The 72,089-nt window shown below is 44.3% G+C and overlaps 1 long non-coding RNA gene across 1 annotated transcript; it reads left to right on the forward strand.

The window, feature by feature from the left end:
- Window positions 1-23,469: 23,469 nt before the first annotated feature.
- On the forward strand, window positions 23,470-37,463 carry LOC137332162 (uncharacterized). The gene is made up of 3 exons (XR_010965605.1): window positions 23,470-23,590; window positions 28,322-28,383; window positions 36,962-37,463. It is a non-coding gene; the product is annotated as an uncharacterized lncRNA (long non-coding RNA).
- The last annotated feature ends 34,626 nt before the right edge of the window (window positions 37,464-72,089 follow it).

Here is a 72,089-nt window from a genome sequence, read left to right on the forward strand (position 1 = left end):
TTCCACAACCAACAGATCAGATCAAAGCTCTGCAGTCCTGCCACATCCAGTCGTGAATGGTGGTGGACAATTAAACAACTAACTGGAGGAGGAAGCTCTGTAAACATCCCCATCCTCAATGATGGCGGAGTCCAGCACGTGAGTGCAAAAGACAAGGCTGAAGCGTTTGCAACCATCTTCAGCCAGAAGTGCCGAGTGGATGATCCATCTCAGCCTCCTCCCGATATCCCCACCATCACAGAAGCCAGTCCTCAGCCAATTCGATTCACTCCACGTGATATCAAGAAACGGCTGAGTGCACTGGATACACCAAAGGCTATGGGCCCCGACAACATCCCAGCTGTAGTGCTGAAGACTTGTGCTCCAGAACCAGCTGCGCCTCTAGCCAAGCTGTTCAAGTACAGCTACAACACTGGCATGTACCCGACAATGTGGAAAACTGCCCAGTTATGTCCTGTCCACAAAAAGCAGGACAAATCCAATCTGGCCAATTACCGCCCCATCAGTCTACTCTCAATCATCAGCAAAGTAATGGAAGGAGTCGTCGACAGTGCTATCATGCAGCGCTTAGTCACCTATAACCTGCTCACCGATGCTCAGTTTGGGTTCCGCCAGGACCACTCGGCTCCAGGCCTCATTACAGCTTTGGTCCAAACATGGACAAAAGAGCTGAATTCCAGAGGTGAGGTGAGAGTGACTGCCCTTGACATCAAGGCAGCATTTGACTGGGTGTGGCACAAGGGGGCCCAAGTAAAATTGAAGTCAGTGGGAATCGGGGAAAAACTCTCCAATGGCTGGACTCACACCTAGCACAAAGGAAGATGGTAGTGGTTGTTGGAGGCCAATCATCTCAGCCCAGGGCATTGCTGCAGGAGTTCCTCAGGGCAGTGTCCTAGGCCCAACCATCTTCAGCTGCTTCATCAATGACCTTCCCTCCATCGTAAGGTCAGAAATGGGGATGTTCGCTGATGATTGCACAGTGTTCAGTTCCATTCACAACCCCTCAAATAATGAAGCAGTCCGAGCCCACATGCAGCAAGACCTGGACAACATCCAGGCTTGGGCTCATAAGTGGCAAGTAACATTCGTGCCAGACAAGTGCCAGGCAATGACTATCTCCAACAAGAGAGAGTCTAACCACCTCCCCATGACATTCAATGGCATTACCATCGCTGAATCCCCCACCATCAACATCCTGGGGGTCACCATTGACCAGAAACTTAACTGGACTAGCCATATAAATACTGTGGCTACAAGAGCAGGTCAGAGGTTGGGTATTCTGCAGTGAGTGACTCACCTCCTGACTCCCCAAAGCCTTTCCACCATCTACAAGGCACAAGTCAGGAGTGTGATGGAATATTCTCTTCTTGCTTGGATGAGTGCAGCTCCAACAACACTCAAGAAGCTCGACACCATCCAGGACAAAGCAGCCCACTTGATTGGCACCCCATCCACCACCCTAAATATTCACTCCCTTCACCACCGGCGCACTGTGGCTGCAGTGTGTACCATCCACAGGATGCACTGCAGCAACTCACCAAGGCTTCTTGGACAGCACCTCCCAAATCCGCGACCTCTATCACCTAGAAGGACAAGAGCAGCAGGCACATGGGAACAACACCACCTGCATGTTCCCCTCCAAGTCACACACCATCCCGACTTGGAAATATATCGCCGTTCCTTCATCTTCGCTGGGTCAAAATCCTGGAACTCCCTTCCTAACAGCACTGTGGGAGAACCGTCACCACACGGACTGCAGCGGTTCAAGAAGGCGGCTCACCACCACCTTCTCGAGGGCAATTAGGGATGGGCAATAAATGCCGGCCTCGCCAGTGACGCCCACATCCCATGAACGGACAAAAAGTAGTGGGGAACCAAGGAAATAATGAGACTGAGGAACTTAAAGCAATTAATATCAGTGCAGAAAAAGTACTGGAGCAACTAATGGGATTAAAAGCTAACAAATCCACTAGACCTGATAGCCTACATTCTAAGGTTCTAAAAGAGGTGGCTGCAGAGATAGTGGATGCATTGATTGTGATTTTCCAAAATTTCCTAGATTCTAGAATGGTCCCAGCAGATTGGAAGGCAGCAAATGTAACACCACTATTCAAGAAAGGAAGGAGAGAGAAAACAAGGAACTACGGGCCAGTTAGCCTGACAACAGTCGTCGGGAAAATGCTGGAATCCATTATTAAGGAAGTGATAACGGGGCACTTAGAAAATCATAATATGATTAGGCAGAATCAACATGGTTTTATGAAAGGGAAATCATGTTTAACAAATTTATTAGAGTACTTTGAGAATGTAACTAGCAGGGTAGATAAAGGGGAACCAACGGTGTATATTTGGATTTCCAAAATGCATTTGATAAAGTGCCACATAAAAGGTTGTCACGCAAGATATGGGCTCATGGGGTTGGGGGTAATATATTAGCATGGATAGAGAATTGTTTTACGGACAGAAAACAGAGAGTAGGGATAAACGGGTCATTTTCAGGTTGGCAGTAACTAGTGGGGTGCCACAAGGATCTGTGCTTGGGCCTCAGCTATTTACAATCTTATGTTTTAGATGACTTAGATGAAGGGACTGAGTGTAATGTATCCAAGTTTGCTGATGATACTAAGCTAAGTGGGAAAATATACTGTGAGGAGGACACAAGGAGTCGGCAAAGGGATACAGACAGGTCAAGTGAGTGGGCGAGAAGGTGGATCATGGAGTATAATATGGGGAAATGTGAGGTTACTCACTTTGGTAGGAAGAATAGAAAAGCAGAATATTTTTTAAATGGTTAGAAACTATTAAATGTTGGTGTTCGGAGAGATCTGGGTTTCCTCGTAGAAGAAACACAGAAAGTTAATATGCAGGTACAGCAAGCAATTAGGAAGGCAAATGGCATGTTGCCCTTTATTGCAAGGGGGTTGGTGTACAAGAGTAAGGAAGTTTTGCTACAATTGTATAGGGCTTTGGTGAGGCCACACCTGGAGTACTGTGTACAGTTTTGGTCTCCTTATCGAAGGAAGGATATACTTGCCTTAGAGGTGATGCAATGAAGGTTCACTAGATTGATTCCTGGGATGAGAGGGTTGTTCTATGAGGAGAGATTGAGTGGAATGGACCTATACTCTTGAGTTTAGAAGAATGAGAAGTGATCTCATTGAAACATATAAGAGTCTGAGGGGGCTTGACAGGGTAAAGGCTGAGAGGTTGTTTCCCCTGGCTGAAGACTCTGGAACTAGGGGGCATAGTCTCAGGATAAGGGGTTGGCCATTTAAGACTGAGTTGAGGAGAAATTTCTTCACTCAGATGGTTATAAATCTTTGGAATTCTCTAACCCAGAGGGCTGTGGATGCTGAGTCGTTGAAAATGTTCAAGGCTGAGTTGGATAGATTTTTGGACTCTAGGGGAATCAAGGGATATGGGATTGGGCAGGAAAGTGGAGTTGAGGTCGAAGATTATCCATAATGCGATTGAATGGTGCAGCAGGCTCGAGGGGCCGTATGGCCTACTCATGCTCCTATTTCTTATGTTCTTATGACCCTCCCTATACCTTTAATTCCCCTCATGCCTTCTACACAGTTCTGATTCCCTGCAAACCTCAATACATGCTTCACATCCCTTCAATGCTTACCCCATGCATTGATCCTGTCATGCCTCTCCATGTTTCTGATTCTTTTCATACTGCGAATACTGATCCTTTCATGCCCCCTCATGCAATAGATTTCCCTAAGATGAAACCCTGATCTCTATCATGCTTTTTCCATGCTTGTGATTCCTTCTTGTCCCTGACCCCACTTATGTCTTGGTTTCCCTCATTGCCCTTCCATGCCTCTGATCCACTTCATTCTCATCTCCCTCATACTTCCCATGCCATTAACAACCCTCAGCAGCCGCCCCGCTCCATGTTCCTTATTGCACATATTGTTCCATCCTCATGCTTCTCTCATATCTGTTGCTCCATATTTTCCCTAAATCTCTGGTTCCCACGTATTTCAACCCATGCCTCTCTCACATGCCTCTGATATTCAATATTTCCCCATACCTCTGATTCCCCTTACATTCTCCTTCATGCCTCTGGTCTCTCTCAAGCTTTCCCCATACATAGAAACATGGAAACATAGAAAATAGGAGTAAGAGCAGGCCATTCAGCCCTTCGGGCCTGCTCCGTCATTCAAAATGATCATGGCTGATCGTCTAACTCAGTACCCTGTTCCCGCTTTCTCCCCATATCCCTTGATCCATTTAGTATTAAGAAATATATCTATCTCCTTCTTGAATACATCTAATGACTTGGCCTCCAGTGCTTTCTGTGGTAGAGAATTCCATAGGTTCACCACCCTCTGAGTGAAGAAATTTCTCCTCATCTCGGTTCTAAATGGCATACCCCGTATCCCGAGACTGTGACCCCTGGTTCTGGACTCCCCAGCCATCGGGAACATCGTCCCTGCATCCAATCTGTCTAGTCCTGTTAGAATTTTATATGTTTCGATGGGATCACCTCTCATTCTTCTAACCTCTAGTGAATATAGGCCTAGTCGACCCAATCTCTCCTCATACGTCAGTCCCGACATCCCAAGAATCAGTCTGGTAAACATTCGTTGCACTCCCTCCATGGCAAGGACATCCTTCCTCAGACCAAAACTGCACACAATACTCCAGATGTGGTCTCACCAAGGCCCTGTATGGCTGCAGTAAGACATCCCTGCTCCTGTACTCAAGTCCTCTTGCAATGAAGGCCAACATACTATTCGCCTTCCTAACTGCTTGCTGCACCTGAATGCTCGCTTCCAGTGACTGGCGTACAAGGACACCCGGGTCTCATTGCACCTCCCCTTTTCCCAATCTATCACCATTCAGATAATAATCTGCCTTTCTGTTTTTACAACCAAAGTGGATAACCTCACATTTATCCACGTTATACTGCTTCTGCCATGTTCTTGCCCACTCACCCAACTTGCCTAAATCACATTGGAGCCTCGTCACAGCTCACATTCCACCCCAGCTTTGTGCCATCTGCAAACTTGGAAATGTGACATTTAGTTCCCTCATTCAAATCATTGATATATATTGTGAATAGCTGGGGCCCAAGCACTGATCCCTGCGGTACCCCACTAGTCACTGCTTGCCACCCGGAAAAAGACCCGTTTATTCCTACTCTCTGTTTCCTGTCTGTCAACCAATTTTCAATCCATGCCAGTATATTCCCCCCAATCCCATGTGCTTTAATTTTGCACACTAACCTCTTGTGTGGGACCCTATCAAAAGCCTTCTGAAAATCCAAATACACCACATCCACTGGTTTTCCCCTATGTATTCTACTAGTTACATCCTCAAAAAACTCCAGTAGATTTGTTAAGCATGATTTCCCTTTCATAAACCCATGCTGACTTTGTCCAATCCCGTTAATGCCTTCCAAGTGTTCTGTTATCACATCTTTTATGATAGACTCTAGCATTTTCCCCACTACTGATGTTAGGCTAACTGGCCTGTAATTCCGTGTTTCTTCTCTCCCTCCTTTTTTAAATAGTGGGGTTACATTTGCCACCCTCCAATCTGTAGGAACTGTTCCAGAGTCGATAGAATTTTGGAAGATGATCACCAATGCATCCACTATTTCCAGGGCCACTTCCATGAGTACTCTGGGATGTAGATTATCAGGCCCTGGGGATTTGTCAGCCTTTAGCCCCATTAATTTCCCTAGCACTATTTTTTTTTACTAATACTGATTTCCTTCAGTTCCTCCCTCTCACTAGACCCTTGGTTCCCTAACATTTCCGGGAGGTTATTTGTGTCCTCCTTTGTGAAGACAGAACCAAAGTATGTGTTTAATTGTTCTGCCAATTCTTTGTTCCCCATTATAATTTCCCCCATTTCTGACTGTAGGGGACCTTCATTTGTCTTCACCAATCATTTCTCTTGACATATTAATAGAAGCTTTAACAGTCAGTTTTTATGTTCCCTGCTAATTTACTTTCATACTCTATTTTTCCCCTCTTAATCAATCTCTTTGTCCTCCTTTGCTGAATTGCCACTTTTTTCTGGCAATTTTATATGTCTCCTCTTTGGATCTAATACTATCCCTAATTTCTTTTGTAAGCCACGGTTGAGCCACCTTTCCTGTTTTATTTTTGTGCCAGACAGGAATGAATAATTGTTGTAATTCCTGCACACGTTCTTTAAATATTCGCCATTGCCTATCCAGTGTCATCCCTTTTAGTAAAGTTCCCCAATCTATCATAGCCAACTCGCACCTCATACTTTTGTAATTTCCTTTGTTTAGATTCAGGACCCTATTTTCGGATTCAACTACTTCACTCTCCATCTTAATGAGGAATTCTATCATGTTATGGTCACTCTTCCCTAAGGGACCCCGCACAACAAGATTGTTAATTAATCCTTTCTCATTGTCCAATACCCAGTCTAGGATCGCCTGTTCTCTACTTGGTTCCTCAACGTATTGGTATAGAAATCCATCACGTACACACTCCAGGAATTCCTCCCCCACAGTATCATTGCTAATTTGGTTTGACCAATCTATATGTAGATTAAAGTCACCCATGATTATAGTTGTACCCTTCTTGCATGCATTTCTAATTTCCTGTTTAATGCCCTCCCCTACATCTCCATTACTGTTTGGGGGCCTATAGACAACCCCCACCAACGTTTTCTGCCCTTTGGTATTTCTTAGCTCCACCCATACAGATTCCACATCGTGATTTTCCGAGCCAATATCATTCCTCACTATTGCATTGATTTCCTCCTTTACTAACAACGCTACCCCACCTCCTTTCCCTTTTTGCCTGTCCTTCCTAAATACTGAATACTCCTGGATGTTCAGTTCCCATCCTTGGTCACCCTGCAGCCATGTCTCCGTAATCGCAACTATATCATAACCGTTAATATCTATCTGCGCTGTTAATTCATCTACCTTATTGCGAATGCTCCACACATTAAGACACAGTGCCTTTAGACTTGTCTTTTTAAGATTGCTAGTCATCTTAGTTCTTTTTTGCACTATGGCCCTATTTATTTTTCGCCCTTGTTTTCTCTGCCTTCCACTATTGCTTCTTCCCTTTCTGCCTTTTGTTTCTATCCTTGTTTCCCCCTCCTCTGTCTCCCTGCTCTGCCATTCTAGTTTAAACCTTCCCAACAGCACTAGCAAACACCCCCGCGAGGACATCGGTCCCGGTCCTGCTCGAGTGTAACCCGTCCCACTTGTACAGGTTCCCCAGAACCGGTCCCAATGTCCCAGGAATCTAAATCCCTCCTTCCTACATCATCCCTGCAGCCACGCATTCATCTGGTCTATTCTCCTGTTCCTATACTCACTGGTAGTAATCCTGAGATCACTACCTTTGAGGTCCTGCTTTTTAATTTATCTCCTAACTCCTTAAATTCACCTTGCAGGACCTCATCCCTTTTTTTACCAATTTCGTTAGTACCAATATGGACCACGACTACTGGCTGTTCACCCTCCCCCTCCAGAATGCCCTGCAGCTGCTCCGTGACATCCTTGAACATAAGAACATAAGAACATAAGAAATAGGAGCAGGAGTAGGCCAATCGGCCCCTCGAGCCTGCTCCGCCATTCAATAAGATCATGGCTGATCTGATCCTAACCTCAAATCTAAATTCATGTCCAATTTCCTGCCCGTTCCCCGTAACCCCTAATTCCCTTTACTTCTAGGAAACTGTCGATTTCTGTTTTAAATTTATTTAATGATGTAGCTTCCACAGCTTCCTGGGGCAGCAAATTCCACAGACCTACTACCCTCTGAGTGAAGAAGTTTCTCCTCATCTCAGTTTTGAAAGAGCAGCCCCTTATTTTATGCCCCCTAGTTCTAGTTTCACCCAAAATTGGGAACACCCTTACCGCATCCACCCGATCAAGCCCCTTCACAATCTTATATGTTTCAATAAGATGGCCTCTCATTCTTCTGAATTCCAATGAGTAGAGTCCCAATCTACTCAACCTCTCCTCATATGTCCACCCCCTAGCAACATACCATCCTGGAGCCACGTTTGCGGCTGTAGAAACACCTATCTGTTCCCCTTACAATTGAATCCCCTATCACTATAGCCCTGCCACTCTTATTCCTCCCCTCCTGTGCAGCAGAGCCACTCGTGGTGCCACGAACTTGGCTCTTGCTGCTTTCCCCTGATAAGCCATCTCCTCCATCAGTATCCAAGGCGGTATATCTGTTTGAGAGGAAAATGGCCCCAGGGGACTCCTGCCTAGTCCTTCTACTCTTCCTGGCAGTCACCCATCTTTTCTTGCTGCATAATCTTTACCTGCGGTGTGACCACCTCACTGAACGTGCTAGCCACGATAATCTCAGCATCGCGGATGCTCCACAGTGAATCCACCCGAAGCTCCAGCTCCGAAATACAGTTAGTCAGTAGCTGCAGCTGGACACACTTCTTGCGCACATGGTCAGCAGGGACACCGGTAGCGTCTATGACTTCCCACATAGCGCAGGAGGATCATATCACGGGTGCGACCTCTGATTCCAAATTTGCCTTTCCACACCTTTGATCTGCCTCAGACCTGCCCTATGCCTCTCATCCCTCTCATGTTTTTGATCCCCCGTGTCTTACTATTCATCCTGCTTGCTTCCACATGCTATCCTCAAGCCCCTCATATCCCCGTGTCACTGATCCCTCTCCTTTTTTTTTATTCGTTCATGGGATGTGTGCGTCGCTGGTGAGGCCAGCATTTATTGCCCATCTCTAATTGCCCTTGAGAAGGTGGTGGTGAGACGCCTTCTTGAACCGCTGCAGTCCGTGTGGTGAAGGTTCTCCCTCAGTGCTGATAGGAAGGGAATTCCAGGATTTTGACCCAGCGACGATGAAGGAACAGCGATATATTTCCAAGTCGGGATGGTGTGTGACTTGGAGGGGAACGTGCAGGTGGTGTTGTTCCCATGTGCCTGCTGCCCTTGTCTTTTTAGGTGGTAGAGGTCGTGGGTTTGGGAGGTGCTGTCGAAGAAGCCTTGGCGAGTTGCTGCAGTGCATCCTGTGGATGGTACACATTGCAGCCACAGTGCGTCGGTGGTGAAGGGAGTGAATGTTTAGGTTGGTGGATAGGGTGCCAATCAAGCGGGCTGCTTTGTCCTGGATGGTGTCAAGCTTCTTGAGTGTTGTTGGCGCTGCACTCATCCAGGCAAGCGGAGAGTATTCCATCACACTCCTGCCTTGTGCCTTGCAGATGGTGGAAAGGCTTTGGGGAGTCAGGAGGTGAGTCACTCGCCACAGAATACCCAGCCTCTGACCTGCTCTTGTCGCCACAGTATTTATGTGGCTGGTCCAGTTAAGTTTCTGGTCAATGGTGACCCCCAGGATGTTGATGGTGGAGGATTCGGTGATGGTAATGCTGTTGAATGTCATGGGGAGGTGGTTTGACTCTCTCTTGTTGGAGATGGTCATTGCCTGGCACTTGTCTGGCGCGAATGTTACTTGTCACTTATGAGCCCAAGCCTGGATGTTGTCCAGGTCTTGCTGCATGTGGGCACAGACTGTTTCATTACCTGAGGGGTTGCGAATGCTTCCCCCTGGCTCTAATCCTGGTCATGCCTCAACTCCTCTCGTACCTCCATGTAACACTGCTACCGCTCATTACACATGGTGTATTTCACCATTGTTGTATGTCTCTCACTGACAATGATGTGGCATAGTTTACGGTTAGAATATTTCACTTCTATCTCCCCAAGATTAAAATATATACCTGCCGAGGCTCTCAGGGATGTGTATAAATCCCAGTGAAATTTAAATCTTAAAAAAAAAGTTTAGCGGCAGATGTAGTGAAATTATATGTTAAAGGACCCAAAATCCATCTGCACTCCATAAAACTCCTCTGAATATGTTGAAATTTACAGCGTACGGCAGCATACCTCAGAGTGTGCAAAGTACAAACAATCCCTTGGGTGCCGACTTCACTAAGAGCAATCAGGTGAAATTCTAAAGGGCGATGAGAAAAAATCAAAGGTGGGAGTGTTCAGGAATGTCTTACATTCTCACAGCTGTTGCTATTCTGTGGTTGTTCTTGGGAATAAATCCCAAATTCAGGAAATCCCAGAAATACTTTTTGCCAGCTATGACTAATGATAGTAGCTGCTGTCTTTGAAGTTGTTTGAAAAACATCACTTGGGGTCAATGGGCATAAAAGTCAAGTTTTGAAAGATGATATGGCCAAAGAGTCGGCTTCAGTGGCAAGTAACAAACCACGACATGGCCTGTTGGAATCGGATCCAGAGGAAGGTGAGTAGACAGCTATGAATTTAGTAAGTTAAATGTTAGGATGTGGTGACAGTACATGCAGGTAAAGTTTGAGAGAGAGTTGCATTCAGTAAAAGCTTCATTATGACCAGCACGCTTTGGCTTACAAAACAAAATCTAAATTGAAGTCCTGGCTCATTTCATAATATCATCAGAGCATGGCCAGCTTTAACGCATAATTAACTTTAGAAAATGCACCCAATAGAAGTTTCCAGTGTCAATGTGAACTCTGAGGTGACAGTTTTGCGAGAAAGGCTGGCACTTCCACCAGCCAATGTGCTGCATTCAAGAGGTCAGAATATCCCTGTACATCAATGTGCCAAAGCACAATTTTCTATATTTTTTTTGGTGAACTTTGTGCTCATCAAGATGATGGATGTTAGCACTGAGGAATGGATGTTGTTCCACTCTCTTCTACATGTCCTCTAAATTCAGTGGCAGCACAAATCATAATAAAAACAAAGAACGAACTAACTTGCATTTATGTAGCACTTTTTATGTCCTCAGGACTTCTCAAAATAGTTCACAGCCTGTGAATTACTTTTGAAGTTTAATCACTGTTGTTTTGGAGCAAAATGTGCAGCCAATTTATGTACAACAAGGTCCCACAAACAGCAATTAAATAAATGACCAGATAATCTGTTGGGAATTTCCTGATCGGCCACCATAACTACAGCAAAAGATCAGCGGACTATCTGGATATACTCCATAAATAGGGTTTCCACCGATTTTACAGCGGCCGATCAGGAGAACCCAAGAGGAAATTCCCGGCATCTCTCTTTGGTGGCTGGTTAAGGGATGACTATTGGTCAGAACACTCGGAAAGCTCCTCTGTTCGCCTTTGAACATTGCCAGGAATCTTTTCTATCCACCTGAAAAGGCAGATGGAGCCTCCACTTTTAATGTCTCATCTGAAAGATAGCATGTCTGACAATGTGGCACTCCTTCAGTATGGCACTGAAGTCTCAGCCTAGATTATGCGCTTGCATCCTGGAGTAGGGCTTGAATCCATGACCTTCTGACTCAGAGGTGAGAGTGCTTCAGCTGAGCCAAAACGACACTTAAAAAAAAATCTGGAAATACGGGGAATCTGAAACTAAACCGGAAAATGTGGAAATGTACAGCACATTGATCAGCATCTGAAAGGGGAAGATAAAGAAAGATTAATATTTTCAGTGCGATCCCTGAGCAGAACTTATAAAACGTTAACCTTTCCTTATCTTTCAGATGATAATGGAAGTTTAGGCTAATGGGTGGGGTGCCGATCTAGCAGACTACTTTGTTCTGGATGGTGTTTAGTTTCTTGAGTGTTGTTGCAGCTGCACCCATCCATGCAAGTGGACAGTATTCCATCACACTCCTCACTTGTCTTGTCGGTGGTGAAGAGGCTTTGGGGAGTCGGGCGATGAGCCATTTGCCGCAGAATACCCAGCCTCTGACTTGCTCTAGTAGCCACGGCATTTATGTGGCTGGTCCAATTGAATTTCTGGCCAATGGTGACCCCCAGGATGTTGATGGTGGGGGGATTCGGCGATGGTAATGCCGTTGAATGTCAAGGGGAGTTGGTTAGGTTCTCTCATGTTGGAGATGGTCATTGCCTGATACTTGTGTGGTGCGAATGTTACTTGCCGCTTATTAGCCCAAGCCTGGATATTGTCCAGGTCTTGCTGTACGTGGGCACGGACTGATTCATTATTTGAGGAATTGCGAATTGAGTTGAACACTGTGCAATCATCACTGTGCATGTCATGCTCCTCAATTTCAATTATTGAAAATGGTTAAATTAAATCATTTCAATTAACATCAAGTCAAGATTAGGTATAAAATGGGCAGTGTTAATAGCCGATCAGTAAATTAATGCATTTACCTTGCACAACCACCTAAATAACTTTAACATTGGGCTGTTGAAAAATAGGTCCACATTGATCATTATCATAATGTAATACCTGATGCATTGTGATTGTTTTTAAGGTATGGTTTATTTATGAAAATGTTCTTTTTGGTTACATTGTACGATACACTTTTTTTCCAAAGCACACTAAAAGCCTTATCAGTACTTTTCCCCATTGTTTTGCAAATGAATTGGCACCATCCAAACCACATTGCACATACAGAACTTTAGAAAATTAGGTCCTACCAGCGGCAAGTTAAGAAGTAATGGATCAGATCATACATTATTGAAAACTGAATGGTAAATGTGTGCACTTATTACCTAAAAACTGTCCAAAGCGCCATTACTCCCAACACTAGAGTAGAAGTCCCTTTATTCTCTGTTCAAGTTTATAGACCTCAGATACAGGGAAACAATAGAACTTCACAAATTTTAAAATAATTAATATAAAGTGCTACTGTTAACCATATAAAATTTGTATTGGCTATGCCTATAATATTAATGACATAACATGATTATATATTATATATTTTAAATAAATTAGTCCAGGAGCAAATTGTGAAAAATGCTAAATAAATGAAATTCTAGCACCTCTTAACAGATAAGCCTGCGCCTGTAGAACAACAGCCCTAAAAATGTTCCTTTGCGTTTACTTTATCACATGCAAATCTCAAATGTTTTTGGGAAATGGGGGAGGGTGTTGAGTTGAAATTTATCTGTTCATTACTCCAGGGTGAATTTTGTTAAAAGTGCATGATTCTTTAATAGTATGAATGATCACGTTCACTCTCCCTTAATCGTACAAAAGATACGTTCACTCCTTTAATAATAAGATGAGGCTCACTCTCCTTTAAAAGTAATAAAGATGATGTTGCATTTTCCCTCCTCTAACCTCAGCAACTCTGGTCTCAGGATGGGAAATGTCAGCCACAGTTCCCACCTCTGACCCCTGATGGAGGTGTGCTCTTTATGGATGTTATGCAGGGATAGGATTGGATTTGTTGTAATGTCTACCATGGTTGAATAGACCATGGGAAGTCAATGGCCAGCTCACACATGAAGTGTCACTTGAGGCTTTGCTACACATGGAACTATGTCTCAGCATGAGTCACAATCTTCAGGGGAGGAGAATTTATATGTTGTCACCTATATGTTGCATTTGTGTCTAGTATTTTATTCTAGGAGAATTATTGTCACCAGATTCACTATTTAGTGACTTTGACTGGAAGTGCACATCTAGGGACATTGGATGAGGACAAGATTGGGCTGTACCATGATGGCTCACTTCCCAGTAGTTGAATAGCCTGCTAACACTCACTATGAACAATGACCTTAGATGTGGTATGTCCTGGCCAATAATTATCCCTCAACCAATGTCATGAAACATTACCTCATTGCTATTTGTGCGACCTTGCTGTGCGCAAATTGATTGCTATGTTTCTACATTACAACAGTGACTGCACTTCATTGGCTGTAAAGCACTTTGGGACTTCTTGAAAGGCGCTATATAAATGCAAGTTCTTTCTTTCTTACTGGAGGGCAACCTGTATCCATGGAACCATACCCCAGAAAGGATTAACACCTTCACAAGAGGACATGAAGGAAGAAAAGTGATGAGAAAAATAAATAGAAGATTGTACTTGGAAACTCTCCTAGCTGAATAATTATAATTGAATTGGGCAATAGAATTACATAGAATACAGCACAGAAACAAGCCATTTGTCCCAACAAGTCTATGTCAGTGTTTATGCTCCATGTGAACTTCCTCCCACCCCTCTTCATCTAATCCGATCACCATATCCTTCTATTCCTTACTGATTGTGAATCAGTACTGCATTTGTCATGGATTCTCGCACAATAATTCTGTTTTTTATATGTGGAGAAGCAAAATACTACTAGAAGAACCTTGGTGTGGTACAGTGCAAGTTGTTGTACACATTTGAGTTTAGCATTCCTATGATTAATTGTTGTTAATTCCTATGATTAATTGTTGTTGAAAGAGCTTTGTAGTTAAAACTAATTAGATTTACCGCGGGGTCAATTGCAGTTAACAGTGAAAATCCTACCTAATGAATGGTTGTAATCAAATGGCCCATTCACTCCCACAAAGGCAGTGCTAGCCCTTTAAGGAGATGCATGGCCTCATCAAAGAGTGGACTTTGGTGCATCAATTTAATCAGAAAAGAAAAGGGAGGAAATGAGGGTGAGGGGGGAGGGAGTGGTAGATCAAAGGTTCCCAGTTCACCACGGCATTGCATCTCTCTCTTCTGCAGATAAAGGAGTAAGGGATTAGTCGATTTATGATTGGACTACCGTCATTTTTCCTGTGTGTACATTTAGCAGGGTCATAGATGAAGCCAGGCTACAAAGTGTCAAATCAGTTTGCTTTTCTCAATTTTCCGCATCACTGTTTACAACACCAGTGATACATTGTGGTTGGGAATCAATCCGTTTTTCTGTTTAATCCTTAAAATATTTGTAAGCCAGTTTCATACCTCCTCCCACCATCATTTATCACTCATTTGCAGGCCTTGATCCCCCATATGCCCTACACTCATTTCTCCAAGGCCTTTGACTGCTGCAGGTTGGTCTTGGAGAACACTGATAACAGGAATGGAGAATTCTTCAGTCTGTCCTGTCCTCTTGGATTAAGGAAAAGATACTACACTCCGCTACAGACTTCTCTATGCCCCCTCCTAGCACCGCCTTAATATGGTCTGTGAAAATGCACCCCTCAATAATCCCTGCTTAACAGGATGTTTGGTGTTCTTCCATAAAGTGTTTCTTGCAATCACACTAATATACTGCCTTTTCCTAGATAATAGTGCCTATGGGTAAATAAAGTTGAGGTACAGGTCAGCCTTGATCTACTTGAATGGCAGAACAGGCTTGAGCACTGAACAGCCTACTCCTGTTCCTATGTTCCTTTCTTCACCTGCACTGCAATTATATCTTTGGTCCGGTATTTTGCTGTTTCCAGTTCTAGCTCCCAAAAAGTTGCTGTGTTTGACATTAGCCTGATTACTCTATGATCCTTCCCTGATTTTAGATACACCGTACATCCCTTGTGCTTTTCTATTCCTCGACCTTCATCATCTCTTCTTCTTTGATTCCACAGAGCCAGGTTTGGTTATCAACTAGCTCTGTGTTCATCTCTCCCACAATTCCCTGTTTGAATTCCTGGTCAGAGGCAGCAATGACGTCCTTTATGATTGTTACTGTGGCGCATTATCCCTCCTTTTCCTTTATGATCTCTCGGTGACGTTCAACACAGTTGACTACTCCATCCTCTTTTGCCACCGATCCTCTATAGTCCACTTCTGCAGAACCACCAGGTTTGTTTCCATTCCTGCTTTTCCCAGCACAGCTAATACATCTCCAGCAAAGGCTCCTTCCACCACCACATGGTCATTCCCAGAGAACCTCCAGATTGCATCATGGCCCCCGCTTTTTCCTTGTTTACATGTCGCCCTTGGTGACATTGTCCGTAGGCATGGAGTTAGTTTCCACCTGTGTGCTAATGACTTGCATCTCTCTCCTTGACTCCATGACCAACTCAGTGTTGTCAGACTGTTTGTATAACATCAAGTCATGTATGAGCCAGAACTTTCTCTAGTTGAATTTCGGGAGACCGAAACCATATTATTTGGATCCTGCTCAAAACTTTGTACCCTTACCCCAGACTCCATTCCCCCACCGTTTGATCATCTCTTCTAATTTTTTTTATTACTGCTTGGCTGCTTGATCGGGCTAAAACTGACAATGTACAACCTCAATGTACTGTTGGATCCTGAGATAAATTTGAAATCCCATAACTCATGCAACATTACCCATCTCTACCCCACAGAAACTAAAACCCTTATTCATGATTTGTTATCCCTAGATTTGACTTCTCCAATTACTTACCTCCCAATCTCCACCCTACGTCTATTCCAACTCATCTAAGATTGCTACCTGCCATCTGTCCCATACCAAGTTCCACACACCATCAGCTCTGTCCTCTATTTGCTGCCCTTCTCCCAAAGCATTAGAATTTATACTCCTCAATTTTATTTACAAATCCCTCCACGGCCTTGACCATTGTACTTCTGCAACCTCCTCCAGCCCTTTATCCCAGCTCATGCCCTTCAGTTCACTGAATCTGAGCTCCTGTGCATCCCCCCTCTCAGATTCTCCACCTGATCATTGGTGACACATTGGGCACGATTTTAATATGACGGCAGGATGGCAGCAGTGGGGGGTGGTCAATGGCTGCATGGCAAACACGAAAAATAAATCTTTACCGTTCCCCGCATGATCGCGACTTAATTGATGGCCCTTAACGTGGCTTCCAGGTTTGGTGTCCGAAAGCTGTGCAGCAGGCGGACTGCGCACCCACATGACCTGCTGTCAGCTGGAGTGTCTGTATTTAAAGGGCCATTGCATCAATGGCTTTTGCTGGACAAAGGAGCAAGCACGCAGAATGGAGCAGCAGAGGGGCAAGCCAGCTCCACAATTTACTGACGCCTCACTTGAGGTGCTGCTGGCCGGGGTGAGGAGGAGGAGGGAAATATTCTACCCAGCGAACAGGAGGAAGCGCCCTGCCTCTGCCACCAAGAAGGCCTGGCTCGAGGTGGCAGAGGAGGTCACCAGCAGCAGCAAAATCTCCCGCACTTGGGTCCAGTGCAGGAAGCGCTTCGATGACCTAACTAGGTCAGCAGAGTGAGTACACTTACTGATTCTCCTACATTCCGTCTTCCACATCACCGCCCCCACCCCCCAACTCATTCCGCATTGCCATCACTACTCACACCCACTTAACGCTCATCATCAACTTACCTTCGCTTCCTCAGCACTTCCTCCCCATTTGTGAACCCACCACTACCACATACCCCAATCCTGATCCAATGTGATGTCTCTATCTGATACTCACCCTCTGATGCATCTCTTTCATGGTCAGCCTCACCCAAAGCAATGCAGTCATTGGCTGACCACTTCACCCTCACTCACTCTCACGCCTGTACTTTCTCCCCTTGTAGGAGGAGAGCGCAAAATGCACGGGAGAGGACGAGGACTTGAGGGGAGCCACAACAAATAGTCGTCCTCCCGGAGGCAGAGGAGGAGGCCTTGCAGCTCCTGTGGAATGCCTGGATGTTGGAGATGCTGAGACTGGCACCCCACAAATGACTGGTGACACAACTTTAACATTCATCACACACAACATGAATTGATGTTATTAATGATTGGCATATTGAAAACCTCAGTATGCTCATCACAACGTTACATATTTGTTCTCTTCCAGGCCCTTCAGCGACCAAAAGTGATGGGAGAAGGCAATTCCTCAGAGGAGCTCCCGTCCTCTGAGGGTACACAGTCACATTTTAGTGAGCCATCCACCAGCGCAGATACTCACACCTTGGTGGGTCCTAATAGTCAGTTAGTTGAGTTGGCATCTGGTTAGTCACCACACACAAGTGAGCACGAGCAGACACTGTTGGCTAGGGCAGTGGAGAGTCCGCGTTGGTGGACGCACTCCTCTCCAAGCACTGCTCAGCTGGACACAGATGCTGAACCCTGGGGGCCATCCTTTAAAAGGAGAATGATTGAGGGACAGCAGCACATTTGTGAGGTACTGGAACAGGTGCCTCGCACACTCTCCACAATAGCGGAGAGGATGGAGGAGTCGACCTACTGCATTAGTGGACTGGTGGCGCAGGTAAGTGCGGGAATGTCTGCGATGGAGAGAAGGCTAGTCTCCATTGAGCTCACAAATGAGTCCATTCAGGCCCTGACAACGGCAGTGCAGACTCAGGGTGAACAACATTCTGCCACCTTAAACTGGCAGACAGAAACTTTACAACTGGGTTTACAAGGCATCACACATGTCCTCCAAACTGTTCTCCAGCAGGGTGGTAGGAGTGATGTGGGCCTGGCCCAGGAGAGGGATGATGGCGAAAGGGGACATCGAAGTGGGGGTGCCACTCAAGGCGCTCCCGCATCTCACCCGTTGCTCCTCCCCCTCAACCGATACCCACAATGCTGCCTCCTCTCCAGGTGGCTGTGTCTGCATCTGCACAGGTGCAGGTGGAGCAGTCTTTGGCGGGGCCCTACGGGCTCCAAAACCCAGAGGGTGTAGGCCCAAAGCATCTACGCAGTCAGGGCATGAACAAGAGCAACCTGCCACTACCTCTGCTGCAGCCACAGGGGATCCACCACGTAGAAGTAGCCGGAAGCGAAAGGCTAAGGTTTAGTGATCACAAAGGGTATGCACAAGGGTGTCTGACAGACTGTCATGTCTTTCATTTATATTTGGTTTTTGTTAAATTCACATTAAATGTTATCATTCTCATCACGACTGCCACGTCTTGCCCATTCCTGACTACCTTTTGTGATCGGGCCCTTTCATGTTCTTCATGATGAACGACGGGACTTGATGCCACCCAATGGGTGGGTTTACAGTGGGTGTACGTGTAGTTGTAGGACTGTTTTGTGCTGGGGAGAGGTGGGGGGGGGTACTGCTGGTGTTGGCGCTGCTCTTTCCAGGTGGTCTGAGGACTGGACTATCCTCACTTCGCCGATGTCCTTATGAGAATCGTTCAAATATTAGTTACTCCCTGGCCTCACGAGCAGCCAGGTGAGCCACTGCTCTGTCGATGGGTTCCTCCTCCTCCTCCCCCACCTGCTCCTTCTCAATGTGGATGGCAGGTCTGGATGCTGGATGAGGGCACAGTGCCTCATTAACCGGTGCCCTCTCTGTTGCACCATGTGGTGCAGGATGCAACAGACGACTATAATTCTACCCACTCTCACTGGTGCGTATTGAAGCGTTCCCCCAGACCGATCGAGGCACCGAAATCGCACCTTCAGCAGTCCTATCGCATGTTCAATGACAGACCTGGTGGCGATGTCACTGTCGTTGTATCGACGCTGTTCCTCGCTGTTGGGGTTTCTCACAGGTGTAATGAGCCACGTGTGCAGGGGGTATCTCTTGTCCCCGAGGAGCCAGCCCTTAAGGCTGTTCAGTGCGTGGAAGAAGGCCGGGATGTTGGATTCCCTCAGAATGAATGAATCATGGCAGCTGCCAGGGAATCTGGCGCACACGTGAAGGAATCTTTTCCGGTGGTCACAAACGAGCTGAGTGTTGATGGAGTGATATCCCTTTCTGTTGATGAACAGTCCTGGCTCGTGTGGAGGTGCTCAGATTGCTATAGGCATGCAATCGATTGCAGCCGGTACCCATGGGAAGCCAGCCACAGAGTGGAAACCCACTGCCCTCTGCGTCTGGCTGAGGCTGTCCATGGGGAAGTTGATGTAGTGGGACGCTCTGCGAAACAAACCATCGGTGACCTGAATTATGTACTTCTGGGCGGATGACTGAGAGAGCCCGGTGATGTCCCCAGTGGCGCCCTGGAAGGATCCAGAGGCGAAGAAATTGAGGGCAGTGGTCACTTTTACTGCCACAGGCAATGCTATGCCACCAGGTCCGGCCGGGAGCAGCTTGGCATGAAGGAAGCTGCAGACCACCTGGCGACTCACTCTCAGCCTTCGTAGGCACTGCTCCTCACAGAGGTCCAGGAAGCTCAGCCTCAGTCTGTAGACCCTCTTATGAGGGTAGTACCTCCTGCGACATCGGCCCTCTGTTGTTGCCGTCCCTGCTCTTCTGAAGGTCCCTGTGGCACACCCCTGTGTTGTGGAGCTGCAAGTGGAGGAAATGCATGCTGTGCCAGCGGCAGATAGTGATGTACCTCCTCCTCGGATGTACTGGTGAATGAAGCCATTGCAACCGCCCATCCTGATGGTGTCAGTTTGAGGGGGTCCAAAAATTGGTAAATATGTGTAAACAGAAGAATTCTGAGTGTGAACCAAGAATTTTCAGTCTAAACCCAAAGATCTCCCAGCCAAAAGTTTGTCTGAGAGAACTGAGTGCCCTGCTGCAATAACTCACCTTTTACCCCCATCTGTCAAACAGGGATTTAAATGGCCAAATGGCCGCAACCCGCCTAGTTTCCCATTGCGAGCTTCACATAGCACGGGAAACACGTTGAGGCAGCGTTGAAATTGTTTCCCGGCATCAATAACAAGATTAATCACAATTCCAATGAGTTTAACTACTTTAATTCCTGCTTTAAATATCGTCCCGGCAACTTCCGGGTTCCTGAACCGCGCGCGCACCCTGATGGCTCTGGGTCGTGCGCTTTTTTCAGCGGGTTGGAGCCGGCATTCCTTCCCGCTCCAGAAATCCCCGATTTTGTTTGCCCCCCCCTCCCCCCCACAATGCACCCGGACTTTGAAGTTAAAATTGTGCCAATTCTATTGGTCATCACTCCTAAAACATTTATATCAAACAGCTCAGCGCCTGTCTCTCTTCTGGGGACATTTAACACATTAAAGGGTTTTAGTGGCTGTGTAACTTGTTGCTGCTGAGTTGTTTAAGTGACCAGCTCTGCACCAGGAACCTGTAGTTCATCTAATTTGTCTGATATTGTGGCTGCCAATCACGTAAAAGAGCTCGAATTCTGTGCAAATGTTAACATGACTCCATGATAATTACAGCTGATAATGCAATTATAGATTTTTAGTGAATCAAATCACTTCTATTCATTCCAAGTCCACAGAATTCCAATTGGCCAGCTCACTTCCTGTGTCAGCTGTGGCTCAGTTGGTAGTACTCTTACCTCTGAGTCAGACTGTTGTGGGTTCAAGTCCTCACTCCAGAGACTTGAGCACATAATCCAGGCTGACATTCCAGTGCAGTACTGAGGGAGTGCCGCACTGTTGGAGGTGCCGTCTTTTGGATGAGATGTTAAACCAAGGCCCCCTCTGCCCTCTCACGTGGATGTAAAAGATCCCATGGCAGTATTTGAAAAAGAGCAGGGGAGTTTTCCCCTGTGTCCCGGCCAATATTTATCCCTCAACCAACATCACTAAAACAGATTATCTGGTCATTATCACATTGCTGTTTGTGGGAGCTTGCTGTGCGCAAATTGGCTGCCGCGTTTTCTACATTACAACAGTGACTACACTTCAAAAGTACTTCATTGGCTGTAAAGCGCTTTGGGATGTCCTGAGGTTGTGAAAGGCGCTATATGAATGCAAGTCTTTCTTTCTTTTTCCTATTCATTCCCATTCTCCAGAATTTTAACAGACCAAGCCACTTTTTGTTCATTGCTATTGCGCAGAATTCCAGTAGACCAAAGTATATCGGGTTCATTTTATGAATGACCACATCACTCCCATAATATAAATTTTTAAATTCCATTTACTCCAATTAAATAAAATCCAAATGTATAAATTCACTTCTCACTTTCTTTCATTATCTAGCATTTTTGATCCAGTCACAATACTGAAATCCACAATCTAAACATGAAACAATCCTTATTTATCTATTTTCATTTCTATTTGCTATTGAGCACTGCGGGTTCAAGGCATGGCAGTCACCATTCATCAAATTCTTATTAAAGATGGTGCATCTCCCAGAGTGATGCTGACAGAGAAATGGAGGATATGATAGAAGTTTGTGAGGGACATGGTGCAAGATAGTGAAGTAAGTGATAGTTGCAAAGAATTTATTGATTTGGTTACTGGGTAAACTTGAGTCAATCAGGATAAGTGAATAGTGATTAAGTGTTTTTTTGTTGCGTAGCTGAAGTTTTGAAGTAATTAGCGTAAGTGGACAGTGGCAAAGTGTTCCTTGATCAGGAAAATCTCCTTGGGAAATTTGAGCCAATTAGAAAAACGTGATAGTTTTATTTGTGTGACACACTCATTTAAAGTGCAACACGTGCTGAATGCAAGATTTTTAATATATTGTTAATGGATCTCTATGCCATTGTCCATGGTGAATCAGAAGACGTACAGTTTTATAACGACAGTGGTGTTATACCATATGATGCAAAATGTATTGTTAGATGGTACATTTGATCTGCTGTGCCATTGCTCCGAAACAAAAATAAAATCAAACAGGTAGATTTTCCAGCTGCATCTCATTCTTAAGAATTCATCAAAGACTCACTTTTAACTTTCCCCAACTTACCAAGAATGCCGCAAGACAAACAATGAAATGGTCTCCACCTTAATTACGCAATTACTATTGCTCCTGGATTATTTTGGCCAGCAATTACATCTTAACTAGCAAGTTAATACAAATCTGATAATATTTCATCTGTATGTAAATATTGTAAGCGTTCACTTTAACAATCCAGAATTAATCTCCTAAATTCTTGCTAGTTATTTTCAGGATGGTCTGATTTTCTAGTGAAGCATCTCAGCATGTTTTACTCACAGCTATTATATTGCAGTCCTGTCAGTTCATGTAATCATTCCTTTCACAACTAATTCTAACCCAAAAAAATGTAAAATATGATGAGGCCACAAACGTGTTAACATTTAATAGGAGATAATGTATTAAAAATTTGCCTTTGATGTTGTCATTAGATAAAATTAACAAAAAAATTAACTCCAAGGATCATATCTAGCTGGCGGCCATTTCAGCAATCCTCCTTTGGGTCCTGGACTCAGCCAATAAATGTTTCAATTGGATCTCTAACTGGCTTCATGGCCCTGGTTTGTTCACTTCAGAAATGGCATAGTTCTATTGAGATTTACACAAACACATTCTGTGACATAATCTGACTGTTTCCAAATTGATGTTTCACATCTGTATGGAGGAAGGGCTGAATGGGATGTGATGCTTTTAATACATGTGTGGTTGTAGCAGAAAATAGATGGTTAGGGAGTGGTACATTCACTCCCCTAAAGAGACCAAGATACACAAATTATGGGAGGTTTTCTGGCAGAATAAGCCAATATAACTGCAACAGATCTGCAATAGCAACATTGAGTGTTACTATATTCAGAAATGTACATTGCTGCTTGTTGTGTTGTCATTTTAAATCAATTGGACAATGTTTCTTTGGCAGGGAAGGATTTAGCGATGGTGAGAATCAGAGAGTTTCTTTTCAGCTTCATTTCCAGAATATCCATCCCCTTCCTCTTGGCCCTGCTTCTTGACCTCTTACTCCCTTCCCGCAAGACTCTATAAACGTTTAATTGGTTCCAGTTGGCCTATGCTGTCAGCAGCAGGTTTTCAGTTTCTGTACTTCTAATGGCCTCACACTGAGTAGGGCACAGCCTGCTAATTGAGAGCTAAGCTGAAGAGGGAGGTGAAGCTATGAAAAGTGAAAAGCGCCCACTTATCAGTTCCTGCTTCCAAGGCGTGTCTGTGTCACTGGAGTTTTTCATCTACATTCCATTCCAGTTAAGTCTTCAGTGCCATTCAAAAACACTTCCAACCAATCCGCACTGTCCATTTCAGGCACAACCCAGACGTCCGGGTTTCCCAGACGTCCTTACGATTTTGACGTGAGGATGTATTTTTTTTCAGTTTGCTGTGCGACTGTCCGGCCTGATTGACAAGGAGACTAGCCAGGGAGAGGACGTGTTCAGGTAAGTCTGAAGCTAAGTCTTTGTTTGCATGGATGGTGGGGGGGGGGGGGGCATGGGTGGGCACAGGGGGTCATCAGTCATGGGGGGAGAGATCGGGGTCGGGGGTTCGTGATTGGGGTTCAGGATCGGGGGTCTGCGTTCAATGGGGGAGGAAATAGGGGTTGGGGGTCCACGATCATTGTGGGGGTGGAACGGGGTCGTGGTTCTGCGATCGAGGTCGGGGGTCCGCGATCGTTGTGGGGGGGGGGAAATCGGGGATCAGGGGTCCGCGATCACGGATCGGGGTCGGGGATCTGCGATCGCTGGGGAGGGGAAATCGGGAAATCGGGGTTGGGGTTCAGCGATCATTGGGGGGGGGTGGAGATCGGGGGCGGGAGTCCGCAATTGTTGGGGGGGTCGCTGCAGGTAGGCTTGTTGGGCCAGGGGGAAAGCACTCCTGCTCCACCGGGCCCACAAACTGTGCCAGAAAGGCACCTACCTGTTAGTCTCAGGCCTTCTCGTCTCCTTTCGTGTGCATGAAAGAGAAGGCCCGGGAATCCCAGCCCCCTGGGGTTAAAATCGGAAACTCTGGGAAAATGGAGGCCCGAAGCCTCCTTGAAAGATTTTAAGGCCCGCCCTGCCTCCTGGAAGCAGGTTGGTCACCCGCCAAAAATTAACAAAATGTTCCAAAGTGCTGTAGAGGAGGATCAGTGGAGACTGAGCAGGAAGTAAAGGAGAAGTTAAGTTTTGAGGAGGCTCTTGAAGGGCCACCATTCAATTAAATCATGGCTGATCTGCACCTCAACTCCATTTACCCACCTTTCATCCGAATCAATTGATACCCTTACCTAACAAAAATCTAGTGATCTCAGTCTTGAAAATTTCAATTGACCCAGCATTCATAGCCTTTTGAGGGAGAGAGTTCCAAATTTCCACTACCCTTTGTGTGAAAAGGTGCTTTGTGATTTAATTCCTAAATGGCCTAGCTCTAATTTTAATATTGTGCCCCCTTGTTCTGGATTTCCCCACCAGAGGAGAAATCGTTTCTCTGCATCTAACCTATTGAATGGAGGGAAAGAATGCATTGGTGCTGGGACGTAGGGCTAGAAAATATTACAAAGGTCAACAAGTCAATGTTGACAAGTGCAAACTGATGAAACTAGGGAAGCAGAATAAATATCAGAACTTAAAATAAATGGTGTTAGTTTACAGGATATGGTATGGTATGGGAATTGGTGGACAGATCATTGAAACTGCCGGTACAATGTGTGGCAGCAGTAAATAAGGCAAATTGGATCTTGGGTTTATATAATGCCTGAAATAGAACACAGGATGTATAACTGAACCCACACAGGGCATTGGTTCACCCCCATCTGGGGCACTGTGCCAGTTCTGGTCACCATTTTACAGGAAGGGCAGATTGGCACTGGAAAAGGTGCTGCAAAGTATTACCCATCTGATGCCTGGCATCAGACACCGGAGCTGTAAGTAGGGACTATAGAAGCTGAGCTTGTTTACACTAGAGACGAGAAGGCCATAATGAGATATTATTGAGGTATTCAAGATCCTTAAGGGTATCAACAAGTTGAACCCTGAGAAACTCTTTATCATCCAACTTCCGGGTCAGCCACACTGTAATGTTTTCTGGGATTAAAAACACACCTTAGGCAGCACACTGATTGTGGGGTAGCATTTCCTATGCTGCTGCAGTATTTTAAAGGTTGTAATAGCACCTTAAAGGGGTAGGCTTTTTTGGGGGAGGAGAAATTTACAACATTGATTTAGCTTCAATATTTGGATGGAGCAGGGAGGTGGGAGGTGAGTGTGAACTAGGTGCCCCAAAGCTAACTGGGGCTTCGATAGAAGTGTTTCTAGAACAAGTGAGACAGAGGAGGGTGGCAATTCTTAGCATCCCAAATCACAAACCAACAAGGAGAATGGCACAAATCATAAGACATGAGGTGGCTGAGCCTATAAGACCATAAATAAGAGACCATAAGAGATAGGAGGAGGAGTAGGCCATTCAGCCCCTCGAGCCTGCTCCGCCATTTAATGAGATCATGGCTGATCTGATTTTTACCTCAACTCCACTTTCCCGCCCTTTCCCCATATCTTTTGACTCCTTTGCTGATCAAAAATTTGTCTAACTCAGCCTTGAATGTATTCAATGACTTAGCCTCCACAGTTTTGTGGGGTAAAGAATTCCAAAGATTCACTATAAATGCTCAAACACCCAGAGGATGTGGATGCAAATGAGGAAAAAGTTTAGCGATATCACCAGAGTAGTCAAGGCAGGACTGCCTATTATCAACATATATGATAAGCAGGTGTGCAAAGTATGCTCTGGTAGTATTGGCAAGGACCTTTTCAGCTATGTTACGAGTCAGAGGGCTATTAAGGACTGTATAGGGCCGTTGAAGCATTCCTTAGGGCAGATTCCAATGAAATCCCAGGATATGGCAGAGGTTTTAAATGGCTACTTTGCATCAGTTTTCACTACAAAAGATAATGCCGGGTTACCAATAACATATCAAAAAGTTGATGCTAAAGTTGATACTCAAAGTGGATGCGGATATTGTTCCAGCTAAAAAAAGGGATCTCAAAATGGAATGCGCTGCATTCACCCAAGGGTGCTCAAAGAAATTAGGTTTGTGGTCATGAGCCTCTTGCTCATATATTTAACAGATCATCAGGATCTGGGATTGTTCCCATGGACTGGAGAGAGGCCCATGTGGAGCCAATATTTAAAAATGGCAGTAAGTTACAACCAGGAAATGACACACCCATTAGCTTGACTTTGGTCATAGGCAAGATGCTAGAAGGGATCGTTAGAGATACAATGTAAGACCACATTGACATAGAAGGGGTTATAAGAGAATCTCAACATGGCTTCTGGAGAAGGAGCTCAATCTCAAACTGGTTGAATTTTTTGAGGAAGTTACTAGGTTGGTGGATGTTAATAGCCCAGTCGATATTGTATACCTTGATTTTCAAAAAGCCTTTGACAAGGTGCCACACAAAAGGCTACAGTCTACAAAGATAAAATTCCTTCGACAAATCCAGGTAATTGTGACTAGCTGTAAAGCTGGGTTGTAAGGTAATGACAGGTGTAAGCTGTCCATCTGCGGTACAACCTCACCTGCTTGGTATCCTTTTCCTCCTATTTCTCTACAAAACAGAAATAGACAGGTATTTGCAATGGAATACCCACGGTCCAAATTTTAATGGGACAAAATTAAACTGGTACAAACACTTGTAAAGGGGGATTAAAAAAACAGCCCAAAAAGTCAACAAATATTTTTATACTGCACAATCCAAAAGTAACAATCCAAATTGCTGTGTCCCACTTTAAATTCTCACTGCTTTCAGGACAGAATTAGCCACGGCGAATGCTTGTTTGTGGTGGCATCTTCAAGGCCAAGCACAATCCCAGCGTGAAAAACAGGATATTACACAGCCCTCACTATCAGTGGTTAATATAGAGTTTTCATATGGAAACTAAACTCCCAGTTGCTTTCATCAGAAGCTTCTTGCAACCAAGTCTTGTCCAATTAGAACTATGTGTGATGCTATTATGGGCAGAGATCCAGCTGGTGAAATCTATGCCCCAATCCATTACAAGCTTGGAGAAAGGTGGCAGTGGTGATGGAGTGACATAAAAGCAGATCAGGCAATGTCCTGGAAGTTGTAGGAACAATGCCCCATAAAATTGCCCAAAGGGTTATCATGGAATCATAGACATTTATGGCGCAGGAGGCCGCCATTCGGCCCATTATGTCTGTGCCGGTTAAAAAGGAGCTATCCAGCCTAATCCCGCTTTCCAGCTCTTGGTCCGTAGCCTTGTGGGTTACGGCACTTCAAGAGCACATCCAAGCACTTTTTAAATGCGATGAGGGTTTCTGCCACTACCACCCTTCCAGGCAGTGAGTTCCAGACCCCCACCACCCTCTGGGTGAAAAAATTTCTCCTCGGCTCCCCTCTAATCCTTATACTAATTACTTTAAATCTATGCCCCCTGGTTATTGACCACTCTGCTAAGGGAAATAGGTCCTTCCTATCCACTCTATCTAGGCCCCTCATAATTTTATACACCTCAATTAAATCCCCCCTCAGCCTCCTCTGTTCCAAAGAAAGAGGTTGCCTTTGAGATTCATAAGGGAAACACCCTATAAACTGTCCGAAGATGCCCATACAATGGGCCAGATTTTGCTGTCAAAATAACGGTGAGGCTAATGGCGCTCATTGTTGTTTATGCGTAAATGGTACAGCAACTTGAGGAGCAGATGCACGTTTAAATGCCAATATCCAACAGTTGCTGTCCGAATTGTGCCGCTCCGCCGTTAGCTTCATGAAAACAGCATCTCGTTGTCTGCGTCACCATTGAAAGGAGTTGAACAGGATGGGACTGGATGTCAGTTTATGCTCTCTTTATTCCAAATGACAAAAATGGATTTTCCAAATCTGAGTACTTTTTCTCCTCTGCTTGTACAATGCCATTGGCCCCTGTCTGTGATTATAACTGTTCATGTCTGAGAATGATTATAACTCAGTTGATAAACTGTCATCTTTCGGGATCTTCTATACTGTAGCTAAGGGGCCTATTTTTGAACTATAGGAGTGGGTTTCCAGTTATTAGAGGCACAAACCCAGGTTGTGTCATTGCACCATCAATGTTTCAAATAAATGTAGCAATAGAGAGGCATGATTGATGTCAGCACAAGTGGCTAATGCCCTCCCACTTTCCCTGTACAGGTGGTGAACACTTCTCCATCATGACCCCGACAGACTTTTCCCACTGATCAGAGAAAAAACAGGTAATTTAAAAATCTTTGCAAAAAAAAGTGCTGGCTCAGTAAATGAAGATGCAGTCCATTAGAATGTATAATGTTGCTGCATGCGCAGTAAATGAAGGCATTTACTACTTGAAAGCACTCTAAAGTGCCTTAATGTCTGCATGTTGGGATATTGCCCCCATATAACCGAGTCTGCTATTTTCTTATTGGCACTAAACCAATTTAAAAACTGTTACACTCAGACAGTAGTTCACTGAGAATCTTACCCTGACTGATGCAAGGCGCTACTTCTCAGGTTCCCCATGTACATTTAACAAAGTGTTTCTCTGATTTATATTACTATCATCTTGAATCTCTCCCTATTTATGTAATTCTATCTCTCAAGTGTATAAATTTAAGGTCTTCATACTGTTTTACAGTGCCATCTCTCAGGTTACCTTGTGCATGTAGAATTGACAATTTAGCCCTATTCATGTAATGCTATATCTCAGGTTTCCCTGTCAGTATAGAACTGAGAGTCTTACCTGTGTATACAGAGTGTCATCTTTCAGTTCCCCCTATTATGAGTTGTATGTTTTGTCAAATCTCTCAATTGAAAAATAAATGCATTTTACGGAATACCTCAAGGCGCCATTTTGAGTCCAAGAGAAATATCTCGCACAGCAACTGACTGTTCAAATCGAATCATCACCACACAATAGATCACTGGTAGATAGAGGCCCTAATGTCTGTACTTGCAATCCCGATGTGGCAAAGAAGCAGTTCCAACATGTCAAGGAAATGGGTCCCCGCATACTAACAGAATCACTCGCCTTGTCGAAACAAAATCATTTGATCCAGGCCACATCAGGAACCTCATTACATGCACGTGGGGCAGGGTTGTGTTACATACCGCCGTGTTAACTGCTCGAGTAGCACCTAAAACTTGTGCTAGATTTTTATCTCCCCCCCCCCCCACCCCACCCTGCCCCACCCACCCATCCCACCAACACCCAGCTGTGGTCTAGGGCAACATGATAGAGGGAGTAGGGACAAGACATCATTCGCAATATTATGTACAGAGTATGAACAATTACATTTTAACAGATTTCCCCTCAACAGACTCCAACTCAACACTGTTCAGCACTGAAATGTATTCTCAGTGATCTCACAATTATTTTGGAATATATATGCATGTTTGTGTGTCCGTATATATTTTATCATTCCAATTTTCCCCCTTGAAGGTGGGAACTAATGCTGGGGTTGCACAAGCACTTATGCTTTCTGGTAGCCCTCCCATTCCTCGTGTGTAAGCTTAATGAACAAGTATTGGCAAGTTGTTTTTTTTTATTTGTTCATGGGATGTGGGCGTCGCTGGCAAGGCCAGCATTTATTGCCCATCCCTAATTGCCCTTGAGAAGGTGGTGGTGAACCGCCTTCTTGAACCGCTGTAGTCCGTGTGGTGAAGGTTCTCCCACAGTGCTGTTAGGAAGGGAGTTCCAGGACTTTGACCCAGCAACGATGGAGGAACGGCGATATATTTCCAAGTCGGGATGGTGTGTGACTTGGAGGGGAACATGCAGGTGGTGTTGTTCCCATGTGCCTGCTGCTCTTGTCCTTATAGGTGGTAGAGGTCGCGGGTTTGCGAGGTGCTGTGGAAGAAGCCTTGGTGAGTTGCTGCAGTGCATCCTGTGGATGGTACACACTGCAGCCACAGTGCGCCGGTGGTGAAGGGAGTGAATGTTTAGGGTGGTGGATAGGGTGCCAATCAAGCGGGCTGCTTTGTCCTGGATAGTGTCAAGCTTCTTGAGTGTTGTTGGAGCTGCACTCATCCAGGCAAGCGGAGGGTATTCCATCACACTCCTGACTTGTGCCTTGTAGATGGTGGAAAGGCTTTGGGGAGTCAGGAGGTGAGTCACTCGCCGCAGAATACCCAGTCTTTGACCTGCTCTTGTAGCCACAGTATTTATATGGCTGGTCCAGTTAAGTTTCTGGTAAATGGTGACCCCCAGGATGTTGATGGTGGGGGATTTGGCGATGGTAATGCCGTTGAATGTCAAGGGGAGGTGGTTAGACTCTTTCTTGTTGGAGATGGTCATTGCCTGGCACTTGTCTGGCGCAAATGTTACTTGCCACTTATCAGCCCAAGCCTGGCTGTTGTCCAGGTCTTGCTGCATGCGGGCTCGGACTGCTTCATTATTTGAGGGGTTGCGAATGGAACTGAACACTGTGCAATCATCAGCGAACATTCCCATTTCTGACCTTATGATGGAGGGAAGGTCATTGATGAAGCAGCTGAAGATGGTTGGGCCAAGGACACTGCCCTGAGGAACTCCTGCAGCAATGTCCTGGGACTCAGATGATTGGCCTCCAACAACCACCACCATCTTCCTTTGTGCTAGGTATGACTCCAGCCACTGGAGAGTTTTCCCCCTGATTCCCATTGACTTCAATTTTACTCTGGCTCTTTGGTGCCACACTCGGTCAAATGCTGCCTTGATGTCAAAGGCAGTCACTCTCACCTCACCTCTGGAATTCAGCTCTTTTATCCATGTTCGGACCAAGGCTGTAATGAGGTCTGGAGCCGAGTGGTCCTGGCGGAACCCAAACTGAGCATCAGTGAGCAGGTTATTGGTGAGTAAGTGCCGCTTGATAGCACTGTCGACGACACCTTCCATCACTTTGCTGATGATTGAGAGTAGACTGATGGGGTGGTAATTGGCTGGATTGGATTTGTCCTGCTTTTTGTGGACAGGACATACCTGGGCAATTTTCCACGTTGTCAGGTAGATGCCAGTGTTGTAGCTGTACTGGAACAGCTTGGCTGGAGGTGCAGCTAATTCTGGAGCACAAGTCTTCAGCACTACAGCTGGGATGTTGTCGGGGCCCATAGCCTTTGCTGTATCCAGTGCACTCAGCCGTTTCTTGATATCACGTGGAGTGAATCAAATTGGCTGAAGACTGGCTTCTGTGATGGTGGGGATCTCGGGAGGAGGCCGAGATGGATCATCCACTCGGCACTTCTAGGCTGAAGATGGTTGCAAACGCCTTGTCTTTTGCACTCACGTGCTGGACTCCGCCATCATTGAGGATGGGGATGTTTACAGAGTCTCCTCCTCCCGTTAGTTGTTTAATTGTCCACCACCATTCACGACTGGATGTGGCAGGACTGCAGAGCTTTGATCTGATCCGTTGGTTGTGGAATCACTTAGCTCTGTCTATAGCATGTTGCTTCCGCTGTTTAGCATGCATGTAGTCCTGAGTTGTCGCTTCACCAGGTTGGAACTTCATTTTTAGGTATGCCTGGTCCTGCTCCTGGCATGCTCTTCTACACTCCTCATTGAACCAGGGTTGATCCCCTGGCTTGTTGGTAATGGTACAATTCTGCTGCTGCTGATGGCCCACAGCACCGCATGAGCTGCTAGATCTGTTCTGATTCTATCCCATTTAGCACGGTGGTAGTGCCACACAACACGTTGGATGGTATCCTCAGTGCGAAGACCGGACTTAGTCTCCACGAGGACTCCTACCAATACTGTCATGGACAGATGCATTTGCGACAGGTAGATTGGTGAGGACAAGGTCAAGTAAGTTTTTCCCTCGTGTTGGTTCGCTCACCACCTGCTGCAGGCCCAGTCTGGCAGCTATGTCCTTCAGGACTCGGCCAGCAGTGGTGCTACCGAGCCACTCTTGGTGATGGACATTGATGTCCCCCACCCAGAGTACATTCTGTGCCCTTGCTGCCCTCAGTTCTTCCTCCAAGTGTTGTTCAACATGGAGGAGGACTGATTCATCAGCTGAGGGAGGGTGGTAGGTGGTAATCAGCAGGAGATTTCCTTGCCCATGTTTGACCTGATGCCATGAGATTTCATGGGGTCCAGAGTCAATGTTGAGGACTCCCAGGGCCACTCCCTCCTGACTGTACATCACTGTACCGCCACCTCTGGTCAGTCTGTCCTGCCGGTGGGACAGGACATACCCAGGGATGGTGATGGATGAATCTGGGATGTTGGCTGAAAGGTATGATTCTGTGAGTATGGCTATGTCAGGCTGTTGCTTGACTAGTCTGTGGGACAGCTGTCCCAATTTTGGCACAAGTCCCCAGATATTAGTGAGGAGGGCTTTGCAGGGTCGACTTGGCTTGGTTTGCCATTGTAGTGTCCGGTGCCTTGTGGTTCGTCTGGTTTTATTCTTATTATGACTTTTTTTAGTGAGATTTTACAACTGAGTGGCTTGCTAGGCCAGTTCAGAGGGCAAGTGAGAATCAACCACATTGCTGTGGGTCTGGAGTCACATATAGGCCAGACCGGGTAAGGACGGCAGGTTTCCTTCCCTGAAGGAGATTAGTGAACCAGATGGGTTTTTACGACAATCCGGTAGTTTCATGGCCACCATTGCTGATACTAGTATTTTAATTCCAGATTTTATTTAATTAATTGAATTTAAATTCCCCAGCTGCCATGGTGGGATTTGAATTCATGACTCATGATTATTAGTCCAAGCCTCTGGATTACTAGTCCAGTAACATAACCACTATGCTACCGTACCCGTTACCATTGTGGGAGGGGGTTAGCACAGCGCAATCTGACCCTGTCTTCACCCTATATCCACATATGCGTACTTTCCGGTAAAGGTCACTGGCTAACAATTCGGAGCATAAGCCAGGGCTGATTTTCTTTCCTTCCTTGTTCCAGGAGTGCTGAGGCCAATTATAACTGTTCCATTAACATCAGCATAGAATAGTGATCAAACCTGTAACTTTTCTGGTCTGCATGGCTGAGTATCACATAAAATGGTTGGAGGGTGTGTGAAAGAATGAAAATAAAATATATATGCATAATTTGTAGTTAAATCCATGATCAGGAAGGAAATTTGAAAATCTCCATTTAAATATCTTTCTCCATTTGAGGCCATTTTCTTATGGGCACACTTGTATTTCAGGAATGGTGATGCAATGGCCTGCAGGAAATGCATTTAAATGAAATAATGAATATGAATCCAGCTGCTTAATATGCAAACAGCCCATGAACTCCTGGCCATGTTTCTTCTAGTTTGAACATATCTTACATGTGAAGTTGTCAGACTATTAAACACACAGACTATTAAGAGCATAATCAGTGCTTGCTTCATGTCACCATCACTTAATATGTGCATCATTTCCCAAGGCAATTAACCTAAAATTCTCACCCTGTTGAAGGAGATTGAAGTTCCTGCAAAGTAGCTTTGTGGCAAACTAAAATTTATTAGACTCAACTTCTGTTTATTTTGTGGAACCATGATATAAACCAGATAGGAGTGAGTTTACTTGAGATGCCCCTACAGTCAACTATTGACATTTACAGTCAAGGCTCATACATGAAGGATTGGGTACGGGAGGGGTGCTGGCACTTTTTAGGAACCCAGGCTGATCTTTCCTCTCCCTTGTCCCGAGACATTGAGGCCAATTGTAGCATTCTCACTGTACAGACCAGAGTTTGGACATGCTCAGTGGCAGTGCATTCACCTCTGAAATACTGGGGGTGTTCTTTACAATCCCCTTTTCATATCATACTGTGAATCATGTGGCAATATTATTTACAATAGTATCTCATAGCGTTTAGTAATTAAATGTTTTTGAATCCCTTGATTTTACTATCGTGATTATAGGTTCAAACCCCACTTCAGAACTTGTGCACATAGCCTAGGCAAACACTGCAATGCAGTACTGAGGGAGTGCTGTAATATCCGAGATAGGACATTGAACAAAAGCCCTGTCTGTCTGTTTTGGTGATTCAGGTGGACATTAAAGATCCCATGGTATTATCTGAAGAGAGCAGGGAGCTCTCCTGGCCAACGTCCCTCCCTCAACCAAAATCACCATAAACAGCTTAACTGATCATTCACATCATTGCTGTTTTGGGATCTTGCCATGCACAAAATGGCTGCATTAGCTGAATTTCAAAGCAATTCATTGTATGTGAAGCGTTTTTGATTATGATACTATATACATGCAAGTTCTTCTTCTTGTTAGTGTAGTCACAGCACATCTCAAAGCCAAATACCCAATTTATACTTCCAAAGATATTCCAAAAGAAAATCAGTGTCCACAACTTTCTTGTCTGTGTCTCTCAATGTAAACCTTGCCAAACTCCGAACTCCTTGCATGAGAAATTATCCTTCAGAATTTTGATTGCATGCCAGCATGGGATTAGTGCTGCTGCAATGTAAATCAACTACAGATTACACAGCAAGCATCTCGCTCCTGGCTTTCCAGTGTTTCCATGACAACACATTTTGCAGCTACCACCTTATTAGCATCCACCCAAGTGGCAGTGCCATCTTTTGTCAATGGCAAATTCTTTCAAAAGAGGAATTCCTTTCAGGTAAGTTTGTATATAATCCAAGAAAACAATGTTCTATGGAGTTGTTTGGCAGAATTGATGTGTTAAGATTCTTTCAATAATAATTGCATCAAAATTATGTGTTTCCATCAAATAACCAAATACCACTTTCTATTTTTTTTGACACGGTACTTTTCTACCAATAGCAAGAAAGACCATCAAATGAAAACATATTTTCAATAATTCTGTTAAGTAGCATTGTTAGCCAGAAATTAAATCCATCGCCTCTGTATGGTGGTATGTGGAAATAGCAACAGTTTACCATTGTGGATAGTTATATCTTCATCCACAGAAGTTACACATGTACAGTCATCAGCGTCAAAGCAAAATTCTGCGCATCAAAAAGAAAGCTCACCTAGTGCTGTGTTTGTACATTACACCACTAAGAAATTCTGTACTTGGGGGATTCTGCGAGGTTGTGGCTGTGGCTTCTCCATTTGGAAAAGATAGATCATGCAACAGCAACACACACATTCTCTGCTGAGCAAACGCATGCCTAAATCGTATGTGCAATGTGCAGCTCGAAGTACAAAGTTTCACTTGTTTAAATGCACGATCAACTTCTGTCTCCCATGATTGTTTTTTGTAGATCTTCAGAAAATATACAGTACTCCTTATAGAATTTGAACAAAAAATTGATTGGAGATTGCACTCAAATATAAATTAGAGCAGCTAAAGTTGTAAACAGGGAAAATTGGAAGTTAACTGATACTTAGAACAGTGTTCCAGAAATATGCAGAACTAAACAGTGCTGATAACTTGCTCTCATCTTGTTGTGGGCAGGACATTTGATCCTGATGTTGTCAGTGCTTCAAAGACACTCCCTGGCTGGGGGTGTTGATGGATAGCTGCCCAGCATATCTTAGTATGCCCTGTAGATGCAACACAAGTTTTAGCTAGCAGCATGCTCTCATAATGGAATTGACATAAGATGCCAAATGTTTAGCAAAGGTTTACCAATTAAAATCTCCTTTATCACCCAGTGGTTTTCTGAAATGTCTGAAAAGCTGCCAGTGTGGGATTGCTTCTCTGATAAGCCTAACCGTGGGTTTCTACTATAGACTACAAATAAATATATAGTGGATTCGAGGATAGAATTTCAATGGATCAAACCCCTTCTAGTTCATTCCTACTGTGAATTGAGTGAATAGGAAGTGACTTTGCCCTTGGGTTTCCACACAGTAGGAGCGAACTAGAAGGGGTTTGGATCAATTAAAATTCAATACTTGTATCCACAATATATTTGTAGTGTTTAGTAGAAAACCATAGTTAGGCTTATAAACAAAGCAATCCCACACTGGCAGCTCTCCAGATGAATAAGAAAACCACTGGGTGATGAAGGAGCTCTGAATTGGTAAATCTTTGCTATACTTTGACATCTTATTCCACATTCACTTTCATTATGTGGAATCCCAACAGAAATCACTTCCCTTTCGCTCCCAATGTATAAAGTTCCAATGCAGCTAACCGTTTTCCCATCCATGCACATTCAGCACTTCCCATCATGAGCAGCCCAGAAGGTCATACTTGCACTCACAGTCATAACATTTCCAAGGTATTTGTGTATAGCATTGAAGACTTAATGTCCCTTTTATTTTCTTGGCTATTTAAATCAATTGCAATATTAACCTCACTGACCATATATCTTTTAAACAACCACTAGAGCAAATGTAAAAATTGATAAGCCGAGTAATACTCTGTAGGTTTTAAGAGCCATGCCTCCCGTGACTTTCCAGGGAAGTAGATGGAGGATGCCAGGAGATAGCTTACTATCTCCTTAAAGTAAAGTTTCCATCACTTTTTAAAAATTTTTAACAATTACAATGAATGCACTGGAAGAGGCAGCAATGGCCGTTAATTATTCAACTTTTGTAGGACATCCAATTGGAACATTTGAATACATCTGCAATAGGAGATACATTTAATTGTAGCATATCCAGTTCAATTTTATTCAATGAAGAGTTCAGACTAGAGGCCGTCATTTTCTTGAGACACAGGGGTACAATTCGGTGATTCAGTGATCCTGTGCTCCCAATGGGAAGCCAAGCTCAAAGGAAGCACAGGTCAGAGGTAGAGCTACAGCACAGTTGCCCAGTTCTCTGCCCTGTGCTCCCTTCAAGCACTAAATGAAACTGAAATGTAATAGTGCAGCTCTTCTGATTCTTCTTCCAAGCTGGAAATGCTATGAATTATGTTGACAAATGGAAACAACAGTCTTGGGTTCATTCTTTGTGTTTCAGATGCACCCAAGAAACATGTTTCTGAAGGATACAACGCAAGATGACCACTGTATACAGTCAAGGGGCTTTACTGCATTGAAGGATGATGCAGCAATACATTATTCTTTTCCCTGCATGTGAATATCAGACCCAGAAACCTGCAACTGCACCAAATCCCTCTCTTACAAAGTGGATGTGACAGGACAGGACCTCCTTCAAACAAAGCATATTTACAAAGTTTTCACACTCATATCAATGAGAGGAATATGGTGATAATTGCAATCCACTACAAGGCCCTTCCTTTTCTTTAGGATCACCACTATTATATTTTCATGGAATTTGGTGCATGGGTTTGGGGCTAGATTGGAGGATCTTTTTAAAATAAAACTTTCTGGAAAGCCCATTAGGGACTGATGCCTCAGAGGTTGGGAGGATGCAGATTTCTTTTACCTTAACAGACTCGTCCATCACCTCTTGCACTCACATTCCACTTTGAGGAGAAACAGGTGCTTCTTCAAAGAGTTTCACTCCAAAGTGTAAAGAATTTCATAAAATTCTTGAACTGTTTATTAATCTCCCCAGGCCAATGGGTACTTGTGAATCTTACTTTATTGATAGCAGGATTAGGTCCCTTGGATTCTTCCTTTTTCTGTGTTTAATACCAACAACAACATCTTGCATTTATATAGCGCCTTTAATACCGTAAAGCATTCCAAGGCACTTCACAGGACCGTTATCAAACAACATTTGACACCAAACCACATAAGGAGGTGACCAAAAGCTTAGTCAAAGAGGTAGGTTTTAAGGAGCGTCTTAAAGGAGGAGAGAGAGGTAGAGAGATGGAGAGGTTTAGGGAGGGAATTCCATACCTTGCTGCCTAGGCAGCTGAAGGCATGGCCGCCAATGGTGGAGCGATTAAGATCGAGGATGTGCAAGAGGCAAGAATTGGAGGAGCGCAGAGATTATAGGGCTGGAGGTTATAGAGATAGGGAGAGACGAGGCCATGGAGGGATTTGAAAACAAGGATGGGAATTTTAAAATTGAGTTGCTCCCGGACTGGGAGCCAATGTAGATCAGCAAGCACAGAGGTGATGGGTGAACTGGACATGGAGCAAGTTAGGATACAGGCAGCAGATCTCAAGTTTATGGAAGGTGGAAAATGGGAGGCTGTCCAGGAGATCATTGAAATAGTCAAGTATAGAGGTAACAAAGGCATGGATGAGGGTTTCAGCAGCATATGAGCTAGGGCAGGGCCGTAGACGAGAAATGTTATGGAGGTAGAAGTAGGCGGCCTTGGTGATGGAGCGGATATGTGGTCCGAAGCTCATCTCAGGATCAAATAGGACGCCAAGGCTGCAAATGGTCTCGTTCAGCCTCAGACAACGGCCAGGGAGGGGGATGGAGACGGTGGCTAGGGAACGGTGTTTGAGGCAGGGATCGAAGACAATGCCTTTGGTCTTCCCAATATTTAGTTGGAGGAATTTTTTACTCATCCAGCACTGGATGTCGGACAAGCCGTGTGACAAATTAGAGACAGTGGAGGGGTTGAGAGAGGTGGTGGTGAGGTAGAGCTGGGTGTCGTCAGCGTACATGTGGAACCTGATGTGTTTTCGGATAATGTCTCTGAGGTGCAGCATGTAGAAGATGCAGCATGCAGCATGCAGCATGCAGCATGCAGGAGGGGGCCAAGGATAGATCCTTGTGCGACTCCAGAGGTAATGGTGCGGGAGTGGGAACAGAAGCCATTGCAGGTGATTTTCTGGCTACGACTGGATAGATAAGAATGGAACCAGGCGACTGCAGTCCCACCCAACTGGATGATGGAGGAGAGGCATTGGAGGAGGATAGTGTGGTCAACCGTGACAAGGGCTGCAGACAGGTCGAGAAGGACGAGGAGGGATAGTTTACCATCGTCACAGTCATATACTCACTTCCATGTTCATACTGGCAGCAATATCCTTCCTATGTGGAAACATGGCTTGCACTAATAAGGAAATTAAGGGACATATTATCCTCGTCTTCAAGAGTTGTTTATCCTGCTTTTCCTAGATTTCAATGGTTTTCATTCAAAATGGAGGCTGGGCAAGATTTTCCTGCCGTTGATTTTATGAAACACATGGTCAGCAGCGGAAACAGCAGAAAACTGGCCACTTGCGACACATCAATTAAATGCTCTTTTCACATTTCTGAAGAAGCTAATTAACAATTAAATATGCAACCGACAAAAGTGTTGGATATTGCAGTTAAGGAATATGCAAACTTGTGCATAAATGGCTCTGCAAAAATGTAGAAAATGCTGATTTACTCACAACGGCCATTCTTTCTAAAATGTCGGAAGAGTGTTCTCTCAGTTTAAAGAGACACTGTTCCTCGAACAGCAGGATACACACAACCTGTCAAAATACAGACCACTCAACAAACCAAATGATTCACATGTTGTAGTTTAATAATTTTAAATCTTCACCTATAAGTGTAATGCAGGAGGAGGATGGTGTGGTCGACCACGCCAAAGGCTGTAAGGAGGTTGAGGATGATGAGCAGATGCTGTTGTTGCTAACTTTGGTCAGGGCCGTTTCAGTGCAGTGTTAAGAGCAGAAACCTATTAAGACAATTCAAACAGAGAGTTATGGGAAGAAGGCACAGTTCTGAGAGGCGACAACATGCTCCAGGACCGGAGAGGAAAGGAAGATTGGGCAATAGTTTGCAAGGACAGAGGAGTCAAGGGTGGTTTTTTTTTTTGAAGAGGGGGGTGTTGAAAGGTAGGAGATGGTAAATGAGGAGAGGGAACCATTCACTATGTCAGCTAGCATGGGGGCCAGGAAGGAAAGTTGAGTGGTCAGCAGTTTAAAACTGGGAATGGAGTCAAGGGAGCAGGAGGTAGGGCTCGTGGATGATATGAACTCAGAGAAATCATGGCGAGAGATGGGATCAAAGCGAGAGTGATGTGGGTTCAGGGCTAGGCCGGGGGGAGCAGCAGAGGCAGCTGAACAGATGGTCTCAGTCTTGGTGACGAAGAAGTCTATGAGCTCCTCACACTTGTTGTTGGTGGTGAAGATGGAGGGGATAGGGGAGACGGGTTTAAGGAGATGGTTAGTAATGGAGAAAAAAAGCCTGGGAATATCTTTGCTCTCAAGGGTGATCTTGCAACAGTGGGCAGTTTGGACAGAGGAGAATAAGGGCCACTTGCGCTGGATTTGGATTGGAACAGATGGCTAAACCAGTTGTGTACCAGATATGTTCAAGTCTGCAACCCTTGGATTTGAGGGGGTGAAGATGGGGGCCATATCAATGGGCAATGACTGGGATGGGAGATAATAATGACTTAGCTAGGGACAAGGGCATCAAAGCTAGAGGTGAAGGAGTGGCTGAGCAAATTGACAGCTGCAGAGTATCGTGGTGAATGAAGGGGCAAAGACTAGGTAGTTTGAAAGTGCACTTGTAAGTGACTGGTGGTGGGGGGGGAGGGGTGAAGAGTTTTTTCCAGGGGCATATGCAGAAGGAAGTGGGGTTGGAAGAAGGTAGGGGGCTCTGGGTAGTGAGGGATACAAAGAAGTGGTCAAAGATGCCTTGTCAATCAAGACCGTGGGAGGGAGGCCGCAGGAGATAGCAAGGTTGAGGGAGTGGCTATGAATAGGGGCAAGACAGTTTATATGGAGGGAGTGATTTTGGAAGGACAGGAGAGCAGTGAAAATCATAAGAAAGAGAGCTAGGGGAGCTAAAATGGAGATTGAAATTACTGAGAACAAGAAGTTGCTCAGTGCAGAGGCTGAGGGAGGAAAGAAAGTAGGATATCTCAAGGAGAAACTCAGGGTGGGATTTGAGGAGCGGTGGAACAAAATGAGGTGCTTGAGGAAGGAGAAGAGATGATGGGGGAAAGACAAAGGTGTGGATTGACGATAAGAGCCACCAGGGCGATTTGGGTGGGACAGGTGGTGGAAACTATAGCGAAGTTGAGAGGTTTCAGCACAAGTCAAGGCGTCAACACACATGAGCGATTTTCAATCAAAGCCGGGGATGCCAGTGGAATCATCTGCCATAAGGCCACGGATAACATGGGCCTTGTTCAAAAGAGAACAGGCATTTTGTGGAAGAGGAACAGTGATTGTTAATTCTCTGGTGATCGAGAAGGGAAGGAGTTTATTGATATTAACCCCAACGGGCGCGTTGGCGGGGGGAGGTGGGCAGTGAGAGTGCAGGATGGGGCAGTTCAGGTTACTGCTTGTAAGGAAGGAGGCAGCAATGAGCGCCTCGATATGCCCTTCGGAGAATACTAAGAGAGGCACGGGGATAAGCTGTGGATTTATCCAAATGGGATTCAACCCTGGAACGGCGGCAGGAAGGTAGGAAGGAAGAGGAGTAGTGATGAGTTAGGATAGGGATTGGTTGGAAAGTACCTGAGAGGGGAGAAATTACAGGTGACATGTCTGGGTGACAGGAAGGGGGGAGACAAGAGAGAAGGGCCTGAGAAGGGCCAAAAATAGGAGAAAGAAATAATGGGCTTGGGTTCAGAGTAGCAGCAGCTAAAATGCACGCCCAGAGGCAATTCATGTTACATTGGCATTGTAGAGATTAGGAGAGTTATGGCCTGATTATAAACAGAGAAGAGAGAAGGGACAATATGAAAAGAGTTAAAATCTTAGGCCCTGTTGTGGGATGAAGTTGCCTTCTACACAGCGTGGACTCAGCTTGCAGCATTCATGAATCAAGCTTCAGAAACAGTTGTGGAGAGGATGTGTATCCAAGAGCTGTTTGAGAGGCTTTGTATCAGCGGGTGCGCTGGTGGAGTTTGTCCAGTGGAATCAGAGTGCCGAGGAGGAGCGAAGATTCAACCATGAGCCAGCAGAGGTTGTTCAGCTCGCTGGGGCTGCCCTCACTTGGTTTCACTTATACAATCATAGCCAGCAACAACTTCTCTTCCCCCCCCCACCCCCCTCTCCCCAACACTGTTACCTCCAGGGACCCCCAGGAATCCATCCTTGCCCCCCACCCTTTCCTCAGCTACATGCTGCCCCTTGGCTACATCATCCACAGACATGGGTCAGACCCCTCTCGACTCTTTCGTTGCCTGTATGTTATCAGATTGCTCATCTGATATCCAGTCTCGGATAGCTGCAATTTCCTCCCGCTAAAATTTGGGATAACTGAAGCCATTGGCCTCGATATTTACGGGGAGATTGTGGGGGAGTCCGGATATGGCCGAGGAACCTGGCAAGACCGGGGATGCGGAGGTCCTGCCGAATTTAACGGCAAGACCTCATTAGCATTTTTCTCTTCCATTTCCCGCCCGGCAGCCGGCCAGATTGACAGGCTGACCAACTGCTGGGCGGGGAAACCAGCGGAAGGACCAGTGGAGATGGTCACGGGCAATTACGGGGGTGGGGGTGGGATTGTCTGCGATCGGCGGCACGGAGAGGGAGGCGGCTGTAGGGGGAGGGAGGGGAGGTCGCCAATCGTGGCAGGAGGAGAAAGAGGCCGCGATCAGCAGAGGGGAGGTTGAAGGCTTCCACGGAAGATGGGGGGGGGCGGGGGGGGAGAGCTCTCCTGCTCCTCCCGGCCCACAAGGAGTGCTGAAAATGGCACTTACCTTGCGGAGCTGGCAGTTCCCGCCTCCCCTTCACTGCTGGGTTTCTCAACCCCTGGGAAACCCACGCAGCAACAGGCAATTTTAAATCAGGCTCCCAATTGCCTGATTTAAATATATTTGATGAGGTGTCCCACCTCTCCAAGGTGAGACACTCGGATGCCACGAAACCCACCAACATAAAAAAAATTGGCAACAGGCACGTACGCGGTGAGTTGGGGGCGCGTTTCCCGTTCTTTCGTTTTTAACCACCCCCCGACCCTCTCCCGCCCATCGTGAGGGGGTTAATATCGGTCCCTGCCATAAATGCTACTTCATTGCCATTGATTCCATCCCCCTACCTGGCCATTGTCCCAGGATGAACCAGAATGTTCGTAACCTCGGCATCCTGTTCGGTCCCAGGCTGAACTTCCGATCCCATATCCTGTCCATCAAAAAGACCGCCTACTTCGACTTCCACCTCCGTCCCTTCTTCAGCCATTCTGCCGCTGAAACCCTCATCCATGCCTTTATCGCTGCCAGAGTTGTCTATTCCAGTGCTCGACTGACTAGCCTCCCATCCTCCACTCTTGGTAAACTTCAGCTCATCCATAATTCTCATCCTCATAGTTAAACCCCTTCATGACCTCACCCCTCCCAATCTCTGTAACCCCCCCAGCTCCATTACCCACAGGCTCTCTGTTCCTACAACTCCTCTGACTCTGACCCCTTGTGCAAACCCCTTTCCCATTGTTTACCACTGCTAGCCTTTCCTTTAGCTGCCTAGGCCCCCTGCTCTGGAATTCCCTACCTAAACCCATCTGCCGCTCTACTTCCTTCTCCTCCTTAAAATCTATCTCTTTGACCAAGCTTTCGGTTACCCCATCTTCTTTGGCTCAGCATCCATTTTTTTGATTATGCCTCTGTGAAGCTTCTTGGCACATTTATCTATGTTAAAGGTGTTGTATAAATGTATTCAGGTGACAATAATCAAAGAGCAGGGAGCTTTTCCGATGTCCTGTTAGCATTCCTTCCTCAGTCAACACCCCCCAAGAGACATTTATTATCCATTCATCTTATTGCTGTTTTTGAGATCTTGCTGTGCACAAATTGGCTGCTATGTTTGTTCACTTTAATGGAAATTATTGTACGTGAAGTGTTTTGAGAAGTTTCGGAGAGACGTGAGAAGGCAGTATATACGTGCAAAGCTTATTATGAAGCAATTTCTGATGTTGAAATCCTTGAGGTAATATAGGAGAGGTAATTTTTGGATATAGATTACAGTAAGACTAAATCTCAGAACACAGATTACAACGGTAGCAATAAATATACAAGATGATCAGAAATCAATTTTTCAAATTAAATTAGTCTGCATCACACTTTGGACTGTTTATTAAATTGTAAGAATCACAAATTCTGTTTTTACTGTAGTTCAGTATCTTTTATTACTAGTCGCTCTCCTGTAGCATTGCACATGGGAAATCAGAGAACATAGGCACTCTCTTACCTGTCTCTGATCTCTCATCCTCAGACAGTGTAGCTCCACCCCTCTCCCTTTCTATTTGTTTCCCTCACAGAGGCTTTGTTTACTTTCAAGATTTAAATTTGATTTTTAAAAAAGTTTGAAGAGTAAAGAAGCTGCCTGTCTGCTTTTCTATTAATTTATATATCTCTATCTGTTTGAAAAGTGTTAGAAATTAGAATCTCTGTCTCACAGGTAAAAGCGATTTGCATTGACCTTTTCTAATCATCAACAAAACATATGTAAGATAATTAGTTGGTTTTAAAACCAAATTAGTGTTTGTTTTTGAAAATTGAAGTAACATTAAATTTTTAAAAGTCTCTCTCCTTCCTTTCTCTCTGACCCCAGTCACTCTCTCTCACCCTTTTCAGTAACATTCAATGTGACCTCAATAAAAGGTTTTGAAATGTATCCTCTTGTTTTTCAAAATTATTTGAAGATAAGCTACTGAGCAAAAAGTGCTAAAATCTAAAGAAAAATATTCCACAGTGCAGCTGACTGAATGGTACTGATGCACTTGGGGAAATTAGGTGCACTGCACATGCTCAAACTGCACAGTCAAAACACAGAATAACAAGACAGGTCTGGACAAAAATATCAAGTCCAAACCCAGGCTTTTGGGAGAAGTTGTGGCCTTCAAGTAAAAACTTTGATAAGACATTAGAGGACACAAAAGACAATTCAGTGCATATATTTAAATAACATTATAGTGAAATATGTTTTTTAAAATTTTATTTAAACCCTTATTTTGGATATCAGGAAAAAATGTCAAGTGTATCCCGTTTTCCCTTGAGTTAAAGCGGATCTTCTGCCGAAGTTACGGCAGACAATCTGGAGGCCCCCTGTAGCAATTCAACCCCTATGGATTTATACAAATAATAATGAAAATATAATTTAACATAGATGCAAAATACATGCCATGCATATTCAACAATCTGCAACCTGTCAGATGTAAATAAGGGAGAAACTGTAATATGTTGAAATTATTGAATGACGTTTTCCTTTCTGATAAATATTTCCCTATTCTGGTAAATTATGTCTCAATTCGATATTTGTGCAAAGTTATGCATCCAGGTACAGTTGCCCCATTAGAAATAATGGTGGCCCTGAGTGGAATGAGAAGGATTGAAGTGCATATATTACTGTGTCTGTGATAGAGATTCACCTATTTGCAAAGCACAAGGGCCAGTGCTCATAGCAAAGGACAATCTCATTGAATGCATGGTTAACATGATGTGACACAAAGTTACAATTTTTTAATGACAGTTCTTGGTAATAATGATCGCAGCATAAATTGTTTTTGCTAAAATACTTTGAATCAGGATTGCCCTATAACAGCAAAAGCAACAGAAATAAGGAAGAAATAATAGGCCTGTACCTGGGTGGTTGAAGGTTTCATCCCCTCCCCAACATGTTACTGGTTTACAAATGTAAACAATCTTACAACACCAGGTTATAGTCCAACAATTTTATTTGAAAATCACAAGCTTTCGGAGGCTTCCTCCTTCGTCAGGTGAATGTCAGCAAATCCTTGAACGTTTCGCATTTATATTCAGAGAACAATACCTGGTGATTACAGATAATCTTTCCAACTGCCCATTGTCAAGGCAATCAAAGTGTTCAGACAGAGAGGTGTTAGCTACAGGACCACCGAATATACAAACGGCCAGAACACAAAACAGAGAGAGAGAGGAACATCCAAAAGGAAGAGAAAGACAGAAAATGACCCGTTGAATTAAAAACAGATAACTTTTATTCGCTGGTGGGGTTACGTGTAGCGTGACATGAACTAAAAATAAAATTGTTGGACTATAACCTGGTGTTGTAAGATTGTTTACATTTGTCAACCTCAGTCCATCACCGGCATCTCCCCAGCATGTTACTGGTTTAAGCATAGACTAGCCTTGGCTCTTGAGCATCATAGCTTGACTCAGAAAGATAGTTGGTCCCTTGTTGCCTTGCCATTTGACCTTAGTCATATCGGGACATAATTTGCTGTGGCAGGGCATCGAACGGTGGCTGCCATTAGTTAGACTTACCCTTGCACATTTAGGTTTTTAATTTTTGCGTGGCAAGTTGCTGAAAGTGCGAGCTGATAATGTCATAGTGAGGGAAACAGGGCATCTGGGACCTGAGTGAACAGGGAAAGCTGCTGTGTATCTCCTTACTCAATCAGATTGAAGGATTGTGAATTTAACAGCGAAAGGACTGAGAAGGAAGTGTAAATTAGAGTGGGTGAATTCAACGTCAAATCAGGTCCAGAAAGAGGAATAAAAAGGAAAGAAAGATTGGATTAAGAGAGAAAAAAGAGACAAAAGCAAAAAAAAAAAATTTAATTTAAAATTTGACATTTTTAAAATCTCCCAACAACTAAAACCTGAAGGAATGAGACTCCACACTTGTAATAATTAATTTTCAGGGCCAGAGAGGTTGACTGGCAGTAGTTAACACTTATCACGTCGTTAAAAGGGGACTTAAACTGAAATGGACAAGACTTAACTTTCTGTGGCAAGTTTAGTTCGTATCCATGAGCAAATACGGCAACTTCGCGCCATTCAATGCGTTTCAATGGTGAGTCAGAGAGCAGGATGTTTTTTTCGTGAAGCTAACGGCGGAGTGGCCCATCTCGGACAGCAGCTTTTGGATTTCCACGTTTAATCGCGCATCTGCTCTCGCCTGAAGTTGCTGTATGATTTGTGCATAAATAACGGCAAGCGCCGTTAGCCTCACTGTTATTTTGACGGCAAATTATGCCCCATTATCTGGCATGGTTGGTTGTACCACCACAGACCAGCTTTGACATATGACTTCATTGACATCACTCAGGAGGTTGTCAGATCTTGTTGCAGAAGGGCCTTTCTTATTTGAGCCTGCTGACATCACTTGCAAGAAATTTGATAATTGTCAGCTAGCCTGTAAACTGAGGAATAACCTCCAGCCAATACAGTATGTCCCAAGGGTAACTCTTAATACCAGTGCCACTGTACGGTGTGTGTACAATAATAATTCAGTGGAGAAGTGCTTTTAATTAAACATCATTCTGATGACACATTAATGAGGTTACAGATTTTAATTAAGGTCTAATTGAGAACTCAGGTTTCCAGTGATCCTATATTAACTCAAAGTGCTTGGAATGCCATTTAATTAAGAGATGAAGTAGACTCAGTCTAGGGTCTCTACATTGCTTTTAAGCCCAAGGGATTGCTCCAATTTACATTGAAGTTGTCCTTTCTATCAGATGATAATTACTTACTGGAGAAAAAGTATTGACAAATATGATGATTCTAAAAATATAATTTATCTGACATTCTCACAAATTAACAGGGATCATACAATGTTCATACAACTCCTTTATTTGAACAAACCAAACATGATTCCCCCCTCTCCTGCTAAATAGGCAGGAACTTCATACAGTTGCACAGTGTGTAAACATCATCTTGCTGCATAAACAGGAAGTGTGGAAATCAACATAGTGCAATCCTTTCCATGCTAAATAAACAGGAACTCTGTGCAATAACAGTGTGAAACCCTTACCCTGCTGAATAAACTGACATTCTGCACAGTTACACCATTAATAACCTTCACCCTGCTGAATCAATAGGAACTCTATGTTAATTGTATCCATGTGATTTATATCAATTAGTATTAATTGTATTCAGGTGGTCCGTATCAATTGGGGATTCTCTTGTACCCATTTACATGAGAGCTTATCTAGGGTGTGGAGTGGGTAATGTGAATCTCTGTAATAAAGGCTTGGAAGCAACTGAAGATCAGGCTCTAGTATTCTATCCTTCACCACCTGGCTATTCAATTTATTACATGGTAGCAGAGAATGGTTTTTACTGAAAAATTTCCTTGCAGATGGGACTTATAAGGCTAAAGTGAGGTTGGTAGCTAGGGGGTTTGAAGAGAAACTTCAAACAGTTACAAATGTTCGAGTGGATTCTCCCACTGCTAGAAAGGTAATCTTAAAAATCTTTTTGGCTCTTTTGGCAACATATTCATGGGAATGTAGGGTCAATTGACATAAAAGCCGCATTTTTGCAGGGCGATACTTTTCAGAGAGAAGTGTTTCTGAAACTGCCTAAAGAGGCAGCAGATATGGAAGGAAAATTATGGAAACTAAACAAATGCTTTTATGGCCTGAATGATGCTTCGGTATTTTTCGGTGAGATCTGTTTTGCGGAAAATTGGTTGTGTTGAACTGAAATCAGATCCCACAATGTTTTATTGGTACCATAACGGAAAACTTTCAGCATCTTCATGATGCATGTTGATGATTTCTTATGGGGTGATAATGACAAATTTCTCAAATTCCGCAGTAATAAGATTAGAGTAGAATTTAAAATTGGGAGTCAGGCCTGTGGGGCTTTTAATTATATCAGTTTAGATATTAGGCAGAGTGGATCTGGTGAAACATTAAATCAACAGTCCTATTTAGAGAGTGGTATTCCCATCCTGGTGAATCGTATTAGGTCATCACTGAAAGGTGATGTTATATCTAAAGAAGAGACAGGGCAATTCCAAAGCTTGATTGGTCAGTTGAACTGGTTGTGCACTCAGACTAGACCAGATGCTAGTTTTGATGTGTTGGCGTTAAGTACTTCAATGAAACAACCCATAGTGGAGAATGTTTTAAGAGCAAATAAAACACTATGAAAATTAAATAGAGATAAATGTGTACTTAAGTTCCCATCCTTAGGTGACCCAAAGAAAATGAAGCTAATTATCTTTAGCGATGCTTCACATGCTAGTCTTCCTGATGGGTATTCTAGTGCAGCTGGTTTCATAGTGTTTCTTATGGTGAGACTGGGAAATAATGTCCCTTTAGCTTGGGAAGAAAATAAAAAGGGTTGTTAAAAATACTTTGGCTGCTGAAACACTGGCTCTTGTTGACACAGTGGATATAGGATTCTATTTGGCAAATATTTTGAGTGACATCCTGTACAATGGGAGTACTGAAGATAGTATTCCCACTGAATGTTATGTAGACAATAGTTCATTGGGGGATAATGTACACTCGACACAAAATGTGAGGGGAAAGATTACGGATTGACCTTGCTGGCTTGAAGCAAATGCTGGGGAGAAAAGAAATCTCTAAAATTAAATGGGTGGATTTAAGCCATCAACTGTCGGATTGTTTTACTAAAAAAAAGTACATGTCCAAAGAAATTATTAGGGGTCCTGGAGAAGGGTTGCCTCACACTGTAATGCTTTGAATAATATAAGTTGTACAGAGTATGGATGTTTTTGAGTTTTGAAATTTGTTTGTATTGTGTATATATAAAGTTTATTTTTTTTTACTTGGAGAGAGAAGGGAATCTGTTAATTGTATCCATATGATTTATATTAATTAGTGTTAATTGTATTCAGGTGGTGCGTATCAATTGGGGACTTTCTTGTATCCATTCATATTAGAGCTTATCTAGGGTGTGGTGTGGGTAATGTGGATCTCTGTGAATAAAGGGCTTGGAAGCAACTGAAGATCAGGCTCTAATATTCTATCCTTCACCACCTGGTTACTCAAATTATTACACTCTACACATTTCCACAGTAACTAAAACTTTCCTGCAGGATAATGAAGCAGTCCATGCCCACATGCAGCAAGACCTGAACAACATCCAGGCTTGGACTGATAAGTGGCAAGTAACATTTGCACCAGACAAGTGCCAGGCAATGACCATCTCCAACAAAAGAGAGTCTAACCACCTCCCCTTGACATTCAACGGCATTACCATCACCGAATCCCCCACCATCAACATCCTGTGGGTCACCATTGACCAGAAACTTAACTGGACCAGCCACATAAATACTGTGGCTACAAGAGCAGGTCAGAGGCTGAGTATTCTGCGGCAAGTGACTCACCTCCTGACTCCCCAAAGCCTTTCCACCATCTACAAGGCACAAGTCAGGAGTGTGATGGAATACTCTCCGCTTGCCTGGATGAGTGCAGCTCCAACAACACTCAAGAAGCTCAACCCCATCCAGGACAAAGCAGCCCGCTTGATTGGCACCCCATCCACCACCCTAAACATTCACTCCCTTCACCACCAGTGCACTGTGGCTGCAGTATGTACCATCCACAGGATGCACTGCAGCAACTCGCCAAGGCTTCTTCGACAGCACCTACCAAACCCATGACCTCTACCACCTAGAAGGACAAAGGCAGCAGGCACATGGGAACAACACCACCTGCACGTTCCCCTCCAAGTCACACACCATCCCGACTTGGAAATATATCGTCGTTCCTTCATCGTCGCTGGGTCAAAATCCTGGAACTCCCTTCCTAACAGCACTGTGGGAGAACCTTCACCACATGGACTGCAGCGGTTCAAGAAGGCAGCTCACCACCACCTTCGCAAGGGCAATTAGGGATGGGCAATAAATGCTGGCCTCGCCAGCGATGCCCACATCCCATGAACGAATAAAAAAAAAGTACAGTACAGCAACATAATCTTACCCTGCTGAATAAACAGGATGTTAATAGAATTACACAGTATAAATCACAACATGCCACAGCACAACATAATGAGCAATGGAGGAGACGAGGAATATTGTACACTCGACAAGGAAATTGACTTTCAGCAAGAGACAATGTGGCAAAATAGAAATTGGGAGCCGACGTTTGTGTGATTACTGCCCACAGAAGGCTTAATGCCTGAGCACTAAGCACAGAAAATAAGGATGGAGTCACATGATGTCAGGTATCCGTCCCCTTGATTTCTGTGGCTTTCCTGAGGCGTGGATTGCCCGGACCTGCAATAGGTGCAGACCGGGGCAGTCATTCAAATTAGGTGGGAATGGGGAATTCCTGGCCCTCCATCCCCTCGCCAGCCAGGTGCACATTTGGCAGGGCACTCCCAGAAGAAGCAGGACTTAGGTCCCTCTTTCTGCTTGTCAGAGATGTCAGGCCAAGAGCACTTGAAATGCCATAGCATACAAGGCTACGGACCAAATGCTGGAATATGGGATTAGAGTAGACAGGGCTGATGGCCGGCGCGGACACGATGGGCCGAAGGGCCTCTATCCGTGCTGTATAACTCTATGACTCTATGATCAGCTGGAGGCCATCTGTTCTTGGACCGTAAGAAGATGCTTCAGACCATGCCAGCCATTGCTGCTGAAGATCTCTCAATCCAGGGGGGCAGGGGAAGTGACCCGATCATTTTTATGGGACCAGGACAAGCAATGTTTCTTCCCACCCCAAGAGAAAATTTCAAACTCAGCTACCTTGTTGGAGCTGCTGGAATTCCAGCCCTCCCCATTGGTGAGCACCTTTGACTGCCTGAACAGCCCGCCAGGATTATGGAAATGAGGCCTGGTCTTCAAACTGGTTCAGATCTCTCTCCGAGGTCGTTGGGCGGGCAGCATGTGTGCTTCTCCTGCCACCCACCTGAAGTCTGCCCATCGTTACAATTTACCCCCGTGTATTCCCATGTTTAATTTTTTAACAGTTTCAGGGGAATGTCTTATCTATTTCTTTTTATTAAATCACTGACTCCTCAGAATTAATCTGCTCACACTATACCAGAGCACACATCCACCAGGGCAGTGAATCTAATGATCCTATGCCTTGTCTTTTACTTTTTGGGTGTGATATTAATCCTCAGTGGAAATTGTTTTCTAGGTGTTAAATCTAATTTGGGTATCATTAACTGTAAATTGCACTTAACACTGGGACTTAATTATAAGCATGACCATCCATACGCAGAACCAAGAAGAAATCCAATAATTAAAGGGGGACTGCATCCTTAAAAAGGCCAAGTACTATTTGTGTCACATTTTTGGAGTGTTATACATAGGTGATAGAAAATCCCATTTGGACCATGGTTTAATACTTGTCTTCTATAAGGGGCACAATTACACACAGATCTGTCACATAGTGCTTGCTACACATGACAGTGCTGTAATATACAAATAAGCTGGGATTCATTACAAGTGTGATCAGAAAGGCATCTTAGGCAATCTCTATTTTTTAAACAAGCTCACTATGATTATGATTAAAGTGTTCCATGCCGTATATTTAGATTATATCAACTATAATGTAGATGGAAATTGCATTTTATCCAGTTATTTTGCACAAATGAGCACTGGCAATAGATTAAATTTTAGTGAGATCTCACTCTGGGAGCAAAGCCTCACTAAAATGAGGGAATTGTTACAGTGTAACAGTCCTATCTCCAATTTATGTTCCCGCCAAGTGAGACTCCACTCCAGGAGTACAGCCTTGCTGAATCTGCCTTCCTTATATCTGTGTGTTGAGGAAAAGGCTTGATTGGTTATAGTCATGTTGTGCTGGCCATCATGGTGTGGGGCAGGCATGATGGACCAATTGGTCTTTTCCTACCTGTCAGTTTTGTATGTTTGTATGTCGTATGTTCGAAAGATGTGACACTGTATGAGGAAACACGAGAGTGGAAGTGTGAGATGTGAAGAAGAATTTTTTCCACTGAGCAAGTATTCAATAAATTAAAAGGTAAGTGAATATTGTACTTTTTTTTAAAAAGAGTGAAAATACAAATAGTTAAGTTCACCACCGATTACATTTCTAAGAAAATGACAGAGTAGTTTAAGTAAAACTTTTGGAGGAGACATCACTACAAGGATCCTCCACATGGGTCAGCCTTAGAGGAGTGGCACATTAACCAAAGTGCATGCAATGCTGGCTTAACAATCCCACTGATCAGTTGTTAAAGGACTCAAAAGATATTTGCTTGGTAACAACCCCAGAGCTGCATGGAGGAGGGGTGGCAAGTGGTGGACTAATGTGGCCAGAACACCAATGAGAGGAATTTGCTTGGCTAGGGAAATCGTGTTTGACAAATCTGAGAGTTCTTTGAGAACGTACCTTGCAGGGTAGATAAGGGGGAACCAGTGGCTGTAGTATATCTGGATTTTCAAAAGGCATTTGATAAGGTGCCAAACAAGAGGTTGTTACATAAGATTAGGGCACATGGGATTGGGAGTAATATTTTAGCATGGATTGAGGATTGGTTAACGGACAGAAAACAGAGAGTAGGAATAAACGGGTCATTTTCGGGTTGGCAGGCTGTAACTGGTGGGGTGCCGCAAGGATCATTGCTTGAGCCTCAGTTGTTTACAATACATAGTAGTGACTTAGATGAGGGGACCGAGTGTAATGTATCCAAAGTTTGCTGACGATACAAAGCTAGGTGGGAAAGTACGCTGTGAGGAGGACGCAAAGGCCCTGATATTAGCGGGGAGGCGGGATGGCAGTGGGGAGGCGATTAAGCACGTGGGTAATCTGCCCAACAAAATCTGTCCATTTCCCACACAATCGCGGTTCAATTGGAGCCACTTAACTTCCGGGTTTGCCGTCCGAAAGCTGCGCAGCGGGAGGACTGAACACCCGCATTACATGCTGTCAGCTGGAGGAGCTCTATTCAAAGGGGCAGTCCTCCAATGGCTGCTCCTGGAGCAAACACCCACACAGCACAATGGAGCAGCACAGGGGAAAGGCTGCTCTTAGATTTAGTGATGCCTCACTCCAGGTGCTACTGGATGGGGTGAGGAGGAGGAGGGATGTCTTCTACCCGGCGGAGGGGGGGAAGTGCCCTGCCTCTGCCACGAAGAAGGCCTGGCTCGAGGTGACAGAGTCAGCTGCAGCAGCAGCATCTCCCACACCTGAATCCAGTGCAGGAAACGCTTCAATGACCTAACTAGGTCAGCCAAAGTGAGTACACTGACTCATTCTCCAACATTCCGTCTTCCACATCACTGCCCCCACCCCCCAACTCTTTCTGCACTGCCAACACTACTCTATCACATCAATCCTCACACCCACTTAAAGCTCATCCTCAACTTACCTGCACTTCCTCATCTCCCCATTACTCATCCCATCACTACCACTCAACCCAATCCTCATACAATGTCATGGCTCTGTGTCATGCTCACCCTCTAATGCATCTCTTTCACGGTCAGCCTCACCCAAACCAATGCATTCGTCGGTTGGCCATGCCACTATCACTAACTCACGCGTCTGTACTTTCTCCCCTTATAGAAGAGAGCCCAGAATGCATGGGAGAGGGTGAGGACTGGAGGGGGGCCACAACAGATCATCGTCGTCACAGACGCAGAGCAAGAGGCGCTGGAGCTGAGCCGCGCCCTTGTGTGCCTGTCCGTCAGGGACGCCGAGACTGGCACCCGACAAACATCTGGTAACAGAATTTTAACATTCAGCACACACCATATGAATTGATGTTAACACGCCCTGTCATCTTCAGCACCTCAGTATGCTGATTGCAACATGACACATCTGTGATGATGCTTAATACTGCCTTCTGTTCTCTTACATGGCCTTCAACGACCGCTGTGATGGCAGAGGGCGATTCCTCAGAGGACCTGCCGGCCTCTGAGGGCGCACCGTCACATCTGAGCGAGCCATCGACCAGCGCAGATACACACACCAGTGGGACCGAGTAGTCAGTTAGTTGAGTTGGCACCTGGTGAGTTACCACACACGTGAGCACGAGCAGACACTGGTGGCAGGGGCAACTGTGGAAAGTCTGTGTTGATGGGAGCACTCCTCTCCAGGCTCTGCTCAGCTGGACGCGGATGCTGAACCCTGGGAGAATGATCGAGGGGCAGCAGCACATTTGCGAGGTGCTGGAAGAGGTGCCACGCGCACTCTCCACATTCGCACAGAGGATGGAGGAGTCCAACTCCTGCATGAGTGGAATGGTGGCACAGGTACAGGAGGGAATCTCTGAGATACTGTCACCGGGACATGAGGGCATCTCTGATATAGTGTCGCGGGTAAGTGCGGGAATGTCTGCGATAGAGGGAAGGCTAGCCTCCATCGAGCTTCAAGCACGGCTCACCAATGAGTCCATTCAGGCCCTGACAACGGCCGTTCAAACTCAGGGTGAACAACATTCCACTGCCTTAAACAGGCAGACAGATACACTAGCACTGGCCTTACAAGGCTTCACGCATGTCTTCCAACTGTCGTCCAGCAGGGTGGTGGGAGTGATGTGAGCCTGGCCCAGGGGAAGGATGATGGCGAAAGGGGACTTGAAAGTGGGGACGCCACTTAAAGCGCTCCCATGTCTCACCCGTTGCCCCCCTCTCAACCAGTACCCGCAATGCAGCCTCCTCTCCAGGTGGCCGAGTCTGCCCCTGCACAGGTGCAGGTGGAGCAGTCTTTGGAGGGGCCCACATGGGCACCAAAACCCAGAGGGCGTAGGCCCAAAGCATTTAATCGGTCAGGGCATGAACAAGAGCAACCTGCCACTACCTCTGCTGCAGCCAGAGGGGATGCACCACGTAGAAGTAGTCGGAAGCAAAAGGCAAAGGTTTTGTGATCACAAAGGGGATGCACAAGGGTGTTTGATGGTTGGTCATGTTTTTTATTTATATTTGCTTGTTGTTAAACTCACATTAAATATTATTCTCATCATTACTGCCACGTCTTGGCCATTCTTGACTGGTTTCTGTAATAAGGCCCTTTCATGCGGTTCACCATGAACACCGACACTTGATGCCACCCATTGGGTCATTCTACAGTGGGTGTATGTGTAGTTGCAGGACTGTTTTGTGCAGTGGAGGGGGGTGGGCTGGTTTGGCACTGTTCTATCCAGGTGGTGTGAGGACTGGACTCTTCACACTGTCTGATGTTAGGAGAACCGTTCACATATCAGTGACTCCCTGGCCTCACGAGCAGCCAGGTGAGCCGCTGTTCTGCCCATGGGTTGCTCCTGCACCTGCTCCTCCTCCTCCTGCTCCTGCTCCTCTTCCGCCTCCGCCTCCTCCTCCTCCTCCTCAATGTGGGTGGCAAATGTGGATGGGACCTCCTCATGCGGCACCCTTCTCTGTTGCGCCATGTTGTGCAGGGCACAACACACGACTGTAATGTGTCCCACCCTGTCTGGTGCGCATTGAAGTGCTTCCCCAGAACGATCAAGGCACCTGAAGTGCATCTTGAGCAGCCCTATAGCATGCTCAATTGTAGACCTGGTAACAACGTGGCTGTCGTTATATCGATGCTGCTGCTCGGTGGTGGGGTTCCTCAGAGGTATCACGAGCCACATGTGCAGGGGGTATCCCTTGTCTCCGAGGAGCCAGCCCTTGTGGGTGTTCGGTGTGTGGAAGAGGAGTGGGATGTTGGATTCCCGGAGGATGAAGGAATCGTGGCAGCTGCCAGGGTATCTGGCGCACACGTGAAGGAATCTCTTGCGGTGGTCACAAGTGAACTGAGTGTTGACGGAGTGAGAGCCCTCCCTGTTGATGAACAGTCCTGGCTCATGTGGAGGTGCTCGTATTGCTATATGGGTGCAATCGATTACACCCTGCACCCTTGGGAAGCCAGCCAGAGTGGAATCTCGCTGCCCTCTCCATCTGGCTGAGGTCATCCATGGGGAAGTTGACGTAGTGCGAGGCCCTGCGAAACAAGCTGTCGGGGACCTGCCTTATGCACTTGTGTGCAGACAACTGAGAGACCCCGACGATGTCCCCAGAGGCACCCTGGAATGATCAGGAGGCGAAGAATTTGAGGGCAGTGGTGACTTTGACAGCGACAGGTAAGGAGATGCTGCTCGGCCCAGCTTGACATGAAGGAGGCTACAGATGTCTGCGACTACCTGGCGACTGACTCTAAGCCTCCGTATACACTGCTCCTCAGAAAGGTCCAGGAAGCTGAGCCTTGGTCTGTAGACCCTGTGGCGGGGGTAGTGCCTCCTGCGACGTCGCTCTCTCTCTTGTTGCCCTCTGTGCTCTTGTGTAGATGCCTGTGGCGCAGCACTCTGTTGTGGAGCTCCACGTGGCGGAGGTGGACGCTGTCCCTGGCAAGGCTGGTGATGTTGCTCGTCCTCTGATGTGGTGGTGAATGCAGCCATGGCGCCCCCATCCTGACAGTGAGTTTGAGGGGGTCCGCAAAGTAATTAACTATGTTTGAACAGCAGAGTTTTGGGTGCAAATTGAGAATTTTGAGTGAAAACACAAAGGTGTTGCAGCCAAAAGTTTGTCTGAAGTGACAGAGTGCCTTGTTGCAATAAATGACGTTTTCTCCCCACCTGTCAAATAATCATTTGCATCTCCCACTGGCTGCTGGCTGAAACACGTCTGTTGCAACAGGGAGTGTTTCCCACAGCACATGAAACATGCTGAGGATGCTTCAAAATTGCACCCCTGCCAAAATGTCAAGTCAATCAAGTAGTTCAAGTACTTCAACTATCAGACAAACTATGCACATTATCATCCCGCCGGCTTTAATTGCCGGTGGGACTCCCGCATTCGGGAGCTACGCGCATCCGGATGCGTCACTGGGGAACCCGGAAGTCGGTGGGTTGGAGCCGGGCTCCGAACCCGCTCAGGATTTCAGTGATTTTCGGAGCCCCAAGGGTATGATATTTGCATTTCTCCAGTCCTCTGGCACCGCCCCCATATAGAATCATAGAAAGGTTACAGCACGGAAGGAGGCCATTCAGCCCATCGAGTCCTTGCCAGCTCTATGCAAAAGCAATCCAGCTAGTCCCAACCCCTCCCCCCGCCCTTTCCCCTTAGCCCTGCAAATTTTTTCCTTTCAAGTACTTATCCAGTTCCTTTTTGAAGGCCATGATTGAATCTGCCTCCACCACCCACTCAGGCAGTGTATTCCAGATCCTAACCACTCGCTGTGTAAAACAGTTTTCCTCATGTCATCTTTGGTTCTTTTGCCAATCACCTTCAATCTATGTCCTCTGTTCTTGACCCTTCAGTCAATGGGAACAGTTTCTCTCTATCTATTCTGTCTAGACCCCTCATGATTTTGAACACCTCCATCAAATCTCCTCTCATCCTTCTCTGTTCCAAGGAGAACAACCCCAGCTTCTCCAGTCTATCCACGTAACTAAAATCCCTCATCCCTGGAATCATTCTGGTAAATCTCTTCTGCACTCTCTCAAATGGCCTTCACATCTTTCCTAAAGTGCAGTGCCCAGAACTGGACACAATACTCCAGGTTCATCATGCCATCCTTGCTTTTATACTCTATGCCTCTTTTTATAAAGCCCAGGATCCTGCATACTTTTTAAAACCGCTTTCTCAACCTGCCCTGCCACCTTCAATGATTTGTGTACATATACCCCCAGATCTTTCTGTTCCTGAACCCCTTTTAGAATTGTGCTCTCTAGTTTATATTGCCTCTCTTCATTCTTCCTACCGAAATGTATCACCTCGCATTTTTCTGGGTTAAATTTCAGCTGCCACGTGTCCGCCCATGTCACCAGCCTGTCTATATCCTCTTGAAGTCCATCACTATCCTCCTCTAGGGAGGATTGGAAGATTATGGTCAGCACCTCTGCAATTTCCACCCTTACTTCCCTCAGCAACCTAGGATGCATCCCATCCGGACTGGGTGACTTATCCACTTTAAGTACAGCCAGCCTTTCTCGTGCTTCCTCTTCATCAATTTTTAACCCATCCTCTTTTTCTGTGACTTTGGCAGCATCTTCTTCCTTGGTAAAGACACATGCAAAGTATTCATTTATTACCTCAGCCATGCCCTCTGTCTCCATGCGTAGATCTCCTTTTTGTCCCTAATCGGCTCCACCTCTCTCCTCTTACCACCCGTTTACTATTTATATGCCTATAGAAGACTTCTGGGTTCCCTTTTATGTTTGCCGACAGTCTACTCTCATACTCTCTCTTTGCCCCGCTTATTTCCTTTTTCATTTCTCCTCTGAACTTTCTATATTCTGCCTGGTTCTCACTTGTATTATCAACCTGACATCTGTCACATGCCCCTTTTTTCTGCTTCATCTTATTCCCTATCTCTTATGTCGTCCAGGGAGCTCTGGCCTTGGCTGCCCTACCTTTCCCTCTTGTGGGAATGTATCTAGACTGTACCCGAATCATCTCCTCTTTAAAGACCGCCCATTGTTTGATTACAGTTTTGGCTGACAATCTTTGATTCCAATTTACCCGGGCCAGATCCGTTCTCAACCGACTGAAATTGGCCCTTCTCCAGTTAAGTATTTTTACTCTAGATTGCTCCTTGTCCTTTTCCATAACTGATCTAAACCTTATGATACTATGATCACTGTTCCCTAAATGTTCCCCCACTGACACTTGACCCACTTCATTCCCCAGAACTAGATCCAGCAATGCCTCCTTCCTCATTGGGCTGGAAACATACTGATCAAGCAAGTTCTCCTGAACACACTTCAGAAATTCCTTCCCTGCTTTGTCCTTTATACTCTTACTATTCCAGTCTATATTAGGATAATTGAAGTCCCGTATTATCACTACTCTATGGTTCTTGCACCTCTGTAATTTCCCAGCAAATTTGCTCCTCTATATCCTTCCCAGTAGCTGGTGGCCTATAGACTACCCCAAATAGTGTAGTGGTGCCTCTATTGTTTCTTAACTCTAACCAAATAGCTTCCACCCTTGATCCCTCAAGGACATCCTCTCTCTTCAGTACTACAATATTCTCCTTAATCAATACTGCCACCCCCCGCCACCTTTTTTTCCTTCCCTATCTTTCCTGAACACCTTGTATCCAGGAATATTTAGTACCCAATCCTGCCCTTTTTTGAGCCAGGTCTCCATTATCACCACTACATCATATTTCCATGTGGCTATTTGTGCTTGCACCTCACCAACCTTATTTACCACGCTTCGTGCGTTTACAAACATGAATCTAAATCTACTTTAGTCCTTCTTGTACTCTCTCTCAGTCTGATCCCACCTAATACCCTACTATTTCTTACACTCGTGCTATCTGTCTCTCCCACACCTTTGTGCACCTTTTTTCTCCTTTCTAATACTACATCCTGGTGCCCATCCCCCTGCCAAATTAGTTTAAAGCCTCCCCTACAGCACTAGTGAACCTCCCCACGAGGACATTGGTCCCAGCTCTGTTGAGGCTCAACCTGTATGTCTTGATCAGGTCTCTCCTGCCCCAGAACTAGTCCCAATGCCCCAAGAATTTGAAGCCCTCCCTCTTGCACCATGTCTCTAGCTACGTTTAACCTGCCTTATCTTCCTATTTCTGTGCTCACTCACGTGTGGCACTGGGAGTAATCCAAAGATTACTACCTTTGAGGTCCTGCTTTTTTTCCTATGTCGTTGGTACTCACATGAACCACAACTTCTGGCTGTTCCCCTACTCCCCACAGAATGTTCTGCACCTTCTCCATGATGTCCTTTACCCTGGCACCAGGGAGGCAACACACCATGCGGGACTCACGTCAGCAGTCAGAGAAACACCTGTCTGTCCCCCGACTATCGAATCCCCTATGACTACTGCATTGGGGTGCAGGTTGTGGGTTGTAAATCTTTGGAATTCTCTACCCCAGAGGTAGAATCAAGGGAATCAAGGGATATGGGGATAGGGTGGGAAATTAGAGTTGAGGTTGAAGATCAGCCATGATCTTATTGAATGGCAGAGCAGGCTGGAGAGGCCGTATGGCCTACTCCTGTTCCTATTTCTTATGTTCTTAACAGAGGCCAGGTAGATTGCACGCTGTGATGTGTAATGCTGCTACTTGGTTGGTTAAAGTCAATCTACATAGGATCAAACATTGTTTCAGTGTTTTGAGTTCTTGGGCACTCCCTGGCTCCAGCTGCCTCCAGATATGGGGTGGGGCAGTTGAACAAGGTTTCTGCTCATGAGATTTGACTATTGTGGTTCCTTAGAAGGCAGTGGATGTGGTTTTTAGATGTGGGTGAATCATCTGTGTGGAAGGTATTACGTATGAACATGTAATTCTAGACTTTGAGTCATCAGTTTTTTAAAAAAAAATTCTCCCCTCCTCTCCTGAAGACACTGACTCTTGCTGGAGTACAGTATCAAGGATACTAGCAGCCCTCTGCTAATTCATCCAAATGGGCAATCTTGATGTAGGAGGCTGGAAAGTGATTGTCAGCAGGCTATGTTCAACTGATGGAGGCATCATAGCAGAGCCTGATTCTATACTCACCTAACATCCAAACAGGCACACTTTCTTGGAGAAGTTATCTGATAGTGATCAAGATTAGGAACATTGGCTGGTTTTTCCCCATCCCTAGCCTGAGGGTGCTGAGACCAATTGTACTGCCCTAATGTTGCCTCGGTAAGATCAGCTAAGATCAACACAGATCAGAAATCAAACCTGGGAGCTTCTGGTCTCAATGTAAAGGGTTTGTTTTAAAACAATTCAGCACAAGACACAGCTATACCCATGCTGACAGAACAATTGAAAGTGGAGAATGAATGTTCTATGTGTATTATTATGTTCTGTGATGATTTCTTTTTTTATTATATTCTCATATATGGTATCTTCTAAATATTTCAAAATGTATAAAATATTGCAGACTTAAAGGATTGGCTGATGCACTTTCTTCACCGCTCATCAAACACAATAAAATTGTTATTTTCCTTTAGTGAAAATAAATTTTGGGGTGGTGCTATTCCTACTTTGATCTTGATTCTCAATCCTTTATTTGTATCCTTTTCCATGATACAGTCTGGGTGCCATTTATGATCTGCTCCTTTGGAGGTCTTCAGCAGACCTGATGCTCTGTGTGTTTCTAGACCTCCTTTTACAGCCTGCACACATACTTTTGTGGGGGGTGCTGCCAGAGCTAGAATTCAGGATTCGAACTTTCCTTGAATGACCCAAGGTTTTAATAGAACGATCAGTCCTATGGCTTGTCCTCACTCTTCCTGTCAAGGAGTGCCTCACTTCCACCTGGGAACTGGCCAGAGCAGTACATTTGAAATCAAGAGCTCACTGTGTGAGAATGTGCAAGCCCTGCCACATTTCTACCTTCTCTGTGCTGCAGTGCACTGGAACATTTCTGAGAGTGGCACTTAAATTAAAAAATCACTGCTTGGGGATTTGTAGTACCGGACCAAAAAAAAACTTAGCGAAACATGTTGCTTCATTCTGAGCTACCTTCTCTCTTACCACATAATTCCTGCAAGCCACATGAATTCTCTTGAGGTGCACTTACACTGCAAGTCTAATGTCAATGCAAAGCTAATCTGGCAGTGTAAATCTGGAGTCAGGGCCTATTCTCACTTCAGAGTGAAATGGAGTTCGGCTCCCGAGAGAGATTAGTCTCATACCTCTTTGGCTTGGCACCACTATGGTCGAGTGCAATGTCAAACATGGTTTCCGTTGGCCCCTGGGCACTTTGTGAACCTACCTTACCTTAATTTAAATGCTCATAAAGCAGGAATTCTCCATTAATGCGCTCTAATCATTTAAAATTGTAACTTTTGAAAGAAAACTCTACACATGTATCCAGATATGCGCAGAGCTCTCTCCTAAACAGTTCAATGTTCCAGCTACGCAGCGACCAAGCAATGTAAACAGGGTTCTGCCTGGCTGGAACCTGAATTGCAGCTATGGGTCTCAGAATGGTAAGTCTCAGAAGTGTAAAAACACCCTTAAATGTGTGAATGTTATTTATTTGTGGGTGATCAAGATACCGAAGTCATAGAGGCACCAGGCATTTTGATCACATCATTGCCCTTTTCATTTTTATAAATTGTTTCACTCAAACATCATGCTCCTGAAAACATTTAGCTTTGCATCCCCATTTTCCCTCTGTTACCACAAGTGGAAATCAATGGGCAAGGATTCCTTCAGTCACTATGTGTAGCAGCATTGTAAATGTATTTGTGAAGATTTCTTCTGGTGTTTCTAGTGAAGTCGTAAACCTATCCTTTTAAAACATGCCTAAGATTTCATTAGAAATGCTCAACAGAGGACATCTTCACAAATACCCTTACACAGTGATTGGAGGAACTTGTGCTATCAACTCGCAACAACTAATGAAGATTAAATAGCTCAAGATGAACTGGTTATTTTGGATAATTACATCTAACATTAAATTTAATGGCTTAACTTATTACCAGCATTACAATACCACAACCAAAAGCCACAAGTCAAGGTTAGTGCTTTAATAGTAACTGGGTTTTAATTTTTTCCCAGGGCAAGGTGTACGTATACAATTGTAAGAAATCTTACAACACCAGGTTATAGTCCAACTGTTTTATTTGAAAATCACAAGCTTTCGGAGGCTTTCTCCTTCGTCGTTTCACCTGACGAAGGAGAAAGCCTCCGAAAGCTTGTGATTTTCAAGTAAAACTGTTGGACTATAACCTGGTGTTGTAAGATTCCTTACATTTGTCAACCCCAGTCCATCACCGGCATCTCCACATTATGTATACAATCCATTGGAAGTTTTTGGTTAAGGTGTTCACAGTTTTCTGGGGTATCCTTGGGTAAACAGGCACAGTGGGTTGAGAATGTCCTAGGTAAAATGGTTACTGTTCTGGATGTGTCACGAACAAGGAGCAAAATAGGTGGGGAGTGTTTTGTGTAAGGTGCTTACTATGTGCTGAAGTGTTCATGGTAAAATGGTTATGGTGTGCTGGCATTGTCCTGTTTATAATATTTACAGTATGCTGGGATTATACTGAGTATAATACTTACAATTTGCTGAAATTGTCCTGGGTAACATACTTCCAGTGCGCTGGGATTATCCTGTGTAAAATACTTCCAGTGTGCTGGGATTATCCTGTGTAAAATACTTCCAGTGTGCTGGGATTATCCTGTGTAAAATACTTCCAGTGTGCTGGGATTATCCTGTGTAAAATACTTCGTGTGCTGGGATTATCCTGTGTAAAATACTTCCAGTGTGCTGGGATTATCCTGTGTAAAATACTTCCAGTGTGCTGGGATTATCCTGTGTAAAATACTTCCAGTGTGCTGGGATTATCCTGTGTAAAATACTTCCAGTGTGCTGGGATTATCCTGTGTAAAATACTTCCAGTGTGCTGGGATTATCCTGTGTAAAATACTTCCAGTGTGCTGGGATTATCCTGTGTAAAATACTTCCAGTGTGCTGGGATTATCCTGTGTAAGATACTTCCAGTTAGCTGGAGCGGAGATCCAAAATCACATCTGTCCTTTTAAATTAGTATTGCACACTGATCTACCACATAATCTCCCTGCTTTACATGCTGCTGGCGTTTATTAAGTGCGCATGTGCAAACGCCTTTACCAATATAGCACCATGCGCCATCATGCCGGAAGTGTGCGCACGCATCTCAGACACCATATTGAGTTCTCAGGAATCCATGTAGCTACGCGGTCCAATTTAGCCCCCCGCATCTTTTGAAGAAGGTCAACAAGCCTATCAATTTTTCATAGATCAACTCCACCTGTACACCATTACATCACACTTCTCAGTCCTTCCTCTTTCCAAAAAACCATCAAAGTACCTTTCAAACCCATTTATATTGTCCACTCCAATTACTTTCCTTAGCAACTTATCCAAAACTCTGGTACCCTTTAGGTAAATAAGTTCTGTCCGACTTATCTTACTCATAAGTTCCTAATTTTTAACTTTTGTCTCCTAGTATTGGAAGGCTGTACCTCTGTGGAGAACTTTGTTCCCTTCATAATTTTGAAAATTTAAATTAGGAAGCCTTCAAGTCTCTTCTCCAAAGAAGATGAACCAAACTTCCTTAAATTTTCCTCATAAATTAAATTTCTAATAATTGGAACCAGCTGTGTTGCTCAGTATTTGTTCTCAAAGATAATAATAACCTTCCTAAGATTAGGTGACCAGGACTGCACAAGGTACTCCAGGTGGAGTCCGAACAATACCGTATACAGCAACAATTTAATCTGTACTCTATCCCTATCTCTGTTAATGCAACATGGTATCCTATATGCCTTTTTATTGCAGCTAAACACTCGTTGAAGCTTTCATGGGTTCATCCACTGTAAACCTTTGATCTCTTTCCTGATCAGCAAAATGCACCACAGCTTCATTTACACACTCTCTCTTTTAGTTCCTCACTCCAGTGCTAACTATTTTATAATTGTAAACAATTTTACAACACCAAGTTATAGTCCAGCAATTTTATTTTAAATTCACAAGCTTTCGGAGGCTTCCTCCTTCGTCAGGTGAACGATGTGAAAATGAAATCCTCGAAATGAAATCGCATTTATAATTCACAGAACAATGCTTGGTGATTACAGACAGTTTTTTCAACTGCCCGTTGCCAAGGCAATCAGTGTGCAGACAGACAGGTGTTACCTGCCAGGTCTCAGAATATACAATATTATACAACTATTTTATACTTATCTACATCAAACTGCATCTGCCACCAATTGGTCTAGGTACCTAAAAGATCCAAGTCCTTTCATATCTAGTTGCATCATTCCTTATTATTTGCTCAGCCTTCAATTTGAGTCATTTGCAAACTTGGAAATTGTGCTTATGGTCCACTTATACAAGCCAATGAATATATTAAAAATAGTAAGGGTCTCCAAGTCCCATGCCTGGTGTAACCCACTCGTAACTTCTTTCTAGCCTGAAAATTCCACATTTCTGCCACCCTATTTTCAAGCCAGTTCTCCAAATTGTGCTATACTTTTAACTCCTATTCTGTGACTCTTAGATTTGAAATCTTGTCAAAGCTTTCTGAAAATCAAAGTATATATCAACTAGATTTCCCTAGTCCACCATATCAGTAATATTTTCCAAAAAATTCCAAAACATTAGGTAAACGCAATTTTACTTTCCCGATTCCATGTTGACAATCTTGGAGCGTGTTTTTCCCAAGTCCTCGCCCACGAGAGATCTTAGAATTGTTCCCAATATTTTCCCTACAAAGTACTGCTCTATAGGTCCAGGTATGTCTTTTGGCCCTTTTTCAATTAACAATTATGTTAGTGACATTCTAATCCTCAGAAATCTTTCCTGAATTTAGCAAATTTACAAGAATATTAGTCAATGCAGAGTGACACATGTGACCTATTGTAGGTTCCCTCCTTGGATACAACAAGGTGACTTACCCTACACAAATGCAATCTTTAAGAGAGAGCTAAGCTGATTTTGTTTATGCCCCCTGGCAAGTACTCATCCCAATGACGGTTGCAACGGAGGAGTCTGTGGTTTCATGAAAATCACCCTCCCAGATGAAGCAAAAGGCCTTCAAAGAGGAATCAAGGGGCAACCTCATTCTGTTTCCTTCCTGTAGCTAGCATTGCCATTACGCTGCAAGCTGAAAAATAACCTGGCAGGAAGAGGGTTAAATGATGATTAAATGACAGTGCCCCTTGGTTTAAAAAATAAAGCAGCAGCGTGCAAAATCCAGATGGAAGGTTCAAACACATTAATTATCTGTTATAGTCATGTTCTGTCAGGTCTGAGTAATTGTTTGAGTAATTTTTGCTGTTGACTGAGCTGAATGTCTGTGTACCCGCCACAAGGTCTCGGCAAATTAATTTGTGATTATGTTTAACATTACTGGGTTGCTTTTCCTCTCAGATGGCCATCTCTGGGGCTCAACCAAACTCACTTCTTAATGCCAGTTATGCAATAATGGAATCTAGTTAACAGATCCCCACCACCTTCTCAAGGGCAATTAGGGATGGGCAATAAATGCTGGCCTTACCAGCGATGCCCACATCCCGTGAACGAATAAAAAAAAATTATACCCTGCACCCATGCATAAAGACAGCTTTAAACAATAATTAGGACCACGTCTGAAGGTGACTGCTGCAATTCATATACAGCTTTCAATTAATTATTACTTGAACCTACCGCTTTTGCCAACATATGGGGCCTAATTAACAGGTGGCTGCTCAGTGCAGGTTGCTTTCAATTAAATTAGAAGCACACTGCTTTTGGGAAAGTTTGGTTGCATAGCCGAAAACATAACCAGGGGATTCAAATTAAAAGTGACCCACCTCCATGTCAATCCACTGTACATCAGAGTTAAGGGAGAACATTTCTGTGTTTTTAGTATTAGGCAGAATAGTGGCAGATGAAGTTCAACATGGATACCTTTAAGATACGGCAAATTAGAAGGAAAATTAGGTGACATCGGTACGGTAAGAATGTGGCTAACTAGCTAAAGGTGAATTTGAAAAACATCTAGGGATGTTAGTAGGCTTCACACTTAACATGTCCAGTCACTGTGGAGCAGGAATCAACAAAACAGATATAATGCTGCATTATATTGGTAACTCAGATGATGTCATGCTGAATCTCTACAGTCCTCTGGTCAGATCACACCTTCATTATTGTGTACAGTTTTGGTCACCATTACAAAAGGTAAACATTAGAAAAGATAAATCTGGAGAATTCTTCCAGGCAAATAGGACAAGGGGTTACAGGTGCAAACTGGTGAAAGGCAAATTTAGGACCGATTTCAGGAAGTTCCTTTTCACACAGAGTGATCAACACATGGAATAGACTTTCAGATACAGTCGTGGAGACAAGAACCTTGGAGTCACTTAAGAGACAATTGAATGCTGTGATGAGGGAACTATAGGTTTATCTGGATGAAAGAGCTAAAAGGGACAAAATGGCCTTCCTCAGCTGTATTTGCCTTGTGATCTTGGGCCTACTAATGCACATGAAACTTCAAAATAATTGTATAGTTTTTCACCAATCAGGACGATAGTCGCTGGTTGCATGGACTCTCAACAACTGTGTACAGTGCTATGCACTTTGCCGCCAGCTGAAATGAACCATATGACAGAGAGTGAATGATTCAAGTGCCAACACGTAACACATTTCTTCTGTTTACAAATGTTGAAACCATTGTTGATTGAAAAGATTTCCTATGTACACATACACAAATGTATTTTTAAAAACACATGCATTTGGAGTTACTAATCTCCACAGTTGAATCCCTCTCAATAATGAACCACTCAAATTATGTCTACCTGTCCTATGGTTTCCAACAGTGTCTCAAGAATTCACTTTGAAAACAAAGGACACTCCGACCGCCGCTGTTAATTGGAAAAGAATTAACTTCCCGCAACTTAAGTCATCAATCAGACAGATTCCAGCTTTGATATTCTGATTTACGAAGTTCCCATTTTCAGCGAGGCCATCAGAAGGCGACAGTGAGGAGATATGAGGCACTGCCCCTCAGTATACCTCTTAATTGTTATTTACAGAGAAAGAGTAACACGGTGTTGGGAATTGCTTGCTCCTGTTTAAAACATAAACACTGTTTGGACTGGGGAATGGCATGTGCTGTAGGGAAGCTAAAGAGGCAGATAAAAAAAAACTATGTGTGTGTGTGGACAGAATAAATTCTTCTCCAATTTTTGCCTCGCACTCTCTGCTCCTCTCTTGAAAGTGGCAGTTCTGTGGCGTTGTTCGATATCTACCATCTGTCTTCTGGTACCTCCCCCCAGGTTCCCATTCTTGATGTGTGAACCTAGACTGAGTTTCAGCACGCTACTTGACAACTGATGCACAACGAATCAAACCCCATCACATCCTCACCGAACACACACACACACTCCAACAGGACTCATGGCAGTAAGGGGAGCGCCAGCTGATTTTGCCCCTTCATAACCAAGGGATTCTGAGGTTAATTGTAGCACCGTCACCACTACTTGGTTAATATCAACCAACTCAGTAGATCAGGGATTGAACCTGGGATCGTCATCATCTACATGGTTCAGTAGCACACCAGACAGTGCATTTACTCACCGAATCATCTCACTCTGACCGTTTTCAATTTCTACTTACCCAACAGAAATAGAGTAGAAATGCCTTAGGGTAACAGATAAATGTTTGCATCAGATCACCTCCTTCAGCACATTCTAACTTTGAATAATGGCTTGGAAAGAGGATGGAGTTTCAAATGGACAGAAATGCAATATTTCAAAATGATGGGTGGTATCATGTGATCATTGGGGAAAGGAACCTCAAAATCAGGTGCAAATATAATGGCTATTAATTGCACTAAATGGTACTTAGTAGTTAATGCAAAAGGGAAGAGATTTATAGCTAATAATGGAATGTGGAAAGTCCAGTTTGTGCAAAGCCTTTGCTGGAGACTGCTGCATTTGGAGCAGTTTAATGATTTTACTAGAAGCTGGATAGAGTGTTGTAAACTCAATGCACTGAAGAACTGTCAAAACCATCAGACTGACAGGGGAAGCCTTTGTTCTCTTTTGGGGCTGAATTCAGACACATGAAAAGGTAGCCTACCCATTTAAAGAGACCTTCACCTCTTCTGTCTGTGATGGAGTTGAATACAGGTCCCAGAAATGAAAATACTTCAGAAGTTGATGTTGTGGATCAAACTTTCCATTGTATGTAACATTATAGTTTGTGTCTAGTGTGCATACACCATAATTCAGTACAAAAATATAAAAAGAGAAAGACTGTCATTCCTTAGTTTTTTCTGGCCTTGACAACTTGCCTTTCTCCAAGCACAGGAACCTGGGATTGATAAACATCTGCCAATCTTCCAAAACTTCCTTCAATAATTAGCCTCTAATTGACGTGAGGATATATCTATTTTGACCACTTTATCGCAGGCAGGATCTGAGCACTGGTCCAGGTTAAACAGATCACCTAAACATCACAACAGTGCTCCAACCTCAGATCAGTGGGGAAGGGGGGGGGGGGTCAGTCTAAAAAAAACACACTGTCATAATACATCAATAATCACAATAATACAAAATTCCATTAATCCTCTCAGAGCCCCACTAAGAAATAGTCCATTACTGCTACTTCATCACTTAAAGGCCCCTTTAAGGTGTCCCAATTCCCCTGGTTTGCAATTGATGAGCAACTTTTAGGAGGTGATTCCATAGTGCTGGTTTGTCATTCCAATATTTCCTCATGCTCAGAACATATTTACATTTAGTGTTACTAAACTACATTTTTCTGTATTTTCTTCTATACCTTTGCTTTTCAAATAGGTAATACATTCTTATTATACACTAGCCACCTTTAGCAAAATAATTGTACAATTCTGTGTGTTGGTTTATTTTGTGGAGATGCCGGTGATGGACTGGGGTTGACATTGTAGACAATTTTACAACACCAAGTTATAGTCCAACAAATTTATTTTAAATTCCACAAGCTTTCGGAGGCTTTCCCCTTCCTCAGGTGAACGGTGTGGACCTGAGGAAGGAGGAAGCCTCCGAAAGCTTGTGGAATTTAAAATAAATTTGTTGGACTATAACTTGGTGTTGTAAAATTGTCTACAATTGGTTTATTTTCACAGAGCAAGAGTGTGAATAATTAGGAACAATGAAACTAATAATGAAAATGGTCTTCAATCCACATTGTTTATCAGACTATGCTTAAAAAGTGACAGCTGCTGAGTACAGTGAACATTGCATCGAGCGCAGCACTGCACGTGTGTGTCATTCATCACATATCGGTTTCTGAATCACTATCACCAGTGTATTTATTACATGCTCCTCACAAAGACATGCACAAAATCTAGCATGCATTGTGGGGGGGGGAATAAAGATTTATATGTCCGCGATCTCTCTAACTGTGAGAGTACAGGTAGAAAAGGCAAATAGGATTCTGGGTTTTATATATGGGCCATTGAGTACAAAAACAAGGAAGTGAATTTGAATTTGTACAAGTTATTAGTTAGGCCACAGCTGGAATACTGTGTACAGTCTTGGTATCCCATATTGGAAAGACAGTGAGCAGTCACTAGAATGAAAATTTAGTTATACTAAAAGGTTCTAAAAATGGGGCTTTTTCACTGCAGCAGAGAAGTTTAAGGGGGATTTAATAGAGCTTTTCAAAATATGAAAAGTTTTGAGGGGGAAACAATGAAAGTCTGTTTTCACTGGATGGTGAATTGGTAAGAATAGGGCATTAACTCAGGATTATCACTGGAAGGACAAAGGGGGAAATTAGGCAAAATGTTTTCATACAGAAGGGCTATCAGAACATTGAATACTTTACTACAAGCTATCAAGAGAGATTAACAGAATTTAAAAGGCAATTGGATAAGGGAAAAAACATAAAATAATACAGTGAAAGAAGGGAAATGGGATTAAGAGTAGCCAGCTCCAGGTAAAGGGCTAGTACCAGAACAAGCACCATGGGTCGAATAGCTTCTCCTGCACTGTAATTTCCATGAATCAGAATATCAGAACCATTGTAGACGACTTATAATACAACCAAAAAATTAAAGGAAACACTAGGTCACATGATAATTTTACCATGTAATCATGTCACATGTTGATACAGGATTCAGATTGGCCAAAGATCAAGGGGCACAAGACAAAGTTAAGTGTATTTTAAGTGAATGTCAGCAATGGTACACTGATAACATCATCATTTACAGCTTGTCCTATTCTCAAGTATCAGCTCTTCTGGTATGGTAGGTCAGGAAGTGCACTAAATATGTACAGAAGTTGTGCTCAAGTTGTACAGTATTAGTAATAATGATGTGTAATCACTTTTCTTCCAACAAGACCTTGCCTAAACAATCTGTAGCTAAATTATGGATGAATTCTGGGGGCTTTCTCCCTGATACATGCAAAACAATTATCAGGATTACCATAAACCAGTACTGCACGCTTTGCCAGTGTTGCACAATCAATCAGAGGTTGTAAAAATTCCACAGATTATATCAATTCCTGGTGAGACGTCAAAAGGAAGTGCATCTTCAAATTATTTGTTCCAAGAAAATGGTGAGTGAAATTTAATTATAAGATGTGCTCTGCAGAACTCACAACACTCCCAGAAATTGTTACATTACAACTGTAAAAAGGAGATTAGAGATGATCAGACCTGCTGAACAAATTCAGGGTCTCTCCTGCTATATGTATTGTCCCCAATAATACCAAAGCTCTGCTTTGTACTTGGCAGTTTAAGGGATTTCTTAAGAACATAAGAAATAAGAAATAGGAGCAGGAGTAGGCCAATCGGCCCCTCGAGCCTGCTCCGCCATTCAATAAGATCATGGCTGATCTGATCCTAACCTCAAATCTAAAGAACACAAGAAGTAGGAGCAGGACCCAGCCACTCTGTGCCATTACTGCTATGTATTATGTTCTCTTATATCATCTGAAGATACACCTCGAGTCATAAGGATCAACATTTCTTTCTTAATATTTTCACACCTTGGACAACAGGAACCCCGAGCCTTTGAGGCAGTGAAAATGTTATGGACCCTATAAAAATTGCTATACACTGCCTGTACACTGGCGTTGCATCCTTGTATCATAGCATGCAAGATAGCTAGAATGGCTTGTTGGCTCAGATCATTGCAATCAGCGGGTTAACTTTATGATCTCCTGCTGAGTACACTGGTATGCAACCAA

Source organism: Heptranchias perlo, chromosome 14, assembly GCF_035084215.1.
Source record: "Heptranchias perlo isolate sHepPer1 chromosome 14, sHepPer1.hap1, whole genome shotgun sequence".
Classification (NCBI taxonomy): Eukaryota; Metazoa; Chordata; class Chondrichthyes; order Hexanchiformes; family Hexanchidae; genus Heptranchias; species Heptranchias perlo.